Source organism: Rhinoderma darwinii, chromosome 5 (assembly GCF_050947455.1).
Source record: "Rhinoderma darwinii isolate aRhiDar2 chromosome 5, aRhiDar2.hap1, whole genome shotgun sequence".
In the NCBI taxonomy this organism is placed as follows: domain Eukaryota; kingdom Metazoa; phylum Chordata; class Amphibia; order Anura; family Rhinodermatidae; genus Rhinoderma; species Rhinoderma darwinii.
Genome location: NC_134691.1, coordinates 21,035,895 through 21,107,983, shown reverse-complemented (window position 1 = coordinate 21,107,983; position 72,089 = coordinate 21,035,895). Strand labels below are relative to the sequence as shown.

Genomic DNA, 72,089 nt, shown 5'->3' with positions numbered 1-72,089 from the left:
CCATGTGTGGTCATGCCCTTAATATTACTACTAATACTATGATATCATTGCCCTGCTTATACTGCTTATACTACTAATATTACTACTAAGGGCATGCCCCCACGTGGCGGATTTCCTCCGCAACTTTCCGCATCAATGCCGCACCTAATCCGGGTTGCGGATTACGGCTGCGGATCTGCCCAAAATGTGCAGTAAATTGATGCGGACTAGCTGCTGCGGACTGCGGGAAAAGTGCTTCCCTTCTCTCTGTCAGTGCAGGATAGAGAGAAGGGACAGCACTTTCCCTAGTGAAAGTAAACAAATTTCATACTTACCGGCTGTAAACTTGGTGACGCGTCCCTCTTTCGGCATCCAGCCCTACCTCCCTGGATGACGCGGCAGTCCATGTGACCGCTGTAGCCTGTGATTGGCTGCAGCCGTCACTTAGACTGAAACGTCATCCTGGGAAGCCGGACTGGAGACAGAAGCAGGGAGTTCTCGGTAAGTATGAACTTCTATTTTTTTACAGGTTGATGTATATTGGGATCGGTCGTCACTGTCCAGGGGGCAGAAACAGTTACTGCCGATCGCTTAACGCTTAAATAGAAGTGGAAGTCAATGCAGAAACGGCTCCGCTGCGGATTAACGCTGCGGAGTGTCCGCAGCGGAATTCAAGTGAAATTCCGCCACGTGTGAACCCAGCCTAATACTATGATATCATTGCCCTGCTTATACTGCTAATACTACTAATATTACTACTAATACTATGATATCATTGCCCTGCTTATACTGCTAATACTACTAATATTACTACTAATACTATGATATCATTGCCCTGCTTGTACTACTAATACTAATATTGCTTATACTACTAATACTAATATTGCTAATACTACTAATACCACCAAAATAACAATAAATAAAGATCAGTGATACCGTCCAAAAAATGCAAGTGTGTGAATATTGGTCAAAGTCCTCGGTTTTAATATAGATACTCATAATAGCAGGGCCCACTATATGGAATTCATCTAAAAAAAATAATTATTTTAACAGGTTATAACGTATTATTTATATTCTATTTGATTGCATATAAATTAATGTCATTTATTATTTTCCTTTTTTTATTTATTATTGTTTAAAGGACATTGGATCCCAAGATTTGCACATAACTTCAAACCACTGTAAAAAACATATTTGTACTCGTCTTTGTTGTATATTGTTCCATATTGTCCTCTTGACATATGCAGAGAGCCGTGTAATCAAACATGACGAAAGTAAATAGATATAATTGATATTGATACAAAACCTGAACTAACATTGATTTAGTCTTGAGAGCCGGTTTTATCTCATATTATTTTGAATCTTTACTGTATGGGGTACAGATAACTGTGCACTCGACTACATCACGCATTTGCCTACGTCGTGGGTGAGCCGCCCTGTATTCCATTATATTATAATATTACTTCATTATATAATGATTAAAACTCCTTGGCGACATACGACGTACCATTACTGAGATGTCGCCAAGGTAAAGTATGGAGCCCGCTCCATACTCGGCGGGTGACGGCTGTGTTATATAGCCGACACCTCCCTCCAGTGGGTGGAATCAAAGTTTACTTTGATTCCGCCCCTTTAACATTTTAAATGCCGAGGTCAATCGTGACCGCGGCATTTAAATTGTTAGAATCCGAGGGGCACCCCCTCAAACACGCCATCGCGCCCCTCTTGCAGCGAGATTGGCCATTTACAATGGTTGTTATGGCAGCCTGGGGGCCTAATAAAGGCCCCCAGTTCTGCCATCTTTGTACTCCTTTGAAGCTTTGCCTCTGTCACGAGGGGTACGTGGACCCACTGGGCCGTACCGCCTTGATGGTATGGCAGCTGGCCTAGAGGACACAGGTCACAGTCTATAGTTCGTATAGTGTACTTGTGGTAGCTCAGACAGTAGCAAGACAGGCTTAGCTGGGAACTAGGCAGCATGCAGGCACCAGGCGGGGTGTAGCAGGACAGACATGGTACACAGCACAGCACGACTTCAGCTCGACATGGCACTTGACCAGGATAGCACGGGATACAGGTTACAGGTAGCAGGAACGGGGAACACTGGGAACTGGAAAACACTTAGGAGACCATTTGCATAGACATACTAGGATAACGACAACAAGGCTCAGGCATTGGAGGGAGGGGCACATCCCTTCTGTTAGTACAGGGTGCTCTGGGAGCAATCAGCTCAATCTCCAACCTGTGTGCGACCTGGCTCCTTATCTGGACTGAGCTCACAAGCGCACCCTGGTGGTCACTAGGGAACAGGACGGCCGCATGTGCAGACATCTCTGGAGAGAAGTGCATCGACCGGACGTTGCAGCCTCCAGCAGGGCTTCAAAAGAGAATGACCATAGCACGATATACTGCAATACATTAGTATTGCAGTATATCATGCAAGTGATCCAACGATCGCTGGTTCAAGTCTCCTAAGGGGACTAAAAAAAGTAAAAAACATTAAAATAAAGGCTTTCTTTATGTTTAAAAAAAAAAAGAATTAAAAGTTCAAAAAAAACCTTTTCCCATTTTTCCCTTAAAATAATGTTAGAAAAAATAAAAGTTAACATAACTGGTATCGCCGCGTCTGTAAAAGTCCAATCTATCACAATATGGCGTTGTTTAACCTGCACGGTGATTGCCGTAAAAATAAAAAATTATAAAATATTTTTTTGGTCACCTAAGCTCTGTAAAAAAAAATAAAATAAAAGTGATCAAAAAGTCGCATATACCAAAAAATAGTATCGGTGAAAACTACAGCTCGGGTCGCAAAAAATAAGCCCTCACATCGCTAAATTAAGGAAAAATTAAAAACGTATGGCTCTCAGAACATGGCGACACAAAACATTTATTTTTTTTAGCAAATAGGTGTTTTTTTTTAAAGTGGTAAAACATAAAACAAAACATATAAATTTGGTATCGCCGTAATCGTTTCAACCTGTAGAATAAGGTGCACATGTAGTTTTTACCGCCAGATGGACGCCGTAAAGACGAAACCCCCCCAAAAAATGGTGTAATCGCTGTTTTTATCCAATTTTACCCTACAAATCCGGCTTTCCAGTACATTATGTGGTACAATAAATGGTGCCATGAAAAACTACAACTTGTCCCGCAAAAGTTTTTTGTAGCGGACCAAAAAAATTGTTTCTGAGAAATTTGTGAACTGTATTTGTAATGTCGGGGTAGGGAGACAGACAGGTGAGCCCTAATCTACCCGCCACTCAGTCCCTGCCTACTTGCAACGACCCACCCTAGGCGACGGGTACAACTGGGCGACGGTCCCTACACTCAATAGGTGCACGACAGACAAACAGACAAGGGTACAAAAAAGCCAGGGAAATGGGGAAGCTGCCCACGGGGACACCGTGAGCAATAAGCGAAGTGAACGAGCCGAGTCAAAACAGGAGATGAGCGAGGTACAAAAACGCAGAGCAGAAGAGTGGTCAGTAAAGCCAAGGTCAATCACAAGCAGAGGATCAGTAGTTCAAGAAGCTGCAGAAGGGCCAGGAAACCAGCAGAGAAGAATCACAAGCAAAGGAGAAACATGAAAGGCAGATATAAATAGACAGAGGGCGGGAGCTAGCTCCGTCTGGCCAGGCTGTGATAGGCTCTCCCACTCCTAAGCCTGCCATCCTGGGTGGTGGAAGATGGAGTCAGTCTCACAGACATAGAAGCAGGTGCAGACTGACTAACTATGGGCGTCGACACAGAAGTTGTGTCTGGCAGATCCTTTAGGGTATGTTCACACGGCCTATTTACGGACGTAATTCGGGCGTTTTTGCCCCAAATTACGTACGAAAATAGCGCCTCCATAGCGCTGACAAACATCTCCCCATTGAAAGCAATGGGCAGACGTTTGTCTGTTCACACGCGGCGTAATTTACGCACCGCTGTCAAATGACGGCGCGTAAATAGACGCCCGCGTCAAAGAAATGACCTGTCACTACTTTGGCCGTAATTGGAGCCGTTATTCATTGACTCCAATGAATAGCAGCGCCAATTACGTCCATAATTGACACGGCGTTCAAGTGCCTGCACATGCCGTTATGGCTGAAATTACGGGGATGTTTTCAGGCTGAAACATCCCCGTAATTTCAGCCATTACGGAAGCCCTTGTGTGAACATACCCTTACAGTATTATTCCAAGAAGTCTGATTGAGCCCATTGGCTCTTAAGTTTGGTATTGGCATTGAGGTTTGGTATTTTTTTGGTACATATGACAGGAATACATCGAAGATTAAAAAGATTATGCGGACATATTGGAGTATCCTAAGGCAAGACCACAGCTATGGCCCTTTATTTCTCCCTCATTGCTCAAAGGGAGTTTTCAGGTACTAGAAACCCCCTCCCTGAGGGTATGTTCACACGATGAGAGGTATTTACGTGTGAAAAGACAGACTGTTAACAGCTGCCTAGTTTCACACGTAAATGCTCCTCCTCGCATTTTGCGAGCCGTCTGAGATGCTCGTAAATCTTGAGCTGTGCTTCATTGAGTTCAATGAAGAACAGCTCAAATTACGTGGCAAAGAAGTGCCCTGCACTTCTTTGCCGAGGCAGTCCATTTACGCGTCGACGACGCGTAAATTACAGGTCGTCTGCACAATACGTCGGCAAACCCATTCAAATGAATGGGCAGATGTTTGCCGACGTATTGTAGCCCTATTTTCAGGCGTAAAACGAGGCATAATACGCCTCGTTTACGCCTGAAAATAGGTTGTGTGAACCCAGCCTTAAGTGTGCCCCTGCATCCAGTGCTATTCTTGCCATCAAAACGACGCATACATAGATGGAAGCCATAATGCCAGTGTAGTCAGGGTTGCAAAGACTGGATACAATTATAACAGACCCTCAGCTGTGATAAGTAGTAGGTCGGTAAGGATTTTTAAACGCTAAGGGATCACTGATATATTATATGCCATACCACAATATAACTAAACAAAATAGTATTTGGGTAAAAAGTATAATGGGGAAACCCCTGCTGACAGAGATACAGAAACACAACCATCATGGGCAGTGGTGCAACGATCGCGGTCACAGAGGGTGCAACCAGGATCAAGCTCGGAGGGGAAGGGGGCACGCAGACTCTGGACTCCCTAAGGGTATGTTCACACGCTAAATCAAAAACGACTTTACACAGGTGTTTTCAGAGAAAACAGCCTCCGATTTTCAACCGTTTTTTCTAGATGTTTTTGGAGCTGTTTTTACATTGACACAATGAAAAACAGCTCCAAAAACGTCTCAAGAAGTGACATGCGCCTTCTTTTCACAGGGCCTTTTTTTACGCACTGTTTTCGAAAACGCCGGTGTAAAAAACCGCCCCGTCTGAACGAAACGCAGTTTTTTTCCATTGAATAAAATGGGCAGATGTTTGTAGGCGTTTAGCTACTGTTTTTTCAGGCATATTTTGAGGCGTTTACACCCCGAAATATGCCTGAAAACACATGACCATGGGATTACAGAGCTCGCCCCATTTCGAACCCTTTTGCTTAACCTTCCTTCCATACTGTCCACCCCCTTTCTTGCTTCCAGGCCTTTTTCCCCTCCCCCCATGTCACTCTCCTATCCCCAGTGAGACACACGAGACAGTGGGTTGGAAAATTTTGGCCACAGCAGCCATTTTATTAACAAATTTTCATGAACATAAAACATAACTTTATAAATAACATTACTAGGAAAGGGGAAGTCCTTGGAGCTCCAAAACTTTGGCGCCTAACTGCCCCCTGTATAGCTACTTACCCCCAGCCGTCTCCCTACAGGCTCAGAGGCACCTTTCTGCTCCGCAGTTGGCTTGCCAAGTATGTAAAACCACTTCCCGGGACACCACCCAGCAGGAGGCCAAAATACGCCCATCTCCATGAGCAATTATGTATTTGTTAGGGACCATACCTCTGATGAATCCCCCACTTCAAATTACCACCAACTCCAAGGACCCCCCAATCCTCCAACAAAGCCACCGTGACTCCGCTCCTACCAGTCACCACCAGCCGACTCCTGTAAAAGAAAAAACACCAGCAGCAACAAAGAATCCACATCGCTAAACAAAACATAACACCTGTCCTTAAGGGAGGGCGGGCGGGACAAGGTCTAAACTGTTTTTCCTGGGGCGTGAATGGCGCGAACCTGTCCCTCACCCTTCCTATATGCCCTCTGTTAACCTCGCCCCCTTCTCCTCCACCTTCCTCCCCCTCCTCCATTTGAACTTTTCACCTCATTCCTTCTCTCCTGCAACCCTGGTCATGTCTGCCTCCCCCAATCACTTCCTGATGTGTCCGGCTGTTTCTGCATGTAAACATACCCTAAGACTGCCACATCAGGCCCGAGCAAAGGTCTGCACCCCGGTACGGGACACGAGGATGTGCGCTGCATCACATATAACCAGGGGTGAACCTCGCCCCTCTGCTGCCTGAGGGGAACTATAAAAAGATGCCCCCCCCCCCCCAAATCTATCAGAGTTTTCTCATTACTGGCTTTACACATCAAACACGCAATATATAAATTTTTTAACCCCGTAATACAGAAGGTATTTTGGCCGCAAGTACCGGACCGAACTCAGTGCAGGGAGCCGGGCTCCTAGCATCATAGTTATGTACGATGCTAGGAGTCCCTGCCTCTCTGCGGGACAACTGTCCCGTACTGTAATCATGTTTTCAGTACGGGACAGTAGTTCCACGGAGAGGCAGGGACTCCTAGCGTCATACATAACTATGATGCTAGGAGCCCGGCTCCCTGCACTAAGTTCGGTCCGGGACTTGCGGCCGAAATACGTTCGTCCATTACGGACGTTAATGTGCTCGTGTGAACCCAGCCTTAGTGACCAGAGCAATTTTGGCAGTTTTGCTATTCACAGATGTAACGCAGTATAACTCTGTATGTGTTTTATGTATCGATGTGAATTTTGCACTGTTTTCTTGGGACATGTGGTGCTTCCTTTTTGTGGTATATATGTATGGGTAACATTTTTGTTACTTTTTTTTTATAGCCGTGGAAAGACAGAAAAAAAAGAACATTTTTGATTTTTCATCATTTAAAATGTAACAGTTTGAAGATAAAAGTAATTGTATCATAGAAATGGATTGTAATCAGGGGCGTAACTAGGAAAGACTGGGCCCCATAGCAAACATTTGACTGGGGCCCCCCTCCCCTGGGTGTCACACAACCACCCCCCCTTTTGTAGATAGTGCCTTTTTTACAGCCCCCCCCCCTGTAGATAACGCTATACAGCCCCCCCCCTCTGTAGATAACACTGTCAGGTCCGTATGACAATGTGCTCGTGTGTGTAGACCTGTTCTCAGGGGGGCCTGAAGCATGGCCGGTATCTTCCCCACTGCAGACGTTGTGTGTAAGTGACAGGGGAACAATGGTATCCCAGGTATTGACCTGATGTTTGTACAATAAGATATCAGCAGTTCTCCAGATGTTATCCCAAAGTTAGTTTGTTTAATAATTGTATTTAAGAAGTGTTGTGGGAATATTAAATACTGAGGTTAAGTTTTATGTAAAGTTCTGGACCAGCCTTAGCATTGGACTATTAGAGTCATGCGTCAGATAAAAGGTACAGAAGCGGAATATTCCCATTCGAAAACATTTTTATTTGTTTATTTTTATTTTTGCTGTGAAAGGGAAATTTTAGAGCAGAGAATTCTGTGCAGTGTATATGTGTAAGTATAGATATGTATATAAAGAAGGAGAATCAGTTTGTAAGTTTTAGTTACTGACCAGTGTGAACGTTTGATGTAAAGATGCTATTTGTTAATGTTTTTCTTCAATTGAATTATCTGATTAAGATCAATTAATGTTTATGCAATGAAAAAGCTTGTTCTCCACAGGAAGAGTCCAACTGGGAGCGGAAGGCGTGAGAACCAGATTCTGACAGAATGTGGATGGATAAAGGAAGGTAAACCGGTACCCCCCAAGGCACTCTTGATGGCTTTTGCATTGATGGTGTATGACCTCACATATGCCCCAAGACTGCAAGGATCGATTTGGTAAGATCTAATTGGTATGTCCCAGGTTTTACAGCTGTCGCTGCTAAATTCTGTTAGAGCTGTTTGATTTGCCTACAGAACAGTCCTGGCAGACCGGTGCCAACCTTATCATACCCGCCTCCCACAAAGAGAACCGACCTTGAGAGGCCTTCCCAGGTAGAACGAACCAGATTAGAGTAAGAAAAATAGGTTTAAGACGCTTGTCAGATAAACATGTGGAATCAGTGTATCTTTCTGTGAGGTGGAGATGTTCCAGGCAATCAGCTGAGATCAAGGTACAAATCCTGCTGAAAGGGTATCACCAAGTGCAAATGAAATGTACCCAGTAATCACACATCTTCTAGGTGCCCTGTCCATTGTAACAGAGAAGTTTTTCCATATATATATATAAAGGTGTTTGATGTTGTTTAAGGGCCTGATATTATTGTATGTACTTAGAACAACGTTTATAGTGTATGCGGATGATGTTATCACCAGATTAGTATTTATTTTAACAATTGACAAGAGTTGGGGGTCCCCAGCAAGTGCCAGTAAATATGAACAATAAGACTTTTAACATGATGAACTCCATCACTGAGATACGGCAGGCACAGCCTGAGCCAGTACAACGCGTTTATCATGAACTGACGGCAGTGTCACAATTCTAAGCGGCCGCCCAGACAAGTAACTTGCCAGAGGAAGAGTACAGATGCCGAGGGTTTGATAGTCACAATACAACTCCACTAATCCGCCTACGTGGGATCTCACCCCAGGCTCACAACATGAGGTGCTATGTACAGCCTGATGACGTAAACTAAAGGAGACGGTGTCGGACAGATGAGAAGGACCAAACCAAGTCCTGATGACATCAGCAAAGTAAAGACCAAAGACCTGAGTGAATCCGTCAGCAGGATCAAGTGTTTTGATAATTAAGTGACCAGGAGGGGGTAATAATAACTCCCCCACTGGACACCAACGTAGTCTGACTCCACAATTGTGTGGGTTACCCTGATGGTGACAGTCAGTGAAGAGCAGAAGACAGGAGAAGAAGAAGACGATGGTGTACAGGACTGGCAATGAACTGATGGGACCCGAGACCTGAGGGTGATAGCATGAGATTGGTGATAGCATTATGTTATTAGCTGAGGCCCTATTGTTTGTAATGTCTGAGGTTTATAATTATAATGTGTGTAAATATGCCACGGTGCTGCAAATTACAATCTGAGGAGTTTTATGTGAAGGTGTGAGGTGAAGGTCACTGTGCTGCCCATGACCTGTCATATCTGCAGGGGTAAAGTCCCATTAGGACAGTAAGTGACAGTGCGACAATTATTACTGTTAATAAAAATGTAGACCGGATTAATATATATATATTACAACCAGCAGTGGTTTGTAGATTATATCAAGACAACCATCCTGTATCCAGAGGAGAATAGGGAAAGTTAGGACCACTCCGACACCTTGGAAGTCCAGGTACAAAGGGGGGTTACTCATCAGGAGTAGCTCGTCTCAAGCTGGTGAAGAAATCCAAAACCCCAACCCGCCTGGTTCGAGTGGTCAGTGGTAGGTTGCTAGGCAAGACTCAGGGATAGAGTAATAATATTTTTAGGGGGGACTGTCAGGGATCATTACTATGTATATTGTCTGAAAAATATTATCCTCACACATATGTATATACATTTCAGTTCTTTGTGTAATATACTGATATATATAACAAGTTCTTTGTTCATGTCGGACACACCTATGGAAGACACCGCCCCCTGGAATGCAAAGAGGAGTGTGCAGAAGAATGTATAGGAAAAGTTACAGCTGGGGAGCGAATAGAATTTAAGCAAGTCACACATCTATAGGGAGGGGCATGTGTCTTCTCTGTGTGTGTTTCTTTGTTCTGAATAAAGTTCAGTTCCTCCTGGCTGACATTGAAGCTGTACCTCAGACATTTGTGTGGTGTACTTCTCTCCAGGCATGCCTTCAGCTTTCAATTTACAGAGGTGGTTATTCGGTGTGAAATACGGACCTGACAACACCATATATCCCCCTGTAGAGAACGCCATACAGCCCCCCTGTAGAGAACGCCATACAGCCCCCTGCAGAGAACGCCATACAGCCCCCCTGTAGGGAACGCCATACAGCTCCCCCCCTGTTGGGAACGCCATACAGCCACCCCCCCTGTAGGGAACGCCATACAGCCACCCCCCCTGTAGGGAACGCCATACAGCCACCCCCCCCCTGTAGGGAACGTCATACAGCGTCCCCCCTCCCAAAAAAATGCGACCTACAGTGTGTCCTACAAAATACATGTATCCCCTCTCCACAGGATCTCCACAGGATAGGGGATACATGAGTGATCGCTGGCAGCGATAGGGAGAACGGGGGACTGAAAGTCCCCCTGAACTTCTCCATGACAAACCTCTGACTTCCGGCGTCTGCGCAGCTCAATAAAAATGAAAGGAGCGCTGGTCACGCATGCGCACAAGCACGACCGGCGCTCCATTCATTTCTACGGAGCTGCCGACACAGACCCCGGAAGTCCGAGGTTTGTGATGGAGAACTTCAGGGGACTTTCAGTCCCCCGTTCCCCCTATCAATGCCAGCGATCACACATGTATCCCCTATCCTGTGGAGATCCTGTGGAGAGGGGATACATGTCCTGTGGAGATCCTGTGGAGAGGGGATACATGTCCTGTGGAGATCCTGTGGAGAGGGGATACATGTCCTGTGGAGAGGGGATACATGTCCTGTGGAGAGGGGGGGGGGATACATGTCCTGTGGAGATCCTGTGGAGAGGGGATACATGTCCTGTGGAGAGGGGATACATGTCCTGTGGAGAGGGGGGGGGGATACATGTCCTGTGGAGAGGGGATACATGTCCTGTGGAGAGGGGATACATGTCCTGTGGAGAGGGGGGGGCATACAAGTCCTGTGGAGAGGGGTGGGGGGATACATGTCCTGTGGAGAGGGGGGGGATACATGTCCTGTGGAGAGGGGGGGGGATACGTGTCCTGTGGAGAGGGGGGGGATACATGTCCTGTGGAGAGGGGGGGGGGATACATGTCCTGTAGAGAGGGGGGGGATACATGTCTTTTGCTCTATTTTTCGCCTTCAGGACCAGACACCGTTTAGCCATTTTTAGCACGTGTTCGTTAAATGGCTATAACTTTTTTATTTGTTCGGCTAACGATGTGATTTTTGCGACGTTTTTTCCGTAGACAATGCAGGTTTCATTTTTTATCGTTTTTATACACACCTTTTTTGCTATTTTAGAATTTTTATTCATAAAGTTTGAAAATAATAGTAAAAAAATAAGCTTTTTTACATTTCAGCTATTTTTTTTTTGGGTAATAACATAGTTTTACCCTAAAATAGACCTTTTATTTGTGATCGTCATTATCTACCGTAAATTTTTATATATTACATGTCTATATTAGGGTAATTGGGTCAGCGCTAGTGGTACAACAATGATTGGCGGGGGGGAAAGTTTTTTTTTGGGGTGGATATTTTATGTGTGTTTATTATTTACATTTTTTTTGCACTTTATTATTTTTTTATTACTATGGTCTGTCCCTCAAAGGTCAAAGAAGACCTTTGGGGAACTTTATATTTTTTTGTTCTTTCTTTTACACCATGTTTTTCCACTGTAACTGGAGCTGCACAGCAGCCCCAGTTACAGGGGAAATCAGCCCTCTCATAGAGACGATTGTCACTAATAGGGCTGTGCTGGGTCTAGTAAGACCCAGCAGCAGCCTGCCACTAACGGCACCCGGCGATCATGTGACCAGTCACATGATCACCGGGAGGAATAGAGACAGCGGCGCTGCTGCTGTCTCTATTCCTGTACACAGCGCGCATTCAGCGCTGTGTACAAGTGATCAGAGAAGACAGAAGCAGCGAAAGCTGCTTCTATCCTCTCCTCCGGGTTCCCGGCAGTCACTGACAGCCAGAGACCCGACATTCAGCTGCCCGATCGCGCGGGCAGCAAGTTAAAACCCGAGCCGTAGAAAGTCTATGGCTCGGGTTTTAAGGACCCTGACCGCTGGCCGTAAAAATACAGCCAGCGGTCAGGAACCAGTTAATGGCAGAGCGGGGAGATACCTCCCTGCACTGCCGTAGTGATCAGTGGCGTCCCGCTGTAGCAGCCATAGCGGCTGCTAGCGGAGCCTCCGGCCATGGTGGGGGTCATGCCGCGGGCCCCGTAGCAGCCGCTACTGCTGCTACGGCGGTAGTTACGCCACTGATTGTAATATATTTTTTCATTTATCCTGATCATAAGGACACCTGACTTGGAGGTGTAGATTATTTTTTTGGACCAGAAATATAGTATAAAACACAAGTGCTCCTTTTCTCAATTGCGCACTAAAATGTCTTCATTTCGTTTTTTACACCATGGTAGTAATGTAGGGGTAATGGACTGGAAGTCCAATAAATAATGGTAAAAAAACATTGTGTTCTACAAACTAGACACTCTAAAGTCTATTTCTAGCGGCTCAATTTCTGTTTTAACCCTTTACACTTTTTACAGAATTTGTCCAAACTTGGGCCAAAAGAATGTAAATTGCATTTTTTTTTCTACAAAAGTGTCACTTTTCTTAAGCCATTTCGAAACACCATATGAGATATTGGTAAAAGTGACCCCTTTCCACATTCTGCTATTTCTCCCGTGTACGGCGATACCAAATATGTGTGTCTAATCTATTATACGGACCCGTTATAGGGCATATCATAGAAGGAGTCCATTTTGGCTTTTGGAGGCCTTTTTACGGCAGAGCTGATTTTAGGGAACCGCGCTATATTTGCCGTGGTACTGCCGGTCATTTTGACAAGTATAAATGTCCTGCTAATATTCATCTAGGGGTATAGTGAGTATTTTTAATAGGTGGAAAGAAATAAAAAGTAGGTCTTTCCAGAAAATACAGTATTGCTGCATCTTCACAGGGAAACATTATCCATAAAGTAACCCTCCCTTTTGGTTCTCCCTACAAATACAGTGTGAAAGTGAATAATGTGGGACTGTATGATAAATTTCAAAGCAGGGATAGTTACAGGGACCAGGATTACAGGGACATGTAGGGCAATAAAATCCTGTGTCCCTTCGTATGCCATTTTTGCTGCACACTCTGCATCGCTTTTGGGGGTATTGTTTTTTTTCAGTAGCCGGCACAGGGTGTACAAAGTGACGTTCCACAAGCCGTCAGACATCTTCTGCCTCATGGCTGTGTCTGGGATCAGGGGACTCAAATAAAAGGTGTTCATTCATGTTCTCCAGAAATAAAAAAAGAGTATTTTGCCCATTTGATTTTTGTACAGCACAAAGCCGCTGAATGCTGCCATCTGAATAAGGTGAATGGCCACCTTTTTACACCAGGTGCGGGACTTTCTTTGCACCAGCTATGGCTGTAAAGCCGGGTCAGACAAATCCACTGCCCCCATGAATTTATTATAGTCTGTGATGCAGACCGGCTTCTCTTTATCAGAGGGGGCACCACGTTCCCTCACTGTCACTTTTGTGTCTGTGTGAACAGTGCTTAGCATGAACACATCCTTGCGGTCATTACATTTTATTTCAGGAAGGTTTCCACTGCAAAGACCACTTGATTCCCCCTTCTCAGGCGTTTTCTCACCCGCTCCTGTGGCAGCCCCTTCTGTATTTGTGGATTGTTCCACAAGCTCCTGTGTCAGCGGCATGCGGGTGCTTGTACAAGGGGACGCTGGTATAGAAGTTATCGGTGTAGAACTGATAACCCTTATTCAGCAGAGGCTGCAGCAAGTCCCAGACTATTCTGCCACTGCATCCTCGCTCACTGGGACATCCTGGGGGGTGAATATCACGGTCTTTGCCGTCATACATTGTAAAGGCAGACGTGCAGCCTGTACCGCTCTCACAGAGCTCCTAGATATGAACCCCATATTTTGCTCTCTTTGAGGGGATGTACTGGCGGAATGAGAGCCGGCCTGTGTAACTCATCAGCGATTCATCCACCGCTAGGTTTTTTTCGGGGTTGTACATCGGCATAAATGACTCCATTTTTTTTATCAGGGCCCTTATTTTATACAGGCGGTCACGGCCTGGATCACTACGGGGGGCGGGGGGGGGCTGGTGATTGTCGTTAAAATGAAGTAAGCGCATTAGCACCTCATATCGGCTTCTGGTCATAACGGCTGGAAAAACAGGTGTGGCATGTGTGGGGCTTGTTGCTCAATTTGACCGGATTGAGGGCTTTTTCACTAACCCCATGTTGAGGATGAGCCCCAATTTTTTTTTAAGTTCTCCAGTATTTGTGGGGTGCCGCTGCTCTGCATAGGAGGACGTTGGCTTTTCAGCAGAGAATTGGCGAGCATACAGATTGGTTTGGTTAACAACCAGCTCCAATAGTTCATCTGTAATGAATATTTTTAAAAAATCGAGGGCTGTAAAATTTTCCACATTAATATTTATCCCTGGTGTGGCAATAAATTCTGGGATATTAGGGGAAAATGACTCTGTGGGTGCCCACTCAATATATTCTGGGGGAATAGAGGGGCCGTGTTTTGTGGTACTTCTGCCACATGCCCTGTGCTTGTGGACTCTGCAGCGACACTTGCATTGCAGAAAGCGTATCACTGTCGTCGCTATCACTGGTAGACAACATTTCTACCTCGGACGCGGTTTCTGTATCACTTTCATCAGAGTCAGAAATTAACATGGCGTATGCCTCTTCCACCGTGAACCTTCTATGGCCATTGTAATTACACACGTACGACAAAGACTGTAACCAGACGCACACGCAGACAAATTTTATTATTTTTTCTCTACATTTTTTTTTTCAGACAAAAATTCACAAAAGCTCGCTCCACAAAAAACTGATGTCGAACAAACACGTAGACTATAAAACTTTTTTTTGTACATATATTTTATTGAACTTTTTTTTTGCACAAAAAAAATACACAGACGTCACACACACGTACGCTACACAAAAACCCTAGGCTAACCCTAGACTAAACTAAACCTAGGCTAACCCTAGACTAAACTAAACCTAGGCTAACCCTAGACTAAACTAAACCTAGGCTAACCCTAGACTAAACTAAACCTAGGCTAACCCTAGACTAAACTAAACCTAGGCTAACCCTAGAATAGAACCTAGAATAACCCTAGACTAACCCTAAGGGCACGTTCACACGTGGCGGAATTGCTGTGGAATTCTTTAGCGGCCGTTTTTTACATTTGTTTCTATACATTTTTAGGAAAGTTAGTGCAGACGTTGCAGAAAACTCTGCTGCGGACCATGGGCTGCGGTGCGGAATTTTCCCTCCACAGCATGCACTGTCTGTTGCGGTGAAGAAGCGGAATTTCACTGCGAATTACCTGTCAAATATGCAAATGTTGGTGCAGATTTGGGGCATTTATGCAACGAATCTGCAGAAAAACTGCAGAAAAACTGCAGAAAAACTCTGCCACGTGTGAACGTGCCCTAAGGATAACCCTAGCCTAGGTATACAATTGAAGTTTATATAAAGTTTATATATTAGATTTTTAGTAATTGTGTCTCTTTGGTGTCACAGTAAAATTCTCTCTCCGTCTCTTCTCATACAAAGTAACAAGTGTGAGGAGAGACAGAGAGTCAGGGAGGAGAAACACTTTGTTTTTCATTTTGTGATCTCTGTGAATGGTTCTCACAGCATAGAACCTAGAATAACCCTAGAATAACCCTAGACTAACCCTGCATGTTCGGTCCGTAATGGACGGAACGTTTTTCGGCCGCAAGTCCCGGACTGAACACAGTGCAGGGAGCCGGGCTCCTGGCATCATAGTTATGGACGACGCTAGGAGTCCCTGCCTCGCTGCGGGACAACTGTCCCGTACTGTAATCATGTTTTCAGTATGGGGCAGTAGTTCCACGGAGAGGCAGGGACTCCTAGCGTCGTACATAACTATGATGCTAGGAGCCCGGCTCCCTGCAGTGTGTTCGGTCCGGGACTTGCGGCTGAAATACGTTCCGACATTTACAGACCGAACATGCTCGTGTGAATCCTGCCTTATAGGTCCAAATTACTTAAAATCCGTGAACTCCAATGGATTAACAGACTTAATTCACTTAAACCCAATGTCCTAAATGTAGATTTTGCTTTAGGTGGACTGGTCTAGGTCCCCCTTTTCCCCTGGGGCCCCCTGAGGTTCTTACCTTGACGTTGCTTTCGGGTTTATGATTTGATGACTCCTCTCCTCTTTTTCCTTTGCCCCCCTCCCTTATTATCTGATAATATTATTATGATATATACTGATACCATTTTCTTTGTTTTTCAGATGATCCACACCTCGTATTCGTCACCTCTATGATATCCCATTGGTGTCTTTGTTTGCCTTTATTGTTATTTCTTTATATCTACTTCAGAGTAATTTGATATATTTAGCTTATTTGTACCTCTCGTATGATTGGTCCCCTGATAGGAACCTGTACCTGATGCCCATCCCATGTCACGTTAAGTACTGTCATATGCCACCCTTGGTTTCCTTGATATACACATTGGTGTGGTCCCCCCCCCCCCCACACTTTCCATAGGGAGTTATATGGATGTCCCTCAAGCCGATGAGTAAGACAACGCACGCTCTGGTTGCCGGTACTCCTTGTTTTGGGGCGTGGATCGTGGCTATCTATGATGGCCACTGTATTCTCTCCCCTCTCCCATACCCACTTTGTGTATGAGGTTGTCCGGCTACCTGACTGCTATGAGTTTACAGACACACTCTAGTTGTGCTAGTTTACGTGAACAAAAAATATGTCTATATATCGATCTATAAGGTTTCCTTTTTGTATCTTACTGCCATTTACTAACCCTCGCTATACTATTGCTGTATAATCATTTATTCTTCACAATCAGGATGAGCGAGTGGTTCACTTTACGCATGTGCTTACTAGCATCATATGCATGATCCCCATATATTAATATGGCCGCTTTGGCGTAATTTTCCACACGGCGCATGCGCCGTTCATGTCCTGTTACCCCTAATTAGACTGCTCTTCCGGACATGCACAGTTGCTGCACGGACGCCGTTTTCGGCAAACGCCCGCGATATACTCAGAGGTGATGTATTGATTTTAATTCACCACAACACCGATGATCATCACCTTGTTTACACATTTATTAATGTTGTACTTGTCTGTATGTAACAATACGGCTTTTTATTGATGGATCAAGTTCTCTTATTGATGTTTATACTCTGTACTATGTATTGATTCCTATGTACAATCTTTTACTACATCACTGATTACTGTTCATATCACCTTTCATTGATACTTGTTATATTGTGTGAGCCCTTTAAGTACCCCTGACAAGTACTTACAAGTACCCATTTTTTGACGATAGATAGATAGATAGATAGATAGATAGATAGATAGATAGATAGATAGATAGATAGATAGATAGATAGATAGATAGATAGATAGATAAAGAATAAATCTTGCTAAAAAGTCCCTGCGTCTTATAGTCGGCAGTCAAGGGAGCCGGCAGCGCCAGGCCCCCTGTCCGCTTCTTTATTAACCCCTTCCGGACCCATGATGTGCCGGCAAATCATGGAGCGGGGAGGGTATGATGTTTGGAGAGGGCTCACGCGCTGAGCCCGCTCCATACACTGCATGTGTCAGCAGCTGACACGCTGCTCTAACGGCCACGAACAGCAATGGTGGCGCTGTTCCTGGCGTTTAACTAGTTAAATGCCGCGTTCAATAGTGACCGCAGCCTTCATAGGGTTTTCCCATGAGAGACATTTATGATATATTTACAGAATATGTAAAAAATGTCAGATAGATGCGGGCCCCACCTCTGGGACCCGCACCTATCTCTAGAATGGGTCCCCCTAAGCCCCGTTCTATCTTACTTGGCTCCGCTGTCTCTCGGCCACTTCCTAGTTAGGTGGTCGGGAGTTACAGAAAAAGCCGAGTGCCCGCTGAGCTACGCCATTTCTGTAGTTTGCTACGCTGTTTCTGTAACTCATCCATGTATTGAAGTGTACTGTACCAGCGATCTAACGATCGCTGGTTCAAGTCCCCTAGGGGAACTAATAAAATCTGTAAAAAAAAAAGTTAGAAACATTTTCAGGAGTGTAAAAAAATACTAAAAAGTTAAAAAAAAAAATTTTTCCCATTTTTCCCCAAGCACAATGTAAAAAATAAAAAAAAAGGAATGAAATAAAAAGACAAAAAAAACTGTACCAAACATGGCTCTCAGAATGAAGTAAAACAGAACAAATTAGTTGTTGCTTTATAAAAGTAGTAAAAATAGTAGAAAATTTAATTTTTTCCAATTTTTTGTTGTCTAAAACCTGGGTGTGCGTTTTATAATCAGCTGCGTCTAATAGTCGGTAAATTCTCCATTACATGTCACCTGCTTATTCCAGCAAGTAGTGTAGCGCCGCATTGAAAACACTAAAATAGACAAATCACCGGCTCCAGATGGTAAATACCCCTACGTTCTGAAGAATTTAAGTACCATAATAGACAGACACTTATTTCTCATATTTAAGGATTCTATCATGTACCACAGGACTGGCGCATAGCAAATGTGGTGCCAATATTCAAAAAGTGGTCAAAAGTGATCAAGGAAACTATAGGCCTGTAAGTTTAAAGAGGCTCTGTCACCAGATTTTGCAACCCCTATCTGCTATTGCAGCAGATCGGCGCTGCAATGTAGATTACAGTAACGTTTTTATTTTTAAAAAACGAGCATGTTTGGCCAAGTTATGACCATTTTCGTATTTATGCAAATGAGGCTTGCAAAAGTACAACTGGGCGTGTATTATGTGCGTACATCGGGGCGTGTTTACTACTTTTACTAGCTGGGCGTTCTGATGAGAACTATCATCCACTTCTCTTCAGAACGCCCAGCTTCTGGCAGTGCAGACACAGCCGTGTTCTCCAGAGATCACGCTGTGACGTCACTCACAGGTCCTGCATCGTGTCAGACGAGCGAGGACACCGGCACCAGAGGCTACAGTTGATTCTGCAGCAGCATCGGCGTTTGCAGGTAAGTCGATGTAGCTACTTACCTGCAAATGCTGATGCTGCTGCAGAATCAACTGTAGCCTCTGGTGCCGACACGATGCAGGACCTGTGAGTGACGTCACAGATCTGCACTGCCAGAAGCTGGGCGTTCTGAAGAGAAGTGGATGATACTTCTCATCAGAACGCCCAGCTAGTAAAAGTAGTAAACACGCCCCGATGTACGCACTTAATACACGCCCAGTTGTACTTTTACTTTTCAACACGCCCAGTTGTACTTTTGCAAGCCTCATTTGCATAAATACGAAAATGGTCATAACTTGGCCAAAAATGCTCGTTTTTTAAAAATAAAAACGTTACTGTAATCTACATTACAGCGCCGATCTGCTGCAATAGCAGATAGGGGTTGCAAAATCTGGTGACAGAGCCTCTTTAACTTCCATTGTGGGTAAACAATTTCAGGGGTTTCTAAGAAATACTATCCTGGAGTATCTCAATGAAAATTAACTGTAGGGATCAGTCCTGTCAAACTAATATGATGAGCTTCTATGAGGAGGTAAGTTCTAGACTGGACCAGGGTAAGCCTGTGGATGTGGCATATCTAGACTGGACCTGTGTAAGGCTTTGGATGTGATGTATCTAGACTGGACCTGGGTAAGGCTGTGAATGTGGTGTATCTAGACTGGACCTGGGTATGGTAATCTGGTGCATCTAGACTGAACCTGGGTAAGGCAGTGAATGGAGAGTATCTGAACTGGACCTGGGTAGGGCAATGAATGTGCTGTATCTAGACTGGACCTGTGTAAGGCTGTGGATGTGGTGTATCTAGACTGGATCTGGGTGAGGCTGTGAATGTGGTGTATCTAGACTGGACCTGGGCAAGACTGTGGATGTGGTGTATGTAGACCAAACCTGGGTAAGGCTTTGGATGAGATGTATCTAGACTGGACCTGGGTAAGACTGTGGATGGGATCTATCTAGACTGGATCTGGGTAAGACTGTGGATGTGGTCTATGTAGACTAAACCTGGGTAAGGCTTTGGATGTGATGTATCTAGACTGGACCTGGGTAAGGCTGTGGATGTGATGTATCTAGACTGGACCTGGGTAAGGCTGTGGATGTGGTCTATGTAGACTGGACCTGGGTAAGGCTGCGGATGTGGTGTATCTAGACTGGACCTGGGTAAGGCTGTGGATGCGGTGTATCTACAAACCACATAAAAGGCCATACTTACTAAGTGGGTGGGTGAAAACCCGTTCCCAGCAGGACGCAGACAGGTTAAAAAATGCTGCATTAAATAGTGATAGCCACTCCCACTAGTCTTGAGGGGAGTGGCAAACTAAGTGCTCACAAGTGTGCAATAAATGAGTGTCAGTGTTCGTGTAGTGCTAGGGTGTGAATGTATGATAAAAAAGAAATGTGTATGTATGGAAGTGTCAGAACTGTGTAATAATGTAATAAAAAGTAAATGTGTGATGAATAGGGGTCAGTGCTGTGAATAGTACATGGGGTGTTGTTTTTAAATGTGGTGTATCTAGACTGGACCTGGGTAAGGCTGTGGATGTGGTGTAGGTGTATCTAGACTGGACCTGTGTAAGGCTGTAAATATGGTGTATCTAGAATGGACCTGGGTAAGGCTGTGGATGTGGTGTATGTAGACTGAACCTGGGTAAGGCTTTGCATGTGATGTATCTAGACTGGACCTGGTTAAGACTGTGGATGTGGTCTATCTAGACTGGATCTGGGTAAGACTGTGGAAGTGGTCTATGTAGACTGGACCTGGGTAAGGCTGCGGATGTGGTGTATCTAGACTGGACCTGGTTAAGACTGTGGATGTGGTCTATCTAGACTGGATCTGGGTAAGACTGTGGAAGTGGTCTATGTAGACTGGACCTGGGTAAGGCTGCGGATGTGGTGTATCTAGACTGGACCTTGGTAAGGCTGTGAATGGAGGGTATCTGAACTGGACCTGGGTAAGGCAATGGATGTGATGTATCTATACTGGACCTGGGTAAGGCTGTGGATGTGGTGTATCTATACTGTATCTGGGTAAGGCTGTGGATGTGGTGTATCTATTCTGGATCTGGGTGAGGCTGTGATATATCTATACTGGACCTGGGTAAGGCTGTGGATGTGATGTATCTAGACTTGACCTGGATAAGGCTGTGGATGTGATGTATCTAGACTGGACCTAGATAAGACTGTGGATGTGGTGTATGTAGACTAAACCTGGGTAATGCTGTGGATGTGATGTATCTAGACTGGACCTGGGTAAGGCTGTGGATGTGGTCTATGTAGACTGGACCTGGGTAAGGCTGCGGATGTGGTGTATCTAGACTGGACCTGGGTAAGGCTGTGGATGTGGTGTATCTACAAACCACATAAAAGGCCATACTTACTAAGTGGGTGGGTGAAAACCTGTTCCCAGCAGGACGCAGACAGGTCAAAAAATGCTGCATTAAATAGTGATAGCCACTCCCACTAGTCTTGAGGGGAGTGGCAAACTAAGTGCTCACAAGTGTGCAATAAATGAGTGTCAGTGTTGTGCTAGGGTGTGAATGTATGATAAAAAAGAAATGTGTATGTATGGAAGTGTCAGAACTGTGTAATAATGTAATAAAAAGTAAATGTGTGATGAATAGGGGTCAGTGCTGTGAATAGTACATGGGGTGTCAGTACTATGTGTAATGCAGCATTTTTTGACCTGTCTGCGTCCTGCTGGGAATGGGTTTTCACCCACCCACTTAGTAAGCATGGCCTTTCTTGTGGTTTTGAAGTTATCTATGTCCCATTTTTTCTGCTGTTGTTTTTAAATGTGGTGTATCTAGACTGGACCTGGGTAAGGCTGTGGATGTGGTGTAGGTGTATCTAGACTGGACCTGTGTAAGGCTGTGAATGTGGTGTAGGTGTATCTAGACTGGACCTGTGTAAGGCTGTGAATGTGGTGTATCTAGACTGGACCTGGGTAAGGCTGTGAAAGGAGGGTATCTGAACTGGACCTGGGTAGGGCAATGGATGTGATGTATCTATACTGGACCTGGGTAAGGCTGTGGATGTGGTGTATCTATACTGGAACTGGGTAAGGCTGTGGATGTGGTGTATCTATACTGGAACTGGGTAAGGCTGTGGATGTGGTGTATCTATACTGGATCTGGGTGAGGCTGTTATATATCTATACTGGACCTGGGTAAGGCTGTGGATGTGATATATCTAGACTCGACCTGGGTAAGGCTGTGAATGTGATATATCTAGACTCGACCTGGGTAAGGCTGTGAATGTGATGTATCTAGACTGGACCTTGGTAAAGCTCTGGATGTGATGTATCTAGACTGTACCTGGGTAAGGCTGTGAATGTGGTGTATGTAGACTGGACCTAGGTAAGGCTTTGGATGTGGTGTATCTAGACTGGACCTGGGTAAGGCTGTGGATGTGATGTATCTAGACTGGACCTGGGAAAGGCTGTGGATGTGGTGTGTCTAGACTGGACCTGTGTAAGGCTGTGGATGTGGTGTTTGTAGACTGGACCTAGGTAAGGCTTTGGATGTGATGTATCTAGACTGGACCTGGGTAAGGCTGTGGATGTGGTGTGTCTAGACTGGACCTGTGTAAGGCTATGGATGTGGTGTATGTAGACTGGACCTAGGTAAGGCTGTGGATGTGATGTATCTAGACTGGGCCTGGTAAAGGCTGTGGATGTGGTGTATGTATACTGGACCTAGGTAAGGCTGCGGATGTGATGTATCTAGACTGGACCTGGGTAAGGCTTTGGATGTGATGTATCTAGACTGGACCTGGATAAGGCTGTGAATGTAGTGTATGTAGACTGGACCTGGGTAAGGCTGTGAATGTGGTGTATCTAGACTGGACCTGGATAAGGCTGTGAATGTGGTGTATCTAGACTGGACCTGGGTGAGGCTGTGAATGTGGTGTATCTAGACTTTGCAAAAACATTTGATACTCTGCCACATAAAAGGTTGGTGTATAAAATGAGAATGCTGGGGCTGGAGAAAATATATGCAATTGGGTTAACAACTGGCACAGTGATAGAAAACAGAGGGTGGTTATTTGTACAAACTCATATTGGGTCACAGTCAGGGCAGTCTTAGGCCAAAGAGGGGGACACAGGACACCATAGAAGGGGACACAGGACAGTAGAGGAGGGGGACAGAGGACACCATAGAAGGGGACACAGGAGAGGAAGTGACACAGAAGAGGAGAGAAGGGGGACAGAGGGGAAGGACACAGGAGAGGAACACAGGCAGGAAGTGGACACAGGAGAGGAGGAAACACAGAACCGGAGCGGGACACCATAGAAGGAGACACAGGACAGAAGAAGAGGGGGACACAGGAGAGGAAGTGACACGGAAGAGGAGAGAAGGGGAAAGAGAAGGACACAGGAGAGGAACATAGGCAGGAAGTGGACACAGGAGAGGAGGAAAACACAGAACCGGAGCGGACACAGGAGAGGAGAGAACTAGAAACGTAGCTTCCTCTTCTTGTCCTGACGGTTTCATTGATCTCTGCAGACGCGGAAGCTGTGCCCCTCCCCCTCCCTCTTTTCTCCGGTCCCGACTGCCTCTTTTTAATGATATCAAAGGAGAGGGAGAGAAAATAGCGCTGTTAACAGGTGTTTTAGTGCACAGGCTGGAGGATGGAGAGAGTATTTGGACGGGGGTAGGAGCTGCAGAGGCAGTAATGTGTAGAGGCCCTGGAAGTCTGCTGATTGGCAGTAACAGCGCCCCCTGTACTAAGGAAGGGTGATGGCTGTGCATAAGGACGTCCCTGGTCACAGTTACCAGCGGGATTCTATACGGGTCAGTATTGGACTACCTTCTTTTTAGCGTGTTTATTTAGGGTCAATGCACACGATGCATATTACGTGCGGTTTTGCCGTGTATATTTTCGTGCGGAAAAACTGCAGCGTAATACAGTACCAGCATAGACAATGAGATTCCAGGGAATCTCATGTCCACGCTGCAGTATTTTTCGGGACTTAAATTTTCAGGACATATTTTCGAAACTGCGGCATGTCAATTTATCCTGCGATTCCGCATGCGAATTCTATCCTTGTAATTCTATAGAAATATACGCAGCAAAACCCGTAGCATGAAAACTCGAAGCATAAAAACCGCACCAAAAAAACGCATCAAAATCTCACCTTCAGGTGCAGTTTTTTTCCTGCAAATTTCTTGCAGTTTCCTGCGGTTTTGCTGTGTAATTTCCACAGGGTGGGTGAAAACTAAGCTCTGAAAAGTGATCAACACAGAGGAGGATAATAGAATATTACTCCGTAGCAGATTGCAGGATTTTAAGATAGTAAAACACTGGGCAAAACTGCCACTGAAGAAGATTTGTGGATATTGGTGGACAATTTAATGGGTGAAAAGGAGCGCGATCAAGGTAATTAAAGGAATTCCGTTTAGAAAAAGGACGGCTTAGGGGCGATCTAATTACAATAAACAAATATATGAAGGGACAGTACAGAGATCTTTCTAATGATCTCTTTACACCCAGGCCTGTAACAAGGACAAGGGGCATCCTCTAGGTCTAGAGGAAAGAAGGTTTCACCACAATCATAGACAAGGATTCTTTACGGTAAGAGCAGTGAGACTATGGAATTCTCTGCCACAGGATATTGTGATGGTTGATTCTTTGAACAAGTTCAAGAAGGGCCTGGACGTCTTTCTTAAAAAATATAATATTACAGGTAATGAGTCCCAGATTCTGGAGATGGGAAGTTGATCCCGGGATTTATTCTGATTGCCATATTTAGAGTCAGGGAGGAATTTCCCCCCAAATGAAGCAATTGGCATCAACCTCATGAGGTTTTTTGTCTTCCTCTGGATCAACACGGTAGGATTATAGATTGGACTTGATCAACTTGTATCTTTTTTCAACCTTATGAACTATGTATCAAACGAATGCAAAATATTTGGGCGGAATGATGATTTATTAATGAAACTAGATGTAACGTGATGACAGCGGTTCCAGCTGGATAAGAAAACTTCTCCCTAATCTTTCTGAGCGCACAGGACGGAACTTGACTTTTGGTACCAGAAATAATGCAAACTCTATAAAAGCCTGATAGGCCGGTATCGATGATAATATCTGTTGGAGAAAACGAAAATATAAGTCATTCTGAACAAAACAATGAAAATTAAAGATTTTATGATAATTTGGAAAACTAAAACCTTGATTCTGATTTATGGAGAATAAATAAGTGACAGAATGTATAATATCGATCCCTATAGCATACAGTTACATATGTCACCCACTGACCCCAATTGTAGAAAAATAATTTTTTCAGTATCCCTTTGTATCAAAAACATGATCAACTACGTATTCCACTACAGTACAAAAAGGAATGACAACATATACGTAGTCTCAGAATATATGACGAAAGGCATACATTGAACCCGTGATAGGCCATGGACACGTTTGACATATACGTCGGTGGCATTTCCTGGCATATATATAAAAAGCGTGGTGTGAATATAGTATAACTATGTATAGTAGAATTAAAGGATATTGAGGATTGAGGTTGAAGTTGATATCAGACGATCACACAGAAATGATAGAATTATATCCAGAATAGAAATTTCCCAAAATTAGTTTCAGGTCCGCTTCAATCAAACAGGCCGTTTGATTCCGTCTAAATAAATTTTGCTGCGAATTGCAAGTGCCCCGATTGCCCTGAAAACTCGTGTTTGACTCTTTGATGTCTTCTAGGACGGTCTCAAAACCTGTAGTATTTTCTGGTTTGGCATTTTATATAATTGGCTGTGCTAGATGGAGGGATAACCGCAGTGCATTTTGGGAAGGCTGTCTGCAAGTCATTATGGGGAAGCCTAAGTCATGTGATCCTTATTCTAGGTTGTAAAATGGTGGCCGGCACTCGGCGGCGAAGCGTCATTTTGATGCGATTTATGCACTGTGAACCTCAAAAGTTTCAGATTTTGGTCAATCTGAAAGTTTTGGCAAATTCGGACCGCATTAAATTCATGTATAATCCATTCGCCCCAGTGGCATAACTACCACCACTGCAGCATGAGTGTGCCCGTGCCACCCGCCGTAACGGCCCTCCCATGCCCGGCTGCATCAATGGTAGCGACACCACATTCAATAGTATCTGCGTCCTTAGGAAGCAGATACTATTGAACACTATAGCAGAGCATTAAGTACGGCCTGCAGCCTATTAGGCGCAGGGACAGGATCCCTGCGCAAGCTGGCGTGATGACATCACTGGATCACGCCGGCCTACACAAGGACCCTGTCAGGGTTGTGGAGCAGCTCCGTTTATCGCGGGAATGGGCCTTAGGTGAGTACAATTTTTTTGTTTTATTTTTTTGGGAGCACTGTCTAAAAGGGGGATGTTAAGGGCTGTAAGGCAGAATCTACAGGAGGGGCTGCATGGTACAATCTACAGGGGGGCTGTATGGCATAATCACAGGGGAGCTGTATGGCACTATCTACAGGGGGCTGTATGGCAATATATAAAGGGGGGCTGTATGGCACTATATACAGGGGGCTGTATGGCACTATATACAGGGGGACTGTATGGCACTATATACAGCGGGCTGTATGGCATAATCACAGGGGGGCTGTATGGCACTATCTACAGGGGGTTGTATGGCACTATCTACAGGGGGGCTCTATGGTGCCATCTACAGGGGGGCTGTATGGCACTATCTACAGGGGGGCTGTATGGCACTATCTACAGGGGGGCTGTATGGCACTATCTACAGGGGGGCTGTATGGCATTATCTACAGCGGGGGCTGTATGGCACTATCTACAGGAGGGACTGTATGGCATTATCTACAGGGGGGCACTAACTACAGGGGGGCTGTATGGCATTATCTACAGGGGGGCACTATCTACAGGGGGGCTGTATGGCATTATCTACAGGAGGGACTGTATGGCATTATCTACAGGGGGGCACTATCTACAAGGGGTTCTGTGTGTGGCACCCAGGGGAGGGGAGGTGGGGCCCAGTCAAAAGTTTTCTATGGGGCCCAGTCTTTCCTACTTACGCCCCTGATTCGCTCATCTATAATCCAGAACTAGTAATATCTCTAAAGGTCTATATGGTCCATCACTCTTTTTGGCGCACGCAACAGCAATGATGTCCTAAGATAATATCACAGAATAATGTAATGATTTTATCTATGTTCATAGACAGCGGTCCGAAAATTGTAAACATTTACTGTTTTTTCTTTTACCAATTTGCTTCTGACATTTCTTTTTTCGTTAGAAGCGTCCCTAGGTGATTGTAAAGGATCTGCCAGACACAGCTTCAGTGTCAACGCCCGTGGTTAGTCAGTCTGCACCTGCTCCTAAGTCTGATAGAGTGACTCCTTCTTCTACCACTCAGGCTGGGAGGCTGAGGAGTGGGAGAGCCTATCACAGCCTGGCCAGACGGAGCTCTCTGTCTATTTATACCTTCATTTCCTGCTTCTCCTTTGCCTGTGATTCTGTTTGTTTCCTGGCTCTGCTGCTGCTGCTTGAACTATTTGTCCTCTGCTTCATATTGACCCTGGCTTGACTGACTACTCTCTTGCTCTGCGTTTGGTACCTCGTACACTCCTGGCTTGACTCGGCTCGTTCACTACTCTTATAGCTCCCGGTGTTGCCGTGGGCATCTGCCCCTTCTCCCTTTGCTTCTTTCTACCCTTGTCTGTCTGTCTGTCGTGCACATAGTGAGAGTAGGGACCGTCGCCCAGTTGTACGCCGTCGCCTAGGACGGGCCATTGCAAGTAGGCAGGGACTGAGTGGCGGGTAGATTAGGGCTCACCTGTCTGTCTCCCCACCCCGTCATTACAGTGATGAGCTTATCACAGAGAGGCCGGCTGCTGGGATTTTGAGCGATCAGTCATGGTCTGTAAGGTAACCTGAAGGTGTTTAATCCCCCTGCATCACCACCACCGGAGAAGTAATGTATGGCATTACACAGTGCCCATTGAAATCAATGGGCCACCAATATAATGCAAGGACATGTCCGGTCCTCCAGAGTGAAAATACTCTTTGTAGTTGTTCTCCACTCTAGCTAAAAAATGAGGATTCAAAATAGAGGATCCCACTCAATGAAACCAAAACTCAAAAATGGGTTTTTTAAACAAAATAACCCTTTTTTAAAAATAACTTTTTTTCTGCGGCAATGGAAACAGTCAGGGAAATTCCCAAAAATTGTAAATCTCATCTCTCTCCTATTTGCTGTGAAGATAAAACGTTGATAGTACGAAATGATGAAGACAATTAAAAAATAAACTCCCCTCCCCCACATTGATAAATAACAGAGAACAGGAAATGAGATCTACAAATAAAATAGTATTACCATTTCTATGATGGTTGTCGGCAAACTACTGAAAATAAAGTCTTCACCTGGGTCCTCTGTGCGCCGCATGTTAATACAAAGATGTTGTAAATCCTTGACACAGTGTTGGCAATAGGCAATCCCATAATATCAATCTATTCAAAAACGTTAGATTTCCAGGATCTAATCCGTTATATTACCGCTGCCTGTTGTCTCCTGCGCCATTTTTCCATAATCCATCACGTGTTTTAAAGTGGATCCGTGATCTCATCTATTCCCTCCATATCAGGGAATTCATCCGTTCCTTGAAACCACTCTATGATATAACTGAGAGGATCGATAAGGCTGGCAGCAAGAAGAAAGACAGCCGTCCAATATCCAAGGAAAACAAAGAGCTTGGTCCATAAGCCGTCATAGGGTGGTCCAAAATGATAGGACTCCAGATTCTGCAACAAATAAGGAAACGGTTATTAAAGTGTTATTGACCTTATACAAGTGAATTAATCTTATATTTATATTACAATAAAAAAACAGAAGTATTAAAAAAGGTTATAGGAGGATACTTCAGCCCTTCCCTCTATATTACTGTGTGCTTGATTGACAACAGATTTCCCAGGCAGCAGAGGTGGGGGGAGGGGTGAGTGGGCACATAGGAGATTGTGCCCACTAATAACAATCAGGGGCGGACAGAGACACCAAGGCTTTTATGTAACAGCTAGAAAGATCTTCAGGGGCGCAGCTATAGTGGGATGCGGAGGTAGCAGTGGCACCAAGGACCATGGAACCTGGTTCCCTAAAGGGCTCTCTGGCCCATACATAGACACCAGAATGGCACATGGGAGGGTCAGGGCCCTAATAGAGGTTTTTCTTTATGTACCAGGAGCTTCAAGTTAAGGCTCTGAAGTTCTTGGATGGTGCGCCAATTTATTTTGTGGTTTGTAATACAACAATAATTATGCCATAAAGTAGGCAGTGGGAGCACTGGTCAGGCCCTCTGTTTACTGGTCCATTGTGCAGCTGCCTAAAAGGTACACTGTCATGTCCGTGGCTGTGGTCCGTCAGGTTCACTCTTCCCCTGACGGCCGCAGCCATGTGTCGGCAAGCGATGGCCCCAGTCTCCTCCTCTCACTTCCACTCACCTCGGCGAGGTCCCGTAGGGTGCGCGCGCATGCTCTTGCCCGCTCTTAAAGGGGCAGCGTGCGCACCAGACTTTAATATTTTAATCAGCCCATGAGTGCTCTGGACTATAAGAGACGCCCAGCCCCTTGCTTCTATGCCTAAGCGTTGTTTGTCGTATCCTAGTTTGTCTTGCAAATGGTCTCCCAGTGTTTTCCTGTACCAGTGTTCCCTGTTCCTGCATCCCGTGATATCCTGTTCTAGTGCCCTGCTGTGCTGTTGCCGTGCTGTACCTACGCCTGTCCTACTGCTCCACGCCTGACGTCTACCCGCTGCCTAGTCCCAGCCGAGCCTGCCTTGCTACTGTCTAAGCTGCCCACAGGTACCTTATACGAACTGTGAACTGCACCCTGTTGGCCAATCGCTAAGGCAGTACGCCCCAGTGGGTCCACGAACCCAACGTGACATACAGTATGTCCTATAGAGCCCCTATACAGCTGCACATATGGCAACAAGACAAGTACATTAGAGTCTCTAGTTTGAGAAATAGACGCCTCACAGGTCCTCAACTGGCAGCTTCATTAAATAGTACCCGCAAAACGCCAGTGTCAACGTCTACAGTGAAGAGGCGACTCCGGGATGCTGGCCTTCAGGGCAGAGTGGCAAAGAAAAAGCCATATCTGAGACTGGCTAATAAAATGAAAAGATTAATATGGGCAAAAGCACACAGACATTGGACAGAGGAAGATTGGAAAAAAGTGTTATGGACAGACAAATCGAAGTTTGAGGTGTTTGGATCACAAAGAAGAACATTTGTGAGACGCAGAACAACTGAAAAGATGCTGGAAGAGTGCCTGACGCCACCTGTCAAGCATGGTGGAGGTAATGGGATGGTCTGGGGTTGCTTTGGTGCTGGTAAAGTGCGAGATTTGTACAAGGTAAAAGGGATTTTGAATAAGGAAGGCTATCACTCCATTTTGCAACGCCATGCCATACCCCGTGAACAGCGCTTGATTGGAGCCAATTTCATCCTACAACAGGAGAATGACCCAATGCACACCTCCAAATTATGCAAGAACTATTTAGGGAAGAAGCAGGCAGCTGGTATTCTATCTGTAATGGAATGGCCAGCGCAGTCACCAGATCTCAACCCCATAGAGCTGTTGTGGGAGCAGCTTGACCGTATGGTACGCAAGAAGTGCCCATCAAGCCAATCCAACTTGTGGGAGGGCCTTCTGGAAGCATGGGGTGAAATTTCTCCCGACTACCTCAGCCAATTAACAGCTAGAATGCCAAAGGTCTGCAATGCTGTAATTGCTGCAAATGGAGCATTCCAAGACCAAAGCAAAGTCTGAAGGAGAAAATTATTATTTCAAATAAAAATCATTATTTCTAACCTTGTAAATGTCTTGACTATATTTTCTAGTCATTTTATAACTCATTTGATAAATATAAGTGTGAGTTTTCATGGAAAACACAAAATTGTCTGGGTGACCCCAAACTTTTGAACGGTAGTGTATATACATACATACATACACTATATATACACGCACTATATGTATACACATACATACACTATATGTACACATACATACAGTATATATACATACATACATACATACATAATATATATACACACACACATTATATATACACAGAGATACACTACATATACATACATACACACAAACACACACACACACACACACACTATATATAGATGCATATACTATATATACATACATACACACACTATATGTACATACACACACTCACACACACACACACTATATAAAGATGCATACACTATATATACATACATACATACACACACACTATATATACACACACTATATATACATACACTATATACACATACACACACTATATATACATATATACACACACTATATATACATACATATACACACACTAAATATACATACATATACACATCACAGACACACGAATATGCACAATATACACATATAAAGTACACATTGTAAACACACATGCACTAACCTTTTATGCAGGATATTTGTGAGGGCATTCAGCAGCTTTGATGGCCCGACACAGTGCCGTAGACAGTCTCCCCTCCGTAACGTCCCGACTAGTAACTGCAGCAGCAGGTGCAGGAGGAGAGGTGTGTAAAGCAGAGAAGGGGGGTTGGAGGGGAAGCTTCTAAAGCAGCACAGTGAGAGATCGCAGCACAGACCACGGCTGCTAATATCTGGGAGTCGGGCAGAAACTCACTTCGCCTAGCGACGCCACCGGGCATTACGGGGTCCGTGCAGTCATGTGCGGTTCGGGCAGCCATGGGCCCCCTGGGAGCCTTGGGCCCCGGGTGGCCACCCGAACCGCCCTAATGATGGTCCTTCACTAGTTGCAGAGGGGCGTGGCTGGCACCAGGGGAGATCCGGGGCAGGGCGGGACATTGCTCAGACCGCCGGGACGGTTGGGAGGTATGCTTGCTGCACACCAGACCCACATCAATAATACCTGATGAGAGAAGACCAGAAGAACCGCAGTCGTAGACGGAACATCAGAATTCGGGGTCTTTCCGAACTGACTACAGGAGACACTTTGCAACAGGTGACTATTCAAATTTTTGCTGATCTGGTGGGCCAAGAGGGAGCTTCCAAAATGGTGATAGAGAGAGTGCACAGGGCACTCAGACCGAAACTTGCCTTTCATGAACCACCGAGAGATGTAATTTGCGGATTATTGAGTTTCGTGGACACCTCATGCTTATTGAAAGCTGCAAGAGAACAAGTGGACTTTCAATATGAAGGTACAAAAATATTATTTTTTCATGACCTAGCTCCAAGTACCCTTGCAAAACGAAGAATTTTGAAGCCCATAACGGACACCCTCCGGGGTAAGAAGCTGCCGGTGAGATGGTTGTTCCCGTTTGGTTTGGCAACTGTAAAAGATGGACTTCAAATTACCATTCGCTCTCAAGATGACCTCCCAAAATTTTGGGAAAAGACAGGTATAACACCTATGGAGGTACCGTCCTGGCTGCCTGCACAAATGGATCAAGATTTCCCGCTATTACCTTCACAGCAGGAGTGGAGGATGGCTCCTAGATTGAAGTCTCCGAGATACAAGAACTACCAAGCGACCAACTTGGGTACTTGAAGTGCCTGCCCTGAATGATAGGACTTTTTCTTATTTTCTGCAGCTTGCTGTGGGTTTGGAGGAATGCGTGAGTGATTATTGTTTGCTGTTACTTGGTCTATATGCAAATCCTCTTGTATTCTTTTTATCTTGCTTCCTCCACTCACCCCTTTTTTCTTAAAAGTTTATTTTTTGCCTTTTCTCCTTGTGACCTGAGAATGTGCATACGATGTTGCTTCTGTGTACTATCCTTTGATGGCTTATGTTCACTCTGGCAATGATATTGGAGATTCTCCTTATTGCTGCCTTATCTGTTAATTTAGATGATACTGTTTCTGGGGGTTGACTCCTTTCTTAATGGCGCTGTGCTCCCCCCCCTCCCTTGCTCTATTCTGTTTCTAGTAAGGAAACATCATTTCGGGCCTTAGGGTTTACCTGCCGATATGTGGATCTCAGATTGTGTTTGGATCTCGGTATTGTAACCCTTGTAAGTTCATTTCTATACAGCTCAAATGGCCTAGGTGATGTGCTTACAAATATCCGTGTATATAGTTGATGTTTTTATGTTTGTACTGTGATTGTTCTTGGGCAGCACTGCGTCTGTCTCACTGTAGGATCGATTGATGGCTTCATGTAAAGTCTTAACATTTAATGTCAAAGGGCTGAATATTCCGCAAAAACAAAGTCAAGTGTTCAATATGATGAGAAGAGAGAATGCTGACTTGGTCTTCTTACAGGAGACACAGTTTGATAAGTGGTTCCCCTGCACATATCACGCAGCGTCAAGAGGCGTTTCTATAGCAATACGGAATACTATACCTTTTGTTCTTGAAGCCTCACAAATTGACCCACTTGGTAGATATATATTTCGCAAAGGTACTTTTTCAAATATGAAAGTTACACTAGTGAATCTTTATGCACCGAACGTGGGACAGGCGCAGTGGTTGGTAAAGGTATTACAGCTTCTTCAACCTTTCTTTGAGGGCTTGGTGGTGGTAGGAGGCAATTTCAACTTGGCATTGGATCCGGGTTTGGACTCCTCTTCCAAAGCATCTCATATTGCACATAAGACCCTTAGACGCCTTAAAGTTCTGTTAACTAAAATGCAGTTGATAGATGTGTGGAGACTTCATAACCCGTCCATGAGGGATTGTTCTTTCTATTCTAATACACATGATTCGTATCAACGCTTAGATTACTTATTTATGTCTAAGAAGTACCTGCCCCAGGTTTGTTCCTCTTCGATAGGGAACATTACAATTTCGGACCATGCTCTGTTCTCTGTTAAGTTCATCTTAAAAGAGCTACCTGTTAGAGGATGGAACTGGAGACTTAACGATACCCTACTCGAAAAATCTAAAGATGTACACAAGTTAGAGGGTAAATTGAAGGAGTTTTTTACATTTAATGACGACCCTCTTATTTCGCAACCTATCCTTTGGGAGACACACAAAGCCTTTGTAAGGGGGGATGTTATTGCCTTGGGGTCTAGGGTAAAGAAACAGAGGTCGCAACTTATAAATGCTGTGTTAGGCCAAATATCTTCCCTAGAAAACGTACATAAAAGATCGCAGTTGGACTCCGTTCAGATAGAACTACAAAATCTCAGCCAGAAACTCAAAAAGATCCTGAATGTACGTTCCGCTAAATCCCTTCAATTACTTAAATATAAAGCATATGCACACGGGGATAAAGGGAACAAGATGATGTCCAATCTTATTAAATAACAAAGAGGGAAAACATTTATTTCCTCTATAAAAGGTCAATTGGATCGGAAAACAACTGAGACTGATCAAATAGCTCAAGAATTGCGGACATTCTATTCAGAGTTGTACAACCTTAAAAAAGAGCCTGCTCAGTCTACTCAGGTTTCGCATGTTGAAGCCATACGAAAATATTTCAATTCCATTGATGCTCCTTCCTTGACAGAAGAGGAACAATCTTCTTTGGTGGCCCCGTTTACTTCAGAGGAACTAGAAAAATGTTGATGTCCATACCGAACGGGAGGAGCCCTGGTCCTGACGGGCTCCCTATTATTTATTATAAAAAATGTAAACAAACCCTGTTACCATACTTTCTTTCCGTCTGCAATGACATTTTGTAAGGTTCACATTTCACTGCCCAAACATTAGCAGCCAACATCACGATAATTCCTAAGGAGGGGAAGGGTCTGGGAAGGTGTAGCAGTTACAGGCCTATTTCCCTATTAAATTCAGATTTAAAATGGTGGGCAAAAATGTTATCAACACGCATTAATTATTTTCTCCCCAAATTGGTAGGAGCAGAACAAGTGGGATTTATCCCAGGGAGAGAGGGAAAGTTTAATACTACAAGAACCATTCATGCCATGTATTTTGTGAAACAACATAAGACACCTCTGATACTACTTGGTACGGATGCAGAAAAAGCTTTTGAACGCATTGATTGGACATTCTTAAAAGCTGCTCTCAATAAATTTGGTTTCCCACAACAATTCATAGATGCAATTTTTTTCACTATACACGATTCCCACAGCAAAAGTGAATGGCACCTTTTCAGATTCCTTCCCTATCCGGAATGGTACATGTCAGGGACAGTGGCGGATTAAGTAGACTATAGGCCCTGGGCTGTTACCCAAACTTGGGCCCCCCATCTCCCCCGCCGAGCCGTAACACTACCTTTTTGTGCAAGCATTAACAAATGGGTGTTACGATTCCCCTTGTCAAAGGGCTGTGTCCCTACTTACTGACAGTCTCCAATTATCGCTGACAGTATCACACTGTGCAGGGACACATCCTCCTAACAAGGGGAATGGTAACACACATTTGTCTATCAGTCCTGGACTGCACAAAGACTTTTAGTGAAACACAAGGATTTCCTCTGATAAACATATCAGGAGAGGTGACAGATTCTCTATAAATCTAGTGACTCACAGGTGACGACTTCTCAGATTCTGGTAACTTTTTTCCTCTTTTCTTCTCCATCCGGTCCAGACTTCATGACGACTTCTCCCGGCCATGACCCATTTCTGCAGAATTTGTCACTTAGATGTCCTCTGTTGCTCACTTTTCCAACATTTCTACACATATAAACGAAAACAAAATGATCATAGTGCCATACACTGTGCCTCTAAATATAATCGCACCATACACTGCACCCCGGAATATAATTGTGTCAAACACTGTATAGTAAAGCACCACGTGCACAAACGCCCCTGTATATAGCGTCACACACACATCCCCCTGTATATGACGTCACACACACATCCCCCTGTACATAGCGTCACACACATCCCCCTGTATATAGCGTCACACACACACACCCCCCTGTATATAGCGTCACACACACACATCCCCCTGTATATAGCGTCACACACACATCCCCCTGTATATAGCGTCACACACACAGCCCCCTGTATATAGCGTCTCACACACACACATCCCCCCGTATATAGCGTCACACACACACATCCCCCTGTATGTAGCGTCACACACACATCCCCCTGTATATAGTGCCACACACACAGCCCCCTGTATATAGCGTCTCACACACACACATCCCCCCGTATATAGCGTCACACACACACATCCCCCCGTATATAGCGTCACACACACATCCCCCCATATATATCGTCACTGTAAAGGATCTGCCAGGCACAGCTTCGGGGTTAACTCCCATAATTAATCAGTGAGCACCTGAATCTACATCCCTGAGACTGACTCCAGCTTCCACCACTCAGGCTGGCAGGCTTAGGAGTGGGAGAGCCTATCGCAACCTGGCCAGACTCGGCTAGCTCCCGCCCTCGGTCTATTTAAGCCTGCCCTTCCTGTCCCTCGGTGCTTGTGATTCTTTTCGTGTGGTTTCCTGGCCCAGCTACAGCTCCTTCTATTTTGATCCTGCTCCATACAGACCCTGGCTTACTGACTACTCTTCTGCTCTTCGTTTGGTACCTCGCACACTCCTGGCTTGACTCGGCTCGTTCACCACTCTGGTTGCTCACGGTGTTGCCGTGGGCAACTGCCCCTTTCCCTTGCTTGTATTCCCTTGTATGTTTGTCGTGCACTTACTGAGCGCAGGGACCGACGCCCAGTTGTACCCCGTCGCCTAGAGTGGGTCGTTGCAAGTAGGCCGGGACAGAGTGGCGGGTAGACTAGGGCTCACTTGTCCGTTTCCCTACCCCCCGTCATTACATAATCACAAGCCCATACCTAGTCTACCCTGGTCCCTGACACCACTATGGACCCCCATGAGACCCTGGCTCAGCAAATGCAGGGTCTCTCCCTACAGGTCCAGGCCCTGGCTCAGAGGGTCAACCAGCCTGATGCTACCTTGGTAGTTCCCCTCACCTCACCTCTTGAACCCCACCTCAAGTTGCCCGACCGGTTCTCAGGGGACCGGAGGGCTTTTCTCTCCTTTTGGGAGAGTTGTAGGCTTTACTTTCGTTTAAAGCCTCATTCCTCAGGTTCTGAGAGCCAGCGGGTGGGTATAATTATGTCCCGGCTCCAGGAAGGGCCCCAAGAGTGGGCCTTCTCCTTGGCTCCTGACGCCCCTGAACTTTCCTCCGTTGATTGTTTCTTTTCTGCTCTTGGACTTATTTATGACGAGACTGACAGGACTGCCTTTGCCGAGAGTCAGCTGGTGACCTTACGTCAGGGTAAGAGAACTGTTGAGGAGTATTGTTCTGACTTTAGGAAGTGGTGCGTAGCTTCTCGGTGGAATGACCCTGCCTTAAGGTGCCAGTTTAGGTTGGGTCTGTCGAATGCCCTGAAAGACCTGCTAGTTAGCTATCCCTCTTCTGACTCCCTAGACCAGGTTATGGCTTTAGCGGTACGACTTGACCGACGTCTCAGGGAATGACAACGTGGACGTTTATGTGTTTTCTCCTCCGACTCCCCCATGATGCCTCCCGAAGTTCCGTTGCTTCGTTCCTCCCCAAAAGACTCAGAGATACCTATGCAACTCGGGGCCTCCGTGTCCCCCCAACAACGTAGAGAATTCCGCAGGAAGAATGGTCTCTGCTTCTACTGTGGGGATGACAAGCATCAAGTGAACAACTGTCCGAAGCGTAAGAATGCAGCCAGAGAACTTCCGCGCCTAAGTGATCATCGGGGAGGTCACTTGGGCGCACAGGTATTTCCCGTAAATAGGAAACGTACTAAGATCTTGCTTCCCTTTCAGGTCTCTTTTGGTGGTAGGTCTGCTACCGGCAGTGCCTTCGTGGATTCAGGGTCCTCTACTAATATCATGTCTGTGGAATTTGCTATGTCTCTTGCTATGCCTCTGATTGATTTGCCTAAACCTGTCCCGGTAGTGGGAATCGACTCCACTCCTCTTGCTAATGGTTATTTTACACAGCATACCCCTGTTTTTGAACTCCTTGTTGGCTCCATGCATTTGGAGCAGTGCTCTGTACTGTTGATGCAGGGATTATCGTACGATTTGGTTCTAGGCCTTCCCTGGTTGCAGTTGCATAATCCCACGTTTGACTGGAATACTGGGGAGCTAACCAAATGGGGTAATGAATGTTTTACGTCATGTTTTTTTGTTAATTCTATTTCTCCCCCTGAGGAGGCGAACACGCTACCCGAGTTTGTTCAGGACTTCGCTGATGTTTTCTCTAAGGAGGCCTCCGAAGTGTTACCTCCTCATAGAGAATACGATTGCGCTATCGAATTGGTACCAGGAGCTAAGCTTCCTAAGGGTAGGATATTTAATCTTTCTTGTCCCGAACGTGAAGCCATGAGAGAGTATATCCAGGAATGCCTGGCCAAGGGTTACATTCGTCCCTCTACTTCTCCGGTAGGTGCTGGCTTCTTCTTCGTAGGGAAGAAGGATGGTGGTCATAGGCCATGCATTGACTACCGTAGCCTGAATAAGGTCACGGTAAGGAACCAGTATCCCCTTCCTTTGATTCCTGATCTCTTCAATCAGGTTCAGGGGGCCCAATGGTTCTCTAAGTTGGATCTACGGGGGGCGCATAACCTTATCCGCATCAAAGAGGGGGATGAGTGGAAGACTGCGTTTAACACGCCCGAAGGCCATTTCGAATACCTCGTCATGCCCTTTGGGTTGTGTAATGCCCCTGCGGTCTTCCAGAATTTCATAAATGAGATTTTCAGAAATTACCTGGGGATATTTCTTGTAGTGTACCTTGATGACATACTGGTGTTTTCCAAGGACTGGTCCTCCCACATTGAGCATGTCAGGAAGGTGCTCCAGGTCCTTCGGGAAAACAAACTGTGTGTTTGGGGTACAGGAAATACCATTTTTGGGTCAAATCCTCACTCCTCATGAATTCCGCATGGACCCCGCCAAGGTTCAGGTTGTGGCGGAATGGGTCCAACCTGTCTCCCTGAAGGCGTTAGTGTTTTTTGGGGTTCGCTAATTATTACAGGAGATTTATTGCTAACTTCTCGGTCATCACTAAGCCTCTTACGGACCTCACTCGCAAAGGAGCTGATCTCCTCCACTGGCCTCCTGAGTGGCAGGTAGACTAGGGCTCACTTGTCCGTTTCCCTACCCCCCGTCATTACAGTCACACACACATCCCCGCCGTATATATAGTCACACACACATCCCCCCGTATATAGCGCCACACACACATTCCCCCGTATATAGCGCCACACACACATCCCCTCATATATAGCGCCACACACACACACACATCCCCCCGTATATAGCGCCACACACATATCCCCCCGTATATAGCGCCACACACACATCCCCCTGTATATAGCGCCACACACACATCCCCCTGTATATAGCGTCACAGACACATCCCCCTGTATATAGCGTCACACACACACATCCCCCTGTATATAACGTCACACACACATCCCTCTGTATATAGCGTCACACACACATCCCCCTGTATATAGCGTCACACACACAGCCCCCTGTATATAGCGTCACACACACAGCCCCCTGTATATAGCGTCACACACACACAGCCCCCTGTATATAGCGTCACACACACTGCCCCCTGTATATAGCGTCACACACACAGCCCTCTGTATATAGCGTCACACACACAGCCCCCTGTATATAGAGTCACACACACATCCCCCTGTATATAGCGTCACACACACATCCCCCTGTATATAGTGTCACACACACATCCCCCTGTATATGGTGTCACACACACATCCCGCTGTATATGGCGTCACACACACATCCCGCTGTATATGGCGTCACACACACATCCCCCTGTATATGGCGTCACACACACATCCCCCTGTATATAGCGTCACACACACATCCCCCTGTATTTAGCGTCACACACACAGCCCCCTGTATATAGCGTCACACACACAGCCCCCTGTATATAGCGTCATACACACATCCCCCCGTATATAGCGTCACACACACATCCCCCCGTATATAACGTCACACACACATCCCCCCGTATATAGCGTCACACACACATCCCCCCGTATATAGCGTCACACACACATCCCCCCGTATATAACGTCACACACACATCCCCCCGTATATATCGTCACACACACATCCCCCCCGTATATATCGTGTCACACACACATCCCCCCCGTATATATCGTCACACACACATCCCCCCGTATATAGCGCCACACACACATCCCCCCGTATATAGCGTCACACACACATCCCCCCGTATATAGCGTCACACACACATCCCCCCGTATATATCGTCACACACACATCCCCCCGTATATAGCACCACACACACATCCCCCTGTATATAGCGTCACACACACATCCCCCTGTATATAGCGTCACACACACACATCCCCCTGTATATAGCATCACACACACATCCCCCTGTATATAGCATCACACACATCCCCCTGTATATAGCGTCACACACACACACACAAACACACAGCCTCCTGTATATAGCAACACAAACACACACACACACACACACACACACACACACACACACACACCAGTGATGAAGGGAGGGAGTGAGTTATGGAGGAATGAAAGGAGGTATGAACAGATGGAGGGAGTGATGAAGGGATGGGGGTTTGGAAAAGCACTCACCAGCCTGGAGCTCTGTGTAAAAACTTGACTGGTGGGCGGGCCTTCTTCCCTGCAGCTATTCTGCTCCTTCACTGTGATAGACGGACCTGATTGGTGGGTGGGGGTCACATGGGCACGACGTCATCAAAGGTCCTTTAGCCTTCAATTCGGAGCACATTTATGTAGAGAGGTAGCTTTCACTATCCTGGCTAAGCCCGCCCCGAATTGTTCTGCCTGCACCTTCTCTCTGCAGTGACAGTTAGCAGCGCAAGTGCGCTGCATAGTTTTTACGATTATGTGCAGTTTGGGCAGCAATGGGCCCCCTGAGCGCCTCGGGACCCGGGCGGCCGCCCGAACCGCCCATATGATGATCCGCCATTGGTCACAGATGCCCTTTATCTCCCACTCGGTTTATACTCGCAATGAAAACATTGCTACTGAAGATACGACAAACCCCCACTATGAAAGGCCTTAACTCCTTAATGACCGGGCATGTTTGTACCTTAAAGGCATGGTGTTGCCAGAAAAACATGTTTTTTTTTTAAAAATTAAACATTTAGTGTGTGGGTGATTAAACATGGTTCAAATTTTTTTTATTTTTTTCACGAGTCAGGAAATAGTCAGGAAATATTATAAATTAATTCTAATTTATAATACTACCCATTTTTGGTCACTAGATGGAGCTAGTTCCCAAAATTGCAGCATTGCAACATTGGGTTAAAAGCCCTCGCTCTAGTGAGCTCTCAGCATCCCCCCCTCCTTTATCCTGGCTAGTGCCGGGATAAACGAGGGGTTTGAAAGGTTTAACCTCCTACACTGTGTGTCGCCATTTTTTGAGGTAACCCACAGTGTAGTAGGTTTACATACAGTAGTAAACACACACAAACACTAACATACATTGAAATGTCTTACCTGCTCCTGCCGCCGCGGCTCCCTCCGGCCCGTCCGCTCCCTTTGCTGCCGCTGTTCCATGTGCACAAGTCCGGAAGCCGCGACCGGAAGTAGTAATATTACAGTCCGACCGCGACTTCCGGTCCACAGGAAAATGGCGCCGGACGGCGCCAATTTCGAATAGGACTGTGTGGGAGCGGCGCATGCGCAGTTCCCACACAGACGCCGTACACGGACGTGAATGGGACGGGAGCCGTTCACAGTCCCTATGGGACTGTGGCTGCCGTACTCCATGTCTGTGTGTGTCGTTAATCGACACACACAGAAATGGAACAAAAAATGGCAGCCCCCATAGGGAAGAAAAAGTGTAAAAATAAGAAAAAGTAAAACACAAACACACAAATGAATAAAAACGTTTTTATTAAAGCACTAACATCTTTAACATATAAAAAAAATTATTTGCCATGACACTGTTCCTTTAATGACCAAGCCAGATTTGTCAAATCTGGTATGTGTGACTTTATCAGAGAATAACTCTGTGAAAATTTTGAATATCCAAGTAATTCTGACATTGTTTTTTCGTCATATGTTGTACTTTATTTTAGTGGTAAAAGTAGACTGATACGATTTGCGGAAATTAATTAAAAAATAGAGAAATTGAAGAAATTTTGTAAAAATTATCATTTTTCCCTATTTTTAACTGCAATATTTCACATATGTACACACATACTGCACAATTTTTTTAATTAAATATATATTTCCATCTCTTTACTCTATTTTGGCAGCACTTTTGAAAATTTTTTTTATTTTTTGAGCAATTTGGAAGACTTACAAATTTAGTAATCATTTTATACATTTTGAAGTACATTTTGTTTTGCTGCACCAAGCCAGGTTTTCAGAGGCTCATAGGTGTCAGAATGGTGGAAACCCCCACAAGTGACCCCATTTTGAAAACTACACCCCTTAAGGTATTTATTAAGGGGTGTTGTAAGTATTTTGACCCCACAGTTTTTTTGTAAGAATTCATGCAAAGCAGGCGTAAAAAAATATAATTTCACTTTTTTCATAAAAGTATCACTTTGAAGACCGATTTCTGTGTAAAGTGACCATGAGAATGAAGAAACACACCCCAAAATATATATTTTGCTTGAAAATGTTTTAGGCCCCACTGTACATTTGGAGAGGTTTTGAGCTACCAGAGCGATAGAAACTCCCCATAAACTACCCCATTTCGAAAACTAGACCCCATAACGTAATTATTTAGGGGTATAGTAATTATTTTGACCCCACAGTTCTTTGCTAAATTGAATGCATATCAGGTGAAAAAAAAAATAATTTCACTTTTTTCATAAAAGTATTTGTTTGAAGACCGATTTCTTTGTAAAGCGAACATGAAAATGAAGAAACACACCACAAAATCTATCACCCTCTTTCTCCTGTTTTCAAAAATACCCACATTGTGGCCCTAATGCGTTGTTTGGACACACGGCAGGGCCCCAAAGGAAGGGAGCACCCGGAGGCTTTCAGGACTCCTATTTTGCTTGAAAATGTTTTAGGCCCCACTGTACATTTGGAGAAGCTTTGAGCTGCCAGAACGATAGAAACTGCCCATAAACGACCCCATTTAGAAAACTAGACCGCTTAAGGTATTTATCTAGGGGTATAGTTAGCATTTTGACCACACAGGTTTTTCGCTAAATATATTGGAATTAGTCTGTAAAAATTAAAATGTACTTTTTTTCTGAAACAACATAGACATTTTTATTATTTACAAGGAATAACGAAGAAAATGCACCCCAACATTTGTAAAGCAATGTCTCCCGATTACGACAATACCCCATATGTGGTAATAAACTGCTGTTTGGACCCACAGCAGGGCTCAGAAGGGAAGGAGCACCATTTGGATTTATGATTTTGCTGGAATGGTTTTCGGTGCCATGTCGCATTTGCAATGCACTGGAGGGACCAAAACAGTGGAAACCCCCCAAAAGTGACCCCATTTTGGAAAAACCTTCAAGGAATTTTTCTAGGGGTATAGTGAGCATTTGCACCCCACGGGTCTTTTTCAGAGTTTATTAGAATTAGGGCGCGAAAATTAATATCAACATTTTTTCCACTAAAATGTTGCATTTTCTCATTTTCACAAGGGATAAAGAAGGAAAAAAACAACCATTTTTTATAAAGCATTTTCTCCCGAGTACGGAAATACCCCACATGTGGTCATAAGTTTTTTAATTAGAAATGAATTAACCCTTTCAGGACTGATCCAGTTTTTGCTTTCTTATTTTAGATTTTCCCTCCCCGCTTTCGAAGAGCCATAACTTTTTTATTTTTCCATCAATAGAGCGGTGTGAGGGCTTATTTCTTGCGGGAGGAGCTGCAGTTTTTATTGGTACCATTTTCTGGTACATAAAAAGTGATTCAAAAGTTGTATTCCATTTTTTTTTTTAGAGCGAAGGTGACAAAAAAAATAAAACATCGATTTTGGCGGTTTCATTTATTACATTTTTTTAAGGTGTTCACTGTGCAAATGAAATAATGGTATATTGTAATAGTTCGGACTTTTACGGACGTAGCGATACCAATTTTGTTCATTTTTTTACATTACTTTACATCAGGATATATGTAATCTGTGCGGAGTACATCAGGGTATATGTAATCTGTGCGGAGTACATCAGGGTATATGTAATCTGTGCGGAGTACATCAGGGTATATGTAATCTGTGCGGAGTACATCAGGGTATATGTAATCTGTGTGGAGTACATCAGGGTATATGTAATCTGTGCGGAGTACATCAGGGTATATGTAATCTGTGCGGAGTACATCACGGTATATGTAATCTGTGCGGAGTACATCACGGTATATGTAATCTGTGCGGAGTACATCAGGGTATATGTAATCTGTGCGGAGTACATCAGGGTATATGTAATCTGTGCGGAGTACATCAGGGTATATGTAACCTGTGCGGAGTACATCAGGGTATATGTAATCTGTGCGGAGAACATCAGGGTATATGTAAACTGTGCGGAGTACATCAGGGTATATGTAATCTGTGCGGAGAACATCAGGGTATATGTAAACTGTGCGGAGTACATCAGGGTATATGTAATCTGTGCGGAGTACATCAGGGTATATGTAATCTGTGCGGAGTACATCAGGGTATATGTAATCTGTGCGGAGTACATCAGGATATATGTAATATGTGCTGAGTACATCAGGGTATATGTAATCTGTGCGGAGTACATCAGGGTATATGTAATCTGTGTGGAGTACATCAGGGGTATATGTAATCTGTGCGGAGTACATCAGGGTATATGTAATCTGTGCGGAGTACATCAGGGTATATGTAATCTGTGAGGAGTACATCAGGGTATATGTAATCTGTGCGGAGTACATCAGGGTATATGTAATCTGTGCGGAGTACATCAGGGTATATGTAAGCTGTGCGGAGTACATCAGGGTATATGTAATCTGGGCGGAGTACATCAGGATATATGTAAGCTGGGCGCAGTACATCAGGGTATATGTAATCTGTGCGGAGTACATCAGGGTATATGTAATCTGGGCGGAGTACATCAGGATATATGTAAGCTGTGCAGAGTACATCAGGATATATGTAATATGTGCGGAGTACATCAGGGTATATGTAATCTGTGCGGAGTACATCAGGGTATATGTAATCTGTGCGGAGTACATCAGGGTATATGTAATCTGTGTGGAGTACATCAGGGTATATGTAATCTGTGCGGAGTACATCAGGGTATATGTAATCTGTGTGGAGTACATCAGGGTATATGTAATCTGTGCGGCGTACATCAGGGTATATGTAAACTGTGCGGAGTACATCAGGGTATATGTAATCTGTGCGGAGTACATCAGGGTATATGTAATCTGTGTGGAGTACATCAGGGTATATGTAATCTGTGCGGAGTACATCAGGGTATATGTAATCTGTGTGGAGTACATCAGGGTATATGTAATCTGTGCGGAGTACATCAGGGTATATGTAATATGTGCGGAGTACATCAGGGTATATGTAATCTGTGCGGAGTACATCAGGGTATATGTAATCTGTGTGGAGTACATCAGGGTATATGTAATCTGTGCGGAGTACATCAGGGTATATGTAATCTGTGCGGAGTACATCAGGGTATATGTAATCTGTGCGGAGTACATCAGGGTATAATAAGAGGGTATAATAATGCAGTAAATAAATAATAATTCATAGATATGTGGCCGGTGTCGCACTGATAAACGGCGCCCGATCTTATCCGCTTTTGGACACTCTGCATATTTTGCATCGCCATATTCTGAGAGCCAGGACTTTTTTATTTTTTCAGCACCGGAGCCGTGTGAGGGCTTATTTGTTGCGGGACAATCTGTAGTTCTCATTGGTACCATTTTGGGGTACATGCGATTTTGATCACTTTTTATTCCATTTTTTTGCAATCCTGAGCAAAAAACAGGAATTCTGACACTGTTTTTTAGGTTTTCTTTTTGCGGCGTTCACCGTACGCTATAGGTGACATTTTTACTTTATTCTGCGGGTCGGTACGGTTACGGCGATATCATATGTATATAGGTTTGGTCCTTTTTTTTAGCGTTTGCACAATAAAATCACTTATTTATAAAAAAAAAACATTTTCTGTGTCACCGTATTCTGAGAGCTGTAATTTTTTTTATTTTTTAGTCAAAAAAGCTGTGTAAGGGCTTGTTTTTTGCGGGACGGATAGAAGTTTTTATCGGTATTATTTTCGGGTACATGCGGCTTTTTGATCACTTTTTATTCTTTATTTAGGGAGCGGTGGTGACCAAAAAAATAGCGATTCTGTCGTAGTTTTTTATTGATTTTTTTTTGGGGTGTTCCATCATGCGGGAAAAATAAAATTACAGTTTTATAGTTGGGGTCATTACGAACGCGGTGATACCAGATATGTGTACTTTTTTAACGTGTTTATTTTTTTTCTACAATAAAAGTCTTATTATAGGGAAAAAAAGCATTTTGTGTTTATAGAACTTATAACTTTTATTTTTACACTTTTTTTTAAAACTTTTTTATTACTTTTTTTTACTTTTTTCCCTTGTCCCACTAGGGGACACTTAGACTTGCAGCTTTGATCGCTGCTAGAGTACATTACACTACCTACGTAGTGTAATGTGTTCTAACTGTCATTGTGACGTGACTGTCACTCTGACAGGAAGCCGAGGAGGAACAGCCGGAGGCTGCTCCTCCGAGGCATCCGTACATGGCAACCCGGAGGTCATTATCTGACCTCCGATTGCCGTGACAAGCATCGGCAGCCCCCATGATCACTTCGTGGGGGCTGCCGATGTGCTTCAAACCACTTAAATGCGAGGACGGCAATACGTCGCCGCACTTAAGGGGTTAATTGCCGAAAGCAGCGGCGATGGTCCGCTGTTCGGCGAGACTGATATGTCAGCTGTCTAAGACAGCTGTCAGCGCGTGTCTGTCACTCTGTGTTTACACAGAGTGACAGTTTGAAATGCGGACGAAAATGAACGTCCTGGTGCGGGAACTAGCAGCCGACCATGATGTTCATTTTCGTCCTTGGTCGTGAAAGGGTTATAGGCCTTAGGCTATGTTCACACGGGGTATTTTGCCGAGTTTTTTGACGCGGAAACCGCGTCGCAAAACTCGGCAGAAACGGCCCGAGAACGCCTCCCATTGATTTCAATGGGAGGCGTCGGCGTCTTTTTCCCGCGAGCAGTAAAACTGCCTCGCGGGAAAAAGAAGCGACATGCCCTATCTTCGGGCGCTTCCGCCTCCGACCTCCCATTGACTTCAATGGGAGGCAGGAGAAAGCGTATATCTCGCTGTTTTATGCCTGCGGCGCTCAATGGCCGCGGGCGAAAAACGGCGCGATAATTGCTGTTCACACGGAGTATTTTGGGGGAGGAATATCTGCCTCAAAATTCCGTTTGGAACTTTGAGGCAGATATTCCTCCCCCAAAATACTCCGTGTGAACATAGCCTTAAGGTGGGAGATCTTGAGCATAAAACTGCAGCTTATGCAGATGATTTGTTGGTTTATATAACTAACCCCTTGGACGCTCTCTCACGACTTCTACAGATTTTTGAGGACTTTGGGTGGGTTTCTAATTTCAAGATCAATTATGACAAGTCGGAAGCGCTTAATATAACCCTACCGCAAAGTACATTTCTGACCGTTAGTTCTCAATCTCCTTTTAAGTGGCCAAGGTCTGAATTGAAATATTTGGGTTTAAAAATTACAGCAGAAACAAAAATGCTCTTTGATCGGAATTATAGCCCATTATACTATAAAATGAAGGATTTCTTGTCAAAACTTAAGGTCCCGTATATGTCGTGGTTAGGCCGAAAGAACCTTCTTACCGCATTTGTTCTCCCTCAGGTTCTATATATACTACAGTCCTTGCCTATTGATATACCCACATATTATTTTTCTCGGTTTCGACGCCTGCTAATGAAGTGTATGTGGAATAAAAAACGTCCAAGACTCGCATATACGAAACCCATACGGAGAAAGGGTACAGGAGGGTTGTCATTGCCTGATCGTCCAACTTATTATAAGGCCATACAATTGGGGAGGTGGACACAATTAGTTAATAGCAGAGTCTCTCTTCCACATGCCGATATAGAACGATATTTACTGGCTAATGGTCTGGCTTCTTATCTTTGGATGGGGACAAAAACACCCTCTAGATCAGGGGTCTCAAACTTGGCCGGGTAAGTGGGCCGCATATAGAAAAAATGTGAAGTTGACGGGCCGCATTACTTTCAAATTTGATACAACACAAAATTATTGTTAATCAGTTCGTTATTTGAACTACTATAACATTATATTACTATAATACCGCTAGGTTTACAATTTGAGATATTTTTCCACATGCTAATTTGAACAATCCAGTTTTCCAGTTTAAAAGTGTCGCTAAATGCAATCCGGCGGCTCAGTTAGTAGCGTTTGGCAGACACACATGTCAAGATTGGGCAGCCCCTTTTTAGATAGTGCCCTCTGTGGATGCTGCCACAGTGCCCTCTGTAGATAATACAACACACCTAAATAATGCCACAGTGCCCTCTGTAGATAATGCAACACACCCCTTAATAATGTCATAGTGTCCTCTGTACATGCTGCCACGGTGCCCTCTGTAGGTGCTGCCACAGTGCCCTCTCTAGGTGCTGCCACGGTGCCCTCTCTAGGTGCTGCCACGGTGCCCTCTCTAGGTGCTGCCACGGTGCCCTCTCTAGGTGCTGCCATGGTGCCATCTCTAGGTGCTGCCGCAGTGCCCTCTCTAGGTGCTGCCACGGTGCCCTCCGCAGGTGCTGCCACGGTGCCCTCCGCAGATGCTGCCACGGTGCCCTCCGCAGATGCTGCCACGGTGCCCTCCGCAGATGCTGCCACGGTGCCCTCCGCAGATGCTGCCACAGTGCCCTCCGTAAATGCTGCCACAGTGATGTCAGGGGCTTGCCCAGAGCTGGAGTCCCGGAGCAGAACCGCTTCTAGCACTCTGCCTGGGATTCCAGCTCTGCTCCTGACATCACTGTCTATATATGGACAGAGATGTCAGGGGCAACCCCACAGCTGGAGTCCCGGGCAGAGTGCTAATAGGCTCTTCCTGGGACTCCAGCTGTGCTCCTGACATCACTGGGACTCCTGCTTTGGGGAAGCCCCTGACATCATTGTCGATGTATGGACAGCGATGTCAGAGGCTTCCCCAGAGTCCCAGAGCAGAGCCTATATTAGCGGATTTCTTGTCAAAACTTAAGGTACCGTATATGTCGTGGTTAGGCCGAAATAACCTTCTTACCACATTTGTTCTCCCTCAGGTTCTATATATACTACAGTCCTTGCCTATTGATATACCCACATATTATTTTTCTCGGTTTCGACGCTTGCTAATGAAGTGTATGTGGAATAAAAAACGTCCTAGACTCGCATATACGAAATTCATACGGAGAAAGGGTACAGGAGGGTTGTCATTGCCTGATCTTCCAACTTATTATAAGGCCATACAATTGGGGAGGTGGACACAATTAGTTAATAGCAGTGTCTCTCTTCCACATGTCGATATAGAACGATATTTACTGGCTAATGGTCTGGCTTCTTATCTTTGGGTGAGGACAAAAACACCCTCTAGATCATTGGTGCAGAGTGATATGACTAGAGGATTGATCAGGGTTTGCTGATGCCTCTTTCAATTTTACCTTGTCAATAGAAAATGCACTGAAGTACCGGAGACTTGGTCTCACCTCCATTCACTGAAGATAGCTAGACTTTATGACTCAGGAGAGTTGCCTTCATTGGAGATATTGCATAGACAACTGAATATTCCGCAGCCTAAGGGTATGTTCACACTCACTATTTACGGACGTAATTCAGGCGTTTTACGCCTAGAATTACGGCCGAAAATACTGCTTGAAAGCTTCGGCAAACATCTGCCCATTCATTTGGACGGGTCTTACGGTGTTCTGTGCAGACGGTCATTTTTTTTACGCGCCGCTGTCAAAAGACGGCGCGTAAAAAAGATGCCCGCGTCAATTGGAGCCGTTTTCCATTGACTCCATAGAAAAACAGCTCCAATTACGTCCGTAATGGACGCTGCAAAAAACGCCTGCACATGCCATTGCATCTGAAATTCAGGGGCTGTTTTCGCCTGAAAACAACTCCGTAATTTCAGCCGTAACGGACGTGCATGTGTGAACATACCCTAACAGCCTGCAAGTATTGGACTTTTCTTCTACATGCCAGAAGGTGATGACATCTTCTGATGTACATAAATCTGAGCCAACTTAGTTACAGAATTATACTTTGTTACCCTCATTCCCTAAAACATCTCTTTCCAGGATATATAAAGAGCTGATCACTTCCACGCCTGTATCTACCCCAGGCTTTATATTCGCTTGGGAGAAGGAATTGGGTGGTGTCTTTTCTGAGGGGGAGATCCAGCATTCTGCGGCACTCGCATGGATTTTCCAGGTGTGTCAGGATGCAGGAAAATTCCTATAAAACGCTCACAAGGTGGTACAGAACGCCGGAATATTTACATAAGATTCAAGTTTCTCCAGTAAATACTTGTTGGAGATGTGAGAAGGAGGTGGGAAGCTTGTCTCATATCTGGGGTCATGTATGAAGGTGAAGAGGTTTTGGAGGGAGGTTGAAGCCTTGATTTTGGAAGTCTGTTCTATTTCAATATCCCTCACGAGGGAACTAGTCTTACTCTGGTTGCCTCTTCGGGAATTTTCTCCTTCATCTAGGAATCTCCCTACTTTTATAATCTCCGCAGCTAAATTACTGATTCCTACTAAGTGGAAAGAGACTTCCCCCCTTTACGTGTTCACCTTGTGTCCAAACTACACCAGATATGTCAGCTGGAGGAACTGGCGGGTTGGGAAAATAAAAATAGAGGTTCTTTTCTGAAAGTTTGGCAGCCATGGTTGGACTGTAGAGATAAGGTTTAGACGTATGGGATGATATTGGAAGCCTGTATAGATTACTCTCAAGATAGTGTGAGAGAATGAGATTTATTTGAATGTAGTCCTTTTATTACTAGTGCTATAAGAATTTGCCTGAGCGGTGATCAGTGGTTTATTTGTTGATATGAATGTTCTGGGAATAAGTAGTCATGCATGATGGATATATGGCTGCTCCACATTGATAATGATGTCATGGTAAGTGACATGTCATGTTATAATAAGCTGTGAGTGTCCACTGGCAAACAGTGCTGATGTACTAGGCAGAATTGCGCTCTCTTTCTTATGGATCTTTATGTTTGATACTGACTTTTTGTCTACTTTAATAAAAAGAAAAAAAATAGTCAAACAACGCCGTCCGTTCAAAACCTGCCTTACAAAAATCATTGTGTGAACAAACCCTAAGGGCGGATTTACACGCAAAAAACGCAGCGTTTTGTGTGCACAAAAGGCACTTAACAGCTCCGTGTGTCATCACATAGGATGCGCGGCTGCAGGGCCGGTCTTAGGGTAGATGGCGCCCCGTGCAAAATTATCTTTCGGCGCCCCACGGCATTATAAAAAATGTCCAATAAAAAAAGAATAATTCCTCCCCACAGTATAATGCCCTATATAGTGCCCCCAACAGTGTAATGCCCCTTTATTGCCCCACACACAGTATAATAATAATATTTAATAATGTAATATATTATAACGCCTTCAAGGACACAGTATTTTGTCCTCTAATTGTGCCCACACAGTGTTATGCCCCCTAAGTGCCACACACATTATATTGCCCCTTGTAGTGCCCCTACACAGTATAATGTCCGCTTAGTGGCCTCCACAGAGTATAATGCCCCCACAACCCCCCTACTAGAAAGTGCCCCCTGTAGATTGTGCCGTACAGCCTCCCTGTAGACAGTGCCATAATCCCCCACCTCCTCCTTGTAGACAGTGCCATAATCCCCCACCTCCTCCCTGTAGACAGTGCCATAATCCCCCACCTCCTCCCTGTAGACAGTGCCATAATCCCCCACCTCCTCCTGGTAGACAGTGCCATAATCCCCCACCTCCTCCTTGTAGACAGTGCCATACAGCCCCCATCTGCCCCTTGTAGTGTCATACAGCCCCCACATCCCCCTTGTAGACAGTGCCATACTGCCCCCCCACCTCCACCTGACAGGATCCTTGCGTAGGCCGGCTTGATCCAGAAATGTCATCACGCCGACTGCGCAGGGATCCTGTCCCTGCGCCTCATAGGCTGCAGGCGCCGCTGTAGCCTGCTACAGAGTTTCCCAACCTTTTCGGACTTGAGCCACCCCTAAAAAAAAAAAAGAAAGATTCCTCAGGGCCCCCCTACCAAAAATTGTTCAGAAAAAGACAGAAAATAGCTAAAAATAAGCACTACATTCTTAGGGTATGTTCACACAGCGTTTTTTGTAAAGCAGAAAAAATCAGCTTTTGAATTGACAGCGTTATTTGATGGGGTTTGTTTTTGCGTTTTGTTTTTTTTTAAGCCGTTGAAGCGAATGCAAAAGACGCAGCAAAAAAAGCTCCAAACGAGCGCCACAGCTATTTTCTTCCTACTATTAATTTCAATTGGAGGTCAGAGGTGGAAACCACTTGAAGACCATCAGCCCCCCCCCCACTCACAGTGAAATGACCATCAGCCCCCCCCCACTCACAGTAAAATGACCATCAGCCCCTCCACTCACAGTAAAATGACCATCAGCCCCTCCACTCACAGTAAAATGACCATCAGCCTCCCCACTCACGGTAAAATGACCATCAGCCCCCCCACTCACGGTAAAATGACCATCAGCCCCCCCACTCACGGTAAAATGACCATCAGCCCCCCCACTCACGGTAAAATGACCATCAGCCCCCCCACTCACGGTAAAATGACCATCAGCCCCCCCACTCACGGTAAAATGACCATCAGCCCCCCCACTCACGGTAAAATGACCATCAGCCCCCCCACTCACGGTAAAATGACCATCAGCCCCCCCACTCACGGTAAAATGACCATCAGCCCCCCCACTCACGGTAAAATGACCATCAGCCCCCCACTCACGGTAAAATGACCATCAGCCCCCCCACTCACGGTAAAATGACCATCAGCCCCCCCACTCACGGTAAAATGACCATCAGCCCCCCCACTCACGGTAAAATGACCATCAGCCCCCCACTCACAGTAAAATGACCATCAGCCCCCCCACTCACAGTAAAATGACCATCAACCCCCCCACTCACAGTAAAATTACCATCAGCCCCCCCCCACTCACAGTAAAATGACCATCAGCCCCCCACTCACAGTAAAATGACCATCAGCCCCCCCACTCACAGTAAAATGACCATCAGCTCCCCCACTCACGGTAAAATGACCATCAGCCCCCCCACTCACGGTAAAATGACCATCAGCCCCCCCACTCACGGTAAAAGGACCATCAGCCCCCCCACTCATGGTAAAATGACCATCAGCCCCCCCACTCACGGTAAAATGACCATCAGCCCCCCCACTCACGGTAAAATGACCATCAGCCCCCACACTCACGGTAAAATGACCATCAGCCCCCCCACTCACGGTAAAATGACCATCAGCCCCCCCACTCACAGTAAAATTACCATCAACCCCCCACTCACAGTAAAATGACCATCAGCCCCCCCCACTCACAGTAAAATGACCATCAGCCCCCCCACTCACAGTAAAATGACCATCAGCCCCCCCACTCACAGTAAAATGACCATCAACCCCCCCACTCACAGTAAAATGACCATCAGCCCCCCCACTCACAGTAAAATGACCATCAGCCCCCCCACTCACGGTAAAATGACCATCAGCCCCCCCACTCACGGTAAAATGACCATCAGCCCCCCCACTCACGGTAAAATGACCATCAGCCCCCCCACTCACGGTAAAATGACCATCAGCCCCCCCACTCACGGTAAAATGACCATCAGCCCCCCCACTCACGGTAAAATGACCATCAGCCCCCCACTCACAGTAAAATGACCATCAGCCCCCCCACTCACAGTAAAATGACCATCAACCCCCCCACTCACAGTAAAATTACCATCAGCCCCCCCCACTCACAGTAAAATGACCATCAGCCCCCCACTCACAGTAAAATGACCATCAGCCCCCCCACTCACAGTAAAATGACCATCAGCTCCCCCACTCACGGTAAAATGACCATCAGCCCCCCCACTCACGGTAAAATGACCATCAGCCCCCCCACTCACGGTAAAAGGACCATCAGCCCCCCCACTCACGGTAAAATGACCATCAGCCCCCCCACTCACGGTAAAATGACCATCAGCCCCCCCACTCACGGTAAAATGACCATCAGCCCCCACACTCACGGTAAAATGACCATCAGCCCCCCCACTCACGGTAAAATGACCATCAGCCCCCCCACTCACAGTAAAATTACCATCAACCCCCCACTCACAGTAAAATGACCATCAGCCCCCCCCACTCACAGTAAAATGACCATCAGCCCCCCCACTCACAGTAAAATGACCATCAGCCCCCCCACTCACAGTAAAATGACCATCAACCCCCCCACTCACAGTAAAATGACCATCAGCCCCCCCCACTCACAGTAAAATTACCATCAGCCCCCCCACTCACGGTAAAATGACCATCAGCCCCCCCACTCACGGTAAAATGACCATCAGCCCCCCCACTCACGGTAAAATGACCATCAGCCCCCCCACTCACGGTAAAATGACCATCAGCCCCCCCACTCACGGTAAAATGACCATCAGCCCCCCCACTCACGGTAAAATGACCATCAGCCCCCCCACTCACGGTAAAATGACCATCAGCCCCCCCACTCACGGTAAAATGACCATCAGCCCCCCACTCACGGTAAAATGACCATCAGCCCCCCCACTCACGGTAAAATGACCATCAGCCCCCCCACTCACGGTAAAATGACCATCAGCCCCCCCACTCACGGTAAAATGACCATCAGCCCCCCCACTCACGGTAAAATGACCATCAGCCCCCCCACTCACGGTAAAATGACCATCAGCCCCCACACTCACGGTAAAATGACCATCAGCCCCCACACTCACGGTAAAATGACCATCAGCCCCCCCACTCACGGTAAAATGACCATCAGCCCCCCCACTCACAGTAAAATGACCATCAACCCCCCCACTCACAGTAAAATGACCATCAGCCCCCCCCACTCACAGTAAAATGACCATCAGCCCCCCCACTCACAGTAAAATGACCATCAGCCCCCCCACTCACAGTAAAATGACCATCAACCCCCCCACTCACAGTAAAATGACCATCAGCCCCCCCCACTCACAGTAAAATGACCATCAGCCCCCCCACTCACAGTAAAATCACCATCAGCCCCTCCACTCACAGTAAAATGACCATCAGCCCCCCCACTCACAGTAAAATGACCATCAGCCCCCCCACTCACGGTAAAATGACCATCAGCCCCCCCACTCACGGTAAAATGACCATCAGCCCCCCCACTCACGGTAAAATGACCATCAGCCCCCCCACTCACGGTAAAATGACCATCAGCCCCCCACTCACGGTAAAATGACCATCAGCCCCCCCCACTCACGGTAAAATGACCATCAGCCCCCCCACTCACAGTAAAATGACCATCAGCCCCCCACTCACAGTAAGGCTGGGTTCACACGCACTCTTTACGGACGTAATTTGGGCGTTTTATTCCCGAATTACGTCCGAAAATGCGGCTCAAAAGCGTCGGCAAACATCTGCCCATTCATTTGAATGGGTCTTACGATGCTCTGTGCCGACGGTCATTTTCTTTACGCGCCGCTGTCAAAAGACGGCGCGTAAAAAAGACACCCGCATCAAAGAAGTGCCTGTCACTTCTTGAGACGTAATTAGAGCCATTTTCCCTTGACTCCATGGAAAAAACAGCTCCAATTACGTCCGTCATGGACGCAGCGAAAAGCGCCTGCACATGCCATTATGGCTGAAATGCCTCCTGAAAACAGCTCCGTAATTTCAGCCGTAACGGACGCTGCCGTGTGAACATACCCTAAAATGACCATCAGCTCGTCCACTTACAGTAAAACGACCATCAGCCCCCCCACTCACAGTAAAACGACCATCAGCCCGCCACTCACAGATGCGCCCTGTAGATAGTACCACACAGCCCCCTTGTAGGTCGTGCCACACAGCCCCCTTGTAGGTCGTGCCACACAGCCCCCTTGTAGGCCGTGCCACACAGCCCCCTTGTAGGCCGTGCCACACAGCCCCCTTGTAGGCCGTGCCACACAGCCCCCTTGTAGGTAGTGCCACACAGCCCCCTTGTAGGCAGTGCCACACAGCCCCCTTGTAGGCCGTGCCACACAGCCCCGTTGTAGGCCGTGCCACACAGCCCCCTTGTAGGTCGTGCCACACAGCCCCCTTGTAGGTCGTGCCACACAGCCCCCTTGTAGGCCGTGCCGCACAGCCCCCTTGTAGGTCGTGCCGCACAGCCCCCTTGTAGGTCGTGCCGCACAGCCCCCTTGTAGGCAGTGCCGCACAGCCCCCTTGTAGGTAGTGCCGCACGGCCCCCTTGTAGGTAGTGCCAAAAGGCCCCATTGTAGGTAGTGCCACACAGCCCCCTGTAGGTAGTAGGGATGTCACGATACCTGAATTTGGACTTTGATACTGATACTTCGTGTAGTATTGCGATTTCGATAACAAAAAGATACTTGGCCAACAGTAATTAAAAAAAAGTTCTTCCATTTTCGGATGTGAGGCGCGAGGTGTGATGATGAATTTAACCTCCATTTGCCTCACATTAATAGTAATTAACCCCATCATGTTAATGTGTGAGGTACATGATGGGGTTAATTACTATTAATGTGAGGCACATGGAGGTTAAATTCATCGCACCTCGCGCCTCACATTAATAAGTGAAAGAAGTTTTTTTTTTACAGCGTACACATCATAAATGACGCCCAAAAATTGTTGTGCAGGTTATTACGGCCGCGCCAATACCGAATGTGTCAATATTTTATGTATTGAGGCTTATTTTAATGTTTATTGTATTTTTTTAAATTTAACATTACTTTATTTTTAAACTTTAATGTACGGGCATATATCTATATACTGATAGTACACAGGCATATATCTATATACTGATAGCACACAGGCACATATCTATATACTGATAGTACACAGGCATATATCTATATACGGATAGCACACAGGCATATATCTATATACTGATAGTACACTGGCATATATCTATATACGGATAGCACACAGGCATATATCTATATACTGATAGTACACAGGCATATATCTATATACTGATAGCACACAGGCATATATCTATATACTGATAGCACACAGGCATATATCTATATACTGATAGTACACTGGCATATATCTATATACTGATAGCACACAGGCATATATCTATATACTGATAGCACACAGGCATATATCTATATACTGATAGCACACAGGCATATATCTATATACTGATAGCACACAGGCATATATCTATATACTGATAGCACACAGGCATATATCTATATACTGATAGTACACAGGCATATATCTATATACGGATAGTACACAGGCATATATCTATATACTGATAGCACACAGGCATATATCTATATACTGATAGTACACAGGCATATATCTATATACTGATAGCACACAGGCATATATCTATATACTGATAGTACACAGGCATATATCTATATACTGATAGTACACAGGCATATATCTATATACTGATAGTACACAGGCATATATCTATATACGGATAGTACACAGGCATATATCTATATACTGATAGTACACAGGCATATATCTATATACTGATAGCACACAGGCATATATCTATATACTGATAGTACACAGGCATATATCTATATACTGATAGTACACAGGCATATATCTATATACGGATAGTACACAGGCATATATCTATATACTGATAGTACACAGGCATATATCTATATACTGATAGCACAAAGGCATATATCTATATACTGATAGTACACAGGCATATATCTATATACTGATAGTACACAGGCATATATCTATATACTGATAGTACACAGGCATATATCTATATACTGATAGTACACAGGCATATATCTATATACTGATAGCACACAGGCATATATCTATATACTGATAGTACACAGGCATATATCTATATACGGATAGTACACAGGCATATATCTATATACGGATAGTACACAGGCATATATCTATATACTGATAGTACAAAGGCATATATCTATATACGGATAGCACACAGGCATATATCTATATACTGATAGTACACAGGCATATATCTATATACTGATAGTACACAGGCATATATCTATATACTGATAGTACACAGGCATATATCTATATACTGATAGTACACAGGCATATATCTATATACTGATAGTACACAGGCATATATCTATATACTGATAGCACACAGGCATATATCTATATACTGATAGCACACAGGCATATATCTATATACAGATAGTACACAGGCATATATCTATATACTGATAGTACACAGGCATATATCTATATACTGATAGTACACAGACATATATCTATATACTGATAGTACACAGGCATATATCTATATACTGATAGCACACAGGCATATATCTATATACTGATAGCACACAGGCATATATCTATATACGGATAGTACACAGGCATATATCTATATACTGATAGTACACAGGCATATATCTATATACTGATAGCACACAGGCATATATCTATATACGGATAGTACACAGGCATATATCTATATACGGATAGCACACAGGCATATATCTATATACGGATAGTACACAGGCATATATCTATATACTGATAGTACACAGGCATATATCTATATACGGATAGTACACAGGCATATATCTATATACGGATAGTACACAGGCATATATCTATATACTGATAGTACACAGGCATATATCTATATACTGATAGCACACAGGCATATATCTATATACGGATAGCACACAGGCATATATCTATATACGGAGAGTACACAGGCATATATCTATATACGGATAGTACACAGGCACATATCTATATACTGATAGTACACAGGCATATATCTATATACTGATAGTACACAGGCATATATCTATATACTGATAGTACACAGCCATATATCTATATACTGATAGTACACAGGCATATATCTATATACGGATAGCACACAGGCATATATCTATATACTGATAGTACACAGGCATATATCTATATACTGATAGCACACAGGCATATATCTATATACTGATAGCACACAGGCATATATCTATATACTGATAGCACACAGGCATATATCTATATACGGATAGTACACTGGCATATATCTATATACTGATAGCACACAGGCATATATCTATATACTGATAGCACACAGGCATATATCTATATACTGATAGCACACAGGCATATATCTATATACGGATAGTACACTGGCATATATCTATATACTGATAGCACACAGGCATATATCTATATACTGATAGTACACAGGCATATATCTATATACTGATAGTACACAGGCATATATCTATATACTGATAGTACACAGGCATATATCTATATACGGATAGTACACAGGCATATATCTATATACGGATAGTACACAGGCACATATCTATATACTGATAGTACACAGGCATATATCTATATACGGATAGCACACAGGCATATATCTATATACTGATAGCACACAGGCATATATCTATATAAGGATAGCACACAGGCATATATCTATATACTGATAGTACACAGGCATATATCTATATACGGAGAGCACACAGGCATATATCTATATACGGATAGCACACAGGCATATATCTATATACGGATAGCACACAGGCATATATCTATATACTGATAGTACACAGGCATATATCTATATACTGATAGCACACAGGCATATATATATATATATACTGATAGTACACAGGCATATATCTATATACGGATAGCACACAGGCATAAATCTATATACGGATAGTACACAGGCATATATCTATATACGGATAGTACACAGGCATATATCAGATAGTACACAGGCATATATCTATATACTGATAGTACACAGGCATATATCAGATAGTACACAGGCATATATCTATATACTGATAGTACACAGGCATATATTTATATACGGATAGCACACAGGCATATATCTATATACGGATAGCACACAGGCATATATCTATATACGGATAGTACACAGGCATATATCTATATACTGATAGCACACAGGCATATATCTATATACGGATAGCACACAGGCATATATCTATATACGGATAGTACACAGGCATATATCTATATACTGATAGCACACAGACATATATCTATATACTGATAGTACACAGGCATATATCTATATACGGATAGCACACAGGCATATATCTATATACGGATAGCACACAGGCATATATCTATATAAGGATAGCACACAGGCAGATATCTATATACTGATAGTACACAGGCATATATCTATATACTGATAGTACACAGGCATATATCTATATACTGATAGTACACAGGCATATATCTATATACTGATAGTACACAGGCATATATCTATATACGGATAGCACACAGGCATATATCTATATAAGGATAGCACACAGGCAGATATCTATATACTGATAGTACACAGGCATATATCTATATACTGATAGTACACAGGCATATATCTATATACTGATAGCACACAGGCATATATCTATATACGGATAGTACACAGGCATTTATCTATATACTGATAGCACACAGGCATATATCTATATACTGATAGTACACAGGCATATATCTATATACAGATAGTACACAGGCATATATCTATATACTGATAGTACACAGGCATATATCTATATACTGATAGCACACAGGCATATATCTATATACTGATAGTACACAGGCATATATCTATATACAGATAGTACACAGGCATATATCTATATACTGATAGCACACAGGCATATATCTATATACTGATAGTACACAGGCATATATCTATATACGGATAGTACACAGGCATATATCAGATAGTACACAGGCATATATCTATATACTGATAGTACACAGGCATATATCAGATAGTACACAGGCATATATCTATATACTGATAGTACACAGGCATATATCTATATACGGATAGCACACAGGCATATATCTATATACTGATAGTACACAGGCATATATCTATATACGGATAGCACACAGGCATATATCTATATACGGATAGTACACAGGCATATATCTATATACGGATAGTACACAGGCATATATCTATATACTGATAGCACACAGGCATATATCTATATACTGATAGTACACAGGCATATATCTATATACTGATAGTACACAGGCATATATCTATATACTGATAGTACACAGGCATATATCTATATACGGATAGTACACAGGCATATATCTATATACGGATAGTACACAGGCATATATCTATATACTGATAGTACACAGGCATATATCTATATACGGATAGCACACAGGCATATATCTATATACGGATAGTACACAGGCATATATCTATATACTGATAGTACACAGGCATATATCTATATACAGATAGCACACAGGCATATATCTATATACGGATAGTACACAGGCATATATCTATATACTGATAGTACACAGGCATATATCTATATACTGATAGTACACAGGCATATATCTATATACTGATAGCACACAGGCATATATCTATATACGGATAGTACACAGGCATATATGTATATACTGATAGTACACAGGCATATATCTATATACGGATAGCACACAGGCATATATCTATATACGGATAGTACACAGGCATATATGTATATACTGATAGTACACAGGCATATATCTATATACTGATAGTACACAGGCATATATCTATATACGGATAGTACACAGGCATACATCTATATACGGATAGTACACAGGCATATATCTATATACGGATAGTACACAGGCATATATCTATATACTGATAGTACACAGGCATATATCTATATACGGATAATACACAGGCATATATCTATATACGGATAGTACACAGGCATATATCTATATACTGATAGTACACAGGCATATATCTGTATTAATTCATGGCCGCACGATTTTGCAGATAAAGGGACGGTTTACCCGCGTTAACGTGCGGCCATGAATTAATACACCCTTTATGGCCGCACCATTTTGCAAATTACAACAACTTACCCCCTATCCATTCTCTATGGGAGCGCCGGAAAAAGCAGAACACTGCACTGGGCTATCTCCGGCGCTCCCATAGGGAATGAATGGAGCGGCAGTGCGCGTGCGAATGTAACCGGAATACCCCTTAACGAAGTATTTGACAGCCGCTCCTACATAGTGCCAGGCACCCCTTGAGAAAGCCACAGGCGAAACGAGCGTCGGGGCGCTCTTCTATACCGCTGGGTCACATTCAATCTCCCATACATGGGTAAGTGCATATATCGGACTTAAACTTGGCTTTATGCCATTTTTTCAAGGCACCAATTACTTTTCAGTTACTATAGGCCTTTTTGAGTTAGGCATATTGTCCTTCTTTACACAGCTTACATTTCAAAATTACTCCTATTCTGATGCACCCTATGTTGGAGCTACATTGAGCTACAGTAATTGTGCATACCATCAGTGTATTAAAAATATATATATATACTCAATGTATACATATGTGATCCGCACAAGGATTTATTTTAGATTCTCTGTCTTTGTCATTTAATGTATTTTATGTTATCAATAAAGATCTTTAATTTTTTCATATGTTGATATGTATGGACTCTTTTTTTCTCTTTTTTTTCTCTTGTTTATTATATATTGTTAGAGTCCTTATCTCTAATTATTCATATGGGTGGTTGAGTGTTGTCTCCCACCTTTACACGTATTTGTCCTGTGAGACATCCTGTCTAATTAATAGTGCCAGCGCGGTTGTTGGCCGCGTTGCGACAGTGTGAGGGCCGCTCCGTGTGGCCGTACCCTAAAGAATCCTTTCTCCCCATACATAACGCTAAGTTCCCCTCCCCCATGATTCATAATAAGCTCCTACACCACAAAATAAACTATACAGAAGTCCCCCTCCCCACAAAATACATGTATAAAGAATCCCCCCACACTCCTATAGCATTTAGGGCAATGTCCCCTCCCCCACAAAATCCATCTTTGCAAAAAAAAATCCATCCTGTTACCCATCACATAAAGCCCCCTCTTTCCTCCTCCCTCACACAGCACATAAATAAACACAGATTAACCTAAAGCTGCTGCTCTTACCTGACACCGGAGCTCCGTGGAGGAGTCTTCACTGGGGCAGCAGCACAGCAGGAAGGAGCTGCGTGTGACACTGCAGTACAGGCTGTGCCGATTGGTGGAGCAGACAGAAGCACCTGCTGCTGCTCCTCCAATCAGCACTCACTTCACACAGCCGTGGAGAGGAAGGAACATTTCTCCTCTCTTCGGCTCGTGCCCACTGGCGCCCCCCTTACAGCATGGCGCCCGGCGCCCTGTGCGACCGCACGTGTCACACATAGCTAAGGCCGGCCATGCGCGGCTGCGTGATTTTCGCGCAGCCACCATCATTATGGCACTCTGGATGTTTGTAAACAGAAAAGCACGTGGTGCTTTTCTGTTTGCAAACATACTTTTGACTGCTGTTGCGCGAATCACGCGTGTCTCACGGAAGTGACTTCAATGGGTGCGTGATGCATGAAAAACGCAGAAATTTAGGACCTGTCGTGAGTTTTACGCAGTTGTCACGCAGTTTGTGTTTGCGGTGGAGAGAGGAGGGGGGGCCTGTAATTTAGAGACCCCACTCTCCTCTCTCGACCACAGACAGTACAATACAACAATGTATATATATTTATATATATTTATAATATAAACTTAGACTTGCAGCTTTGATCGCTGCTCGAGTACATTACACTACCTACGTAGGGCAGATTCAGACGAACGTTGCGTTTTTGCGCGCGCAAACAACGCTGCGTTTTGCACGCGCAAAAACCATTTGACAGCTGCGTGTGTCATCCGTGTATGATGCGCGGCTGCGTGATTTTCGCGCAGCCGCCATCATAGAGATGAGGCTAGTCGACGCCCGTCACTGTCCAAGGTGCTGAAAGAGCTAACTGATCGGCAGTAACTCTTTCAGCACCCTCGACAGTGAATGCCGAACACAATATACAGCAACCTGTTAAAAAAATGAAAAAGTTCGTACTTACCGAGAACTTCCCGGCCGTTGCCTTGGTGACGCGCCTCTCTTGACATCGGGCCCCACCTCCCTGGATGACGCGGCAGTCCATGTGACCGCTGCAGCCTGTGCTTGGCCTGTGATTGGCTGGAGCTGTCACTTGTACTGAATTGTCATCCCAGGAGGTCAGACTGGAGGAAGAAGCCGGGAGTTATTGGTAAGTCAGAACTTGTTCTTTTTTACAGGTTCATGTTTATTGGGATCGGTAGTCACTGTCCATGGTGCTGAAACAGTTTAACTCTTTCAGCACCCTGGACAGTGACTATCTCCTGACGTCGCGTACCGGAATTTTTTTGCCGGGTTCGGCCAAAACGAGTTCGGCCGAACCCGGTGAAGTTCGGTTCGATTGTCCGGGTTCGCTCATCTCAAAGATACTCCATTTGGATGTTTGGAAACAGAAAAGCACGTGGTGCTTTTCTGTTTACATTCATCCTTTTGACAGCTGGTGCGCTGTTTCAGTCGGTTCACACGGAAGTGCTTCTGTGCGACCTGCGTGGTTTTCACGCACCCATTGACTTCAATGGGTGCGTGATGCGCAAAATATGCGGAGATATTGAACATGTCGCGCTTTTTACGCAGCTGACAAACGCTGCGCAAAAAGCATGGACTGTCTGTACTGCCCCATAGACTTGTATTAGTCTGTGCGTGGCGCGTGAAAACCACGCGGCCCGCACGGACCGAATACACTTTCGTGTGAATCCCCCCTAACTGTCATTGTGACGTGACAGCCACACTGACAGGAAGCCTCGGAGGACCGGCCGGAGGTTGCTCCTCCGGGGCTTCCATACGTGGCAACCCGCAGGTCATTGTCTGGCCTCCGATTGCTACGACAAGCATCGGCAGTCCCCGCAATCACTTAGTGGGGGCTGCCGATGTGCTTCAAACACCTTAAATGCGACGATCGCAATCAGTCGCCGCATTTATGGGGTTATTTGCCGAAATCTGCGGCGATGGTCCGCTGACCGGCAAGACTGGAGTGTCAGCTGTCAGGGACAGCTGACCTCCCGGTTCCCGTACATTGTCCGTTAGGACAGAGTGCGCTGGGAACCGCTCCGCAACTGTACGTACTGGTGCGGGAAGCAAGCCTCTGCAGGACGTACAGTTGCGGCGCAGCGCGTGAAGAGGTTAAAAAATATAATATTACAGGTTATGAGTCCCAGATTCTGGAGATTGGACGTTGATCCCGGGATTTATTCTGATTGCCATATTTAGAGTCAGGGTAGAATTTCCCCCCAAATGAAGTAATTGGCATCAACCTCATGGGGTTTTTTATCTTCCTCTGGATCATCACGGTAGGATTATAGGTTGGACTTGATGGACCGGCGTCTTTTTTCAATCTTATCAACTATGTATCAAAATAATGCGAAATATTTGGGCGGAATGATGATTTATTAATGAAACTAGATGTAACGTGATGACAGCGGTTCCAGCTGGATAAGGAAACTTCTCCCAGAAATAATACAAACGCTGTAAAAGCCTGATAGGCCGGTATCGATGATAATATCTGTTGGACAAAATGAAAATATAAGTCATTCTGAACAAAACAATGAAAATTAAAGATTTTATGATAATTTGGAAAACTAAAGCCTTGATTCTGATTTGTGGCGAATAAATAAGTGCCAGAATGTATAATATCGATCCCTATAGTGTCAGGGATCATTAGCCTGTATATTGCTTGCAAAAACATTATTACCTGACATTAACTAAATATCAGTATATTTCACAAAGAATGTGAATGTATGCAACAAGATGGAGTCTGCATAAGGAACACGCCTATGGAAGACACCGCCCCTGGAATGCAAGAGGAGGGTACAGATGAACTCACAACTGGATAGAGCCAATGGGGCTTAAGCACGTCCCACATCTCTAGGGAGGAAACTTGTAATTCTTTGTTTAATAAAGTTCAGTTGTACTTCCTACTTCACTGAGGGAAGATCTTTACCAACAACTCTGTCTGGTATATTTCTTCCATGCATGCCCTCAGTTTCCAATTTACAGAGGTGGTTATTCGGTGTAGAATAACAGGGAAAAGGAACCCTGACAATAGCATGCAGTTGCATATATCACCTATTGACCCCAATTGTAGAAAAATAAAATGTTTGCAGTATCCCTTTGTATCAAAAAGCATGATCAGCTACGTATTTCACTACAGTACTAAAAAGAATGACAACATATACGTAGTCTCCGAATATATGACGAAAGGCATACATTGAACCCGCGATAGGCCATGGATACGTTTGTCATATACGTCTGTAGCATTTCCTGGCATATATATATATATATATATATATATATATATATATACATATATAAGGCGTGGTGTGAATATAGTATAACTATGTATAGTAGAATTAAAGGATGTTGAGGTTGATATCAGACGATCACACTGATCAGAAATGATAGAAATATATTTAGAATAGAATTTTCCCAAAATTCATTTCGGGTCCATTTTGATCAAATAGGGCCGTTTGATTCCGTCTAAATAAATTTTGCCGAGAACCGCAAGTGCCCTGATTGCACTGAAAACTCGTGTTTGACTCTTTGATCTCTTCTAGGACTGTTTCCAAACCTGTAGCATTTTCTGGTTTGGCATTTTATATAATTGGCTGCGCTAGACGGAGTGGTAACCGCAGTGCATTTTGGGATGGCTGTCTGCAAGTTATTATGGGGAAGCCTGCCTAGGGTCATTGGATCCTTATTCTAAATTGTAAAATGGCGGCCGTCACTATGCGGGGGCTGCCACTTTGACATGATTCGTGCACTGTGAACCCCAAAAGTTTACAATTTTGGTCAATCGGTACCTTTGCCAAATTTCGACCGAGTTCAATTCATGTATTCAAGGAACAGAGGGAGACGTAGTTGTGTCATCATCATGTTTCAGGTGTTATTTTCTCGCCCACTAGCCCATAGAGTTGGAAATGACAGGCATAGAAGATGGGGCCGGGCTGCAAGAAAAAAAAAATCACCTGGATATTAGATTTATAAAAAAAATCTCAATATATCCGTAATCTCTTCCATTCCCTCAATATCAGGGAATTTATCCACTTCTTGAATCAACTCCATTATGTAACTGAGAGGATTTATTAGGCTGGCGGCAAGAAGAAAGACAGCCGTCCAATATCCAAGGCATAGAAAGAGCTTGGTCCATAAGCCGTCATAGGGTGGCCAATAATTATAGGACTCCAGATTCTGCAACAAATAAGGAAACGGTTATTAAAGTGTTATTGACCTTATACAAGTGAATAAATCTTATATTTATATTACAAAAATAAACTAGAAGTATTAAAATATATTACTGTGTGCTTGATTGACAACAGATTTCCCAGGCAGCAGAGGTGGGGGGAGGGGTGAGTGGGCACATAGGAGATTGTGCCCACTAATAACAATCAGGGGCGGACAGAGACAGCAAGGCTTTTATGTAACAGCTAGTTTGTTGAGAGTGAGGTGGCGCAGCTATAGTGGGGTGCGGAGGTAGCAGTGGCACCAAGGACCATGGAACCTGGTTCCCTAAAGGGCTCTCTGGCCCATACATAGACACCAGAATGGCACATGGGAGGGTCAGGGCCCTGATAGAGGTTTTGCTTTATGTACCAGGAGCTTCAAGTTAAGGCTCTGAAGTTCTTGGATGGTGCGCCAATTTATTTTGTGGATTGTAATACAACAATAATTATGAACCATGGAAATCATTATCAATCCTTTATATGCCATAAAGTAGGCAGTGGGAAGCACTGGTCAGGCCCTCTGTTTACTGGCCCATTGTGCAGCTGCCTATATGGTACAGTATCCCATATAGAGCCCCAGTGCAGCTACATATATGTTACATTATGTCCTATAGAGCCCCTATGCAGCATATATGGTCCCGTATAGTATGGTCCCTACAGAGCTCCTATGGTTCAGTATATTCACTCCTGATAACAATACAGTAATAATAATGATACTATAGAGGGTAAAAGTCGCACTCACTTCATGAATCCATATGAGGCTTTTCTGGAGCCAAGACACTTCTTCCTCTACAGGTGGAGCTGGTGTTGGAGTCACCTGTAGTAATATAGTTATTTTATACATTTCATTATAGTTATTTTATACATTTCTGTAATAACAGGGATAGGGAAACAGACAAGTGAGCCCTAATCTACCCGCCACTCAGTCCCTGCCTACTTGCAACGACCCGCTCTAGGCGACAGGGTACAACTGGGCGACGGTCCCTACACTCAGTAAGTGGACGACAGACAACCAGACAAGGAAACACAGAACAAAGGGAAACGGGGCAGTTGCCCACGGCAACACCGTGAGCAACAAGAGTAGAAAACGAGCAGAGTCAAACCAGGAGAGTACGAGGTTCCAAACGCAGAGCAGGAGAGTAGTGAACAAGCCGAGTCAAACCAGGAGTGTACGAGGTACCAAATGCAGAGCAGAAGAGTAGTCAGTAAGCCAGACAAAACGAGAAGAATCACAAGCAAGGAGGAACAGGAAAGGCAGGAATAAATAGACAGAGGGCGGGAGCTAGCTCCGTCTGGCCAGGCTGTGATAGGCTCTCCCACTCCTAAGCCTGCCATCCTGAGTGGTGGAAGATGGAGTCAGTCTCACAGACATAGAAGCAGGTGCAGACTGATTACCTATGGGCGTGGATACAGAAGCTGTGCCTGGCAGATCCTTAACAATTTCATTATAGTTATTTTTTACATTTCATTATAGTTATTTTATACATTTCATTATAGTTATTTAATACATTTCATTATAGTTATTTTATACATTTCATTATAGTTATTTTATCACTCTCAGTAAGTCAGTAGGAGGATTGAACTATCACCGGCTCCTATATATCTCACTGATGGATTGTAATTGAACAATTATTATCTAGTAGTCAGTAGGAAGCACTGTTATTTTCTATTTAAGATGCTGGTGGGCCCTCTGTTTACAGCGCCCTGTACAGCTGTACATGTAATACAGTATGCCCCATAGAACCCCTATGCAGCAGCATATACAGCGAAGGAAATAAGTATTTGATCCCTTGCTGATTTTGTAAGTTTGCCCCCTGTCAAAGACATGAACAGTCTAGAATTTTTAGGATAGGTTAATTTTACCAGTGAGAGATAGATTATATAAAAAAAAAAAATAGAAAATCACATAGTGAAAATGATATATATTTATTTACATTGTGCACAGAGAAATAAGTATTTGATCCCTTTGGCAAACAAGACTTAATATTTGGTGGCAAAACCCTTGTTGGCAAGCACAGCAGTCAGACGTTTTCTGTAGTTGATGATGAGGTTTGCACACATGTTAGATGGAATTTTGGCCCACTCCTCTTTGCAGATCATCTGTAAATCATTAAGATTTCGAGGCTGTCGCTTGGCAACTCGGATCTTCAGCTCCCTCCAGTGGCGTAACTACTGCCGTAGCAGCCGTAGCGACTGCTATGGGGCCCGCGGCATGAGGGGGCCCGTCTTGCCCGCCGGCACGGGCCCCCACCATTGCTGCAGGCTCCGCTAGCAGCCGCTATGGCTGCTACAGCGCGACGCCACTGAACACTACGGCAGAGCGGGGAGGTATCTCCCCGCTCTGCCATTAAACAAAAGACATGTATCCCCTATCCACAGGATATCCACAGGATAGGGTATACATGTGTGATCGCTGGCATTGATAGGGAGAACGGGGGACTGAAAGTCCCATGAAGTTCTCCATGACTAACCTCGGACTTCCAGGGTCTGCGTCGGCAGCTCCATAGAAATGAATGGAGCGCCGGTCGCGCTTGTGCGCATGCGTGACCAGCGCTCCTTTCATTTTTATTGAGCTGCCGACACAGACGCCGGAAGTCAGAGGTTAGTAATGGAGAACTTTGGGGGGACTTTCAGTCCGCCGTTCTCCCTATCGCTGCCAGCGATCACACATGTATCCCCTATCCTGTGGATAGGGGATGCATGTTATTTGTAGGACACACTATAGGTCGCATTTATTTTGGGGGGCTGTATGGTGTTCCCTACAGGGGGGGCTGTATGGCGTTCCCTACAGGGGGGGCTGTATGGCGTTCCCTACAGGGGGGGACTGTATGGCGTTCCCTGCAGGGGGGGACGCTGTATGGCGTTCACTGCAGGGGGGGGCTGTATGGCGTTCCCTACGGGGGGGGCTGTATGGCGTTCCCTACAGGGGAGGCTGTATGGCGTTCCCTACAGGGGGGGCTGTATTGCGTTCCCTACAGGGGGGGCTGTATGGCGTTCCCTACAGGGGGGGCTGTATGGCGTTCCCTACAGGGGGGCTGTATGGTGTTCCCTACAGGGGGGCTGTATGGCGTTCTCTACAGTGGGGGCTGTATGGCGTTAGCGCCATACAGCCCCCTCTGTAGATAACGCCATACAGTCCCCCCTTTAGATAACGCCACACAGCCACCCTTGTAGATAACGCCACACAGTCCCCCCTGTTGATAACGCCACACAGTCCCCCCTGTAGATAACGCCACACAGTCCCCCATTCTCCCTATCGCTGCCAGCGATCACACATGTATCCCCTATCCTGTGGATAGGGGATGCATGTTATTTGTAGGACACACTATAGGTCATATTTTTTTTGTGGGGGGCTGTATGGCGTTCCCTACAGGGGCGGTGCTGTATGGCGTTCCCTACAGGGGGGGCTGTATGGCGTTCCCTACAGGGGGGACTGTATGGCGTTCCCTGCAGGGGGGGTGCTGTATGGCGTTCCCTGCAGGGGAGGGCTGTATGGCGTTCCCTACAGGGGGGGGCTGTATGGCGTTCCCTACAGGGGAGGCTGTATGGCGTTCCCTACAGGGGGGGCTGTATGGCGTTCCCTACAGGGGGGCTGTATGGCGTTCCCTACAGGGGGGGCTGTATGGCGTTCCCTACAGGGGTGGCTGTATGGCGTTCCCTACAGGGGGGGCTGTATGGCGTTCCCTACAGGGGGGGCTGTATGGCGTTCTCTACAGTGGGGGCTGTATGGCTGTAGATAACGCCATACAGTCCCCCTGTAGATAATGCCATACAGTCCCCCTGTTGATAACGCCATACAGTCCCCCCTGTAGATAACGCCACACCTTGCCCCCCCTGTAGATAACGCCACACAGTCCCCCCTGTAGATAACGCCACACAGTCCCCCCTGTAGATAACGCCACACAGTCCCCTCTGTAGATAACGCCACACAGTCTTCCTCTGTAGATAACGCCTTACAGTCCCCCTCTTTAGATAACGCCATACAGTCTACAGGGGGGGCTGTATGGCATTATCTACAGGGGGGGGGCGCTGTATGGCGTTATCTTCAGGGGGGGCTCTGTATGGCGTTATCTACAGGGGGGACTGTATGGCGTTATCTACAGGGGGGGCTGTAAAAAAGGCACTATCTACAAGGGGGGGGGGCCCTGTCAAAAGTTTGCTATGAGGCCCAGTCTTTCCTAGTTACGCCCCTGGCTCCCTCCATAAGGTTTCGATGGGATTAAGGTCTGGAGACTGGCTAGGCCACTCCATGACCTTAATGTGCTTCTTTTTGAGCCACTCCTTTGTCGCCTTGGCTGTATGTTTCGGGTCATTGTCGTGCTGGAAGACCCAGCCACGAGCCATTTTTAATGTCCTGGTGGAGGGAAGGAGGTTGTCACTCAGGATTTGACGGTACATGGCTCCATCCATTCTCCCATTGATGCGGTGAAGTAGTCCTGTGCCCTTAGCAGAGAAACACCCCCAAAATATAATGTTTCCACCTCCATGCTTGACAGTGGGGACGGTCTTCTTTGGGTCATAGGCAGCATTTCTCTTCCTCCAAACATGACGAGTTGAGTTAATGCCAAAGAGCTCAATTTTAGTCTCATCTGACCTCAGCACCTTCACCCAATCACTCTTAGAATCATCCAGATGTTCATTTGCAAACTTCAGACGGGCCTGTACATGTGCCTTCTTGAGCAGGGGGACCTTGCGGGCCCTGCAAGATTTTAATCCATTACAGCGTAATGTGTTACCAATGGTTTTCTTGGTGACTGTGGTCCC

The 72,089-nt window shown here is 44.9% G+C and overlaps 1 long non-coding RNA gene across 2 annotated transcripts; it reads right to left on the bottom strand.

The window, feature by feature from the left end:
- Nucleotides 1–24,896: 24,896 nt before the first annotated feature.
- LOC142652329 (uncharacterized) lies at nt 24,897–63,252 on the bottom strand. 2 transcript variants are annotated; one of them, XR_012847816.1, is made up of 3 exons: nt 63,135–63,252; nt 28,285–28,709; nt 24,897–25,060 (listed from the first exon to the last, which is right to left on the bottom strand). It is a non-coding gene; the product is annotated as an uncharacterized LOC142652329 (long non-coding RNA). The 2 variants fall into 2 exon arrangements; XR_012847815.1 differs by lacking the exon at nt 63,135–63,252 and adding an exon at nt 35,412–35,548.
- Nucleotides 63,253–72,089: the final 8,837 nt, after the last annotated feature.